A 72,089-nucleotide genomic window follows, 5' to 3' on the forward strand; every position below is an offset into this window, starting at 1 on the left:
TCCTCTCGAGGCCACCGCGCAGAGGATCGTAATTTCTAACGTCCCGCCCTATGTTCCTGGTGAGCTCCTCCTTCCCCATTTACGCCAACTTGGGGAGGTGAGGTCAGGGATCACACCCATCCCGCTCAGCTTCCGGGAGGCCAGCCTTCGCCACGTCTTCTCCTTCCGGCGCCAGCTGTTTATCCAGCTGGTGCGGGAGGAGGACACCGACGGGGCATTCGTCGTCATCCACGAGGGGACCGCCTATCGCGTCTTCTGGACGTTGGACGGTGTACGGTGCCACGCCTGCAAGGAGGTGGGGCACATTCGGAAAAACTGCCCTGCCTCCAAGGCCGCCAGATCATCTAGTGCGGCCGAGGCTGGCGCCGCCGCCGCTTCTTCCCCCGGATCTGCCCGCGCATCGGGAACCGCTGATGCGCGGTTGACGTCGGAGGCCGATGCCACCAAGGCCTCCGGCAGGGGGGAGGGAGCGCGTCCGGCCGGAAAGAAGGCGCGGAAAAAATCAAAACACCTTGGGGCGGGAAAAAATCAAAACACCTTGGGGCGGGTCCCCCCCCGTGGAGGGCCAGCCCTTGCCCCTTAAGCCCCTTACACCCGCGCTCCTCGCGGAGTTAATCAGGGCAGACGTGAGTGGGAGGGGCCTCGTGCCAGAGCCTGTGGCCGCAACCGCCGTAGCGGAAACGCCAATACCTGCGGCCGGGCTCAGGCCCGAGGAACCCGACAAACCTGCTGCGCCGGAGGGAGCTGAGGAGGAGGCCTCTGCAGACATGGAGGGCTCCCTCCGTGCTAAAAAGAAGGCGCGACCCCCTGGAAGAGGAGGAGGACCGGGAGGAGGAAGGTCCCTCCGAGCAGGGGGAGTCGTCGCCCGCCGCGGGTACTGCGCCCCCCCCCTGCCACCGCTGTCATCACCACCGGCGATTGGTGGGAGTCGCCTGTCCCTCGGGTGGCTGAGGCAGATGTGTCCGTCTGGCACGTGCCTCCCGGGGATGGGGACGAGACCCTGCCCGTGGGGGTGGGCGCGGGACAACCCGCGGCAGACATTGATATTTTATCTGTACCGTTACCCCTCGCCGGGTCGGGCGGCCTGGGTTCTGGGTCGGGCGAGCTCGAGGAAAATGAGCTCGCCCAATGCGACCTGGACATCTCCCAGGGGCTGCTCGACCTGGTAGAGGTTTTAATTCAAAACACCCCATCCGCTGGGTCGGAGGTTGGTGGCGGGGAGGAGGATGGCCCCCTGGCTGCGTCTCTGGTGCCGGACGTACTGGAGGAGCTGGGAATTGTTCTCTCCCCGGTTTCTCCGGTCGTTCCGGCATCTGGGGCGGAGGGGAGCTCTGAACCGCCGCCGTCTTCTGGCCCAGCACCCCTAGAGGAGCCCTGGGAAGAATCCTCTGCCGCCGATCCTGGGGGTGGGATCCGGGCGGAGGAGGGGCTGGCTGGTGCGGCCGAGCCGTTCGCTGCGCACTGCGCGGCGGACGGGCCGGCCGCTGGTGACGACCGCCTGGAGGAGGATGGGGACTCGGTGATGGGCACGGAGGACGATTCGGACTCCAGCGCCGATGAGGTGATGGATGACCTCGTGCCCCTTGCCGAGTCTCCCCTCATTCCCGTAAGGGAACTCCGGGATTTTATGGCCACGTGCCTGGGTCGGCGCAATAAGGTCCGGCTGGCCCTCGACAGGTGGTTGGAGCTGGCGCTGCTCCTCGTGTCCGTCCGCGCCACCGTTAAGATCATGGGCGCGGATGAGGGCGTGAACCCGCTCGAGCTGCGTCGGCTCAGAACGTTCCTCACTGGGCTGCTGAGGAGGTGGCGGCTGACCAGCGGCTGCGCTTCCTCCCCCCCGTTAGGTGTAGGTAGAGGTTGCACTATGCTTCTGACATGAAGATAACCATAGCCAGCCTCAACATCAACGGCAGCAGGGAGGCGCGCCGCAGATTCAATAACTTCTCGGTCCTTCGGGACGGGAAGTATGCGGTGTGCTTCCTGCAAGAAACCCACACCGTTCCGGGAGACAAAGCCACGTGGTTCCTGGAGTGGCAAGGAGGGGTCAGCATGAGTCACCTCTCCAACAATTCCAGCGGGGTGGCTATCTTGCTGGCCCTACATTTTCAGCCGGAGATCTTGGGGGTCAAGGAGCACGTGCCAGGCCGCTTGCTTCAGGTCACTGTTCGCCTGGGGGACGTGCCGCTCCATCTAGTGAACGTGTATGCCCCTCAGACCGCTGCGCAGCAAGTGCGCTTCTTCGAAGATGTGTCCGCCCTTTTGGGCTCCGTCGACATGGGCGAGTGCGTCATCCTCTGGGGGGATTTTAACTGCACCCTCGAGGCGAGGGACCGTTCGGGTCCCCCACGAAGCCCGGCGGCGATAGAGAAGTTGAGGGACCTGGTCGGGTCCTTCAACTTGGTGGACATCTGGCGAAATCTCCACCCCGACTCCAGCGCCTTCACTAGTGTGAGGTCTGGGGGAGGAAGGTCCAGAATCGACCGCCTCTACATTTCCCGGGCGTACGTCTCCTGCGTTCCGGCGGCTTCCATGCGGCCGGTGCCTTCCATGCGGCCGGTGCCGTGCACGGACCACCACCTGGTGTGGGCGGAACTCGCTCCGCTGCGTGCGCGGGGGGGGGGTCTGCGTACTGGCATTTTAACAACCTGCTGCTGGAGGACGCGCGGTTCCGGGATTCATTTCGTCGGTTCTGGGCCGACTGGACTAGGAAGCGGGGGGGCTTCCCCTCCTTGAGGCTATGGTGGGAGGTGGGCAAGGCTCACGTCCGTCTCTTCTGTCAGGAGTACGCGAAGGGGTCGACCAAGAGGCGGGAGGCCCGGGTTGGGCGGTTGGAGAAGGAGGTGCTCGACCTGGAGTCCCATCTCGGTTAGCTCGTCGAGGACCCGGCCCTGCGGAAGGTGTACGAAGAGAAGAAGGGCGCGCTGAAGGACCTGCAGCTCGTCGGGTCCCGAGGCGCGTACGTGAGGTCGCGGATCCAGCTCCTGCGGGACCTGGCCCGCGGCTCCCCCTTCTTCTACTCGCTGGAAAAAAGACGGGGGGTCCGTAAGCAGCTCTTGGGGCTGCTGGCCAACGACGGATCTCTGGTCTCGGATCCGGAGGGAATCAGCGCGGAGACCCGCGCCTACTACGGGGCTCTGTTCACTCCGGATCCGTCCAGCGAGGATGCGCGCAGAGTTTTGTGGGAGGACCTGCTGAAGGTCAGCCCGGAGGGCGACGAAAAATTGGACGCTCCGCTAAGCCTGGTGGAGCTGACCGGCGCCCTCCGCCAGCCCTCTAGGGGAAAGTCCCCGGGGCTGGACGGGCTGACCGTGGAGTTCCACAGGGCGTTCTGGGACGTCTTGGGGGGCGACTACGCGCGGGTCCTGGGGGAAAGTTTGGTGACCGGGGAGATGCCCCTCTCTTGGCGCAGGGCGGTCATTGTCCTGCTGCCTAAGAAGGGCAATCTCCACCTCAAGAACTGGCGCCCGGACTCCCTCCTCAGCACGGACTATAAAATCTTTGCCAGGGCCATGTCTGCTCGCCTTGGCACCATGCTGGCCCACATGATCCACCCCGAACAGTCCTACACGGTCCCGGGCCGGACCATCCACGTATAACATCCATCTGGTCCGGGACCTGGTCCACCACTCCCAGAGGGCTGGTCTGTCGGTCGCCTTCCTTTCCCTGGATCAGGAGAAGGCGTTCGACAGGGTGGATCACGAGTATCTCTTCGGGACTCTGCACGCTTTCGGGTTCGGGACGCATTTCGTCGCCCGGATCCGAGTTCTGTACGCCGCCGCGGAGTGTCTGATTAAAGTTAACGGGCCCTTGACGGCGCCCCTTCGCTTCGGGAGGGGGGTGCATCAGTGATGCCCCATGTCCGGTCAGTTAAACGCCGTTTGCGTGGAGCCATTCCTGCGCCTCTTGCGGAAGAGGTTGACGGGACTGGCTCTGCAAGGGCCGGGCGTGGAGGTGGTCCTCTCGGCTTACGCCGATGACGTGCTCCTCACGGTCACGGATCCCGCTCACTTGCGGAGGATGCGGGAATGCCAGCAGATTTACTCGGACGCATCCTCCGCCAAGATCAACTGGGAGAAATGTTCCGGACTCCTGGTGGGTCAGTGACGGGTGGACTCCCTGCCGGAGGAGTTCAGGCCTTTCGCCTGGAGCGCCACGCACCTCCTCTATTTGGGAGTCTACCTTAGCCCTGCCGAGGACGCCTGGCCGGCGAACTGGCATGAGCTGGAGGCCAAAGTCACTGCTCGCCTAGGACGCTGGACAGGACTGCTCCGAGTGTTGTCCTACAGGGGTTGAGCGCTGGTCATAAACCAGCTGGTGGCCGCCATGTTGTGGTACCGGTTGGTCACTTTGATCCCTCCCCCTGCGTTTGTCGCCAAGATGCAGAAGAAGCTCATCGACTTCTTCTGGGACAAAAGGAAGCACTGGGTCTCTGCCGCGGTTCTGTGTCTCCCGCTTTGGGAGGGCGGTCAGGCGCTGGTGTGCCTTCGCACCCAGGCTGCGACTTTCTGTCTTCAGACGCTGCAGAGATACCTGTACGTCGAGAATCCTCCGAGATGGTGTGCGCTGGCGATGTTTTTCTTCCGCCAGCTGCACGGCCTCAATTACGACACGCAGCTCCTGTTTGTGAAAGTGGGCGGCAGGCGTGCCGGCCTGCAGGAGCTGCCTGTCTTCTACCAGGAACTACTATGGGTTTGGAACTACGTCGCTTCCAGGCGGAGCTCTCCCCCGTCAGGAGCGGCGGCTCTCCTTTGGGAGCCGCTGCTCAGGAATCCGCACCTCCACGACCGCGGGTTTGGGCGGCTGGCGGAGTGCAGGGCTGTGCCTGGCAAGGTGACCAGAGTCGGGGACCTGCTCGATGGCGGAGGAGCGGGCTGGATGGCGCCGGAGGAGCTGGCGTGGCGCCTGTCCTGGGCTAACGCCCGGCTCGCGGTCGAAGCCATCGAATCGGTGAAAGCGGCACTGGGCCCCGACTCCACTAGGTGTATCGAAGCGGCTCAAGCACGTGGGGCGATCCCGTCCGAGCTTACCCCCGTTTGGACGGAATTCCTCATCGGTGCCCGGCCCCGAAACTCCCCTCGGGAACTGGCGCCTCACAACTTGAGCCATCTCGAGGAAATACCCTCCGTGCCTTTTCATTCCGCGCGGAGGGGTTTCCTGTACGGGCTGCTCCTGCACACGCTCCACTTTGCCATTTTCATCTACCGTCCGGACACGCCTTGGCGTGGCATCTTGCCGGCTGGCAGTGGCGGAGGTCCCCAATGGAGGGCTCTCTACGCGGGAGTCCTCCCTTGTTCCATCGGGGACTTGGCCTGGAGGGTGTTGCACGGAGCGGTCCCGTGCAATAAGGTTTTAAGTAGGTTCACGGACTCCCAGGCCGCCTGCATTTTTTGCGGCCTGGAGGAGTCCGTGTTTCACGTTTATATGGAGTGTGAGAGTTTGCAGCCCCTCTTTCACTACTTGAAGGGGCTGCTGCTCGATTTTTGGTTGCACTTCCGTCCCACGCTCTTGATCTACGGTCACCCGGTGCGGAGGGGAGCGGACAGGTTGGAGGACCTCCTTGTGGGCCTGCTCCTGGGCCTGGCTAAAAGAGCCATCAATTGGTCCAGGCAGCGGGCGGTCGAGGGGGTCGTCCAGCCGGATTGCCTGCCTCTCTTCCGTGGCCATGTTCGCGCCCGGGTGGCCCTGGAGATGGAGCTTGCGGTGTCCGCCGGCGCGCTTGAGTATTTCCACGAGCGGTGGGCGCCGCGGGGCTTGGAGTGCATTATCAACCCGGAAAACCAAATTTTAATTTGATTTGTTAAGTTTTAGTTGAACTTTTGTTTATTTACAGTCGAATTGGTTTTTTTTGGGTCCAAACAAAAAGAGTACCCTCTGTTCAAGTAAATACCTGTTTTATTGTTCTCCTGCAGTCTGAGTATTATTTATACTCGGACATTACAGAGGGCATCAGGAAAACAGTGCTAGGTGGGTGGGACTTAGTACTGGTTAAGAAGCAGGCATCAGAGTTCTTGATGTGTTGGGAGTTTATGTAGGAACATAGGCAAAGGAGCAAGCCATTCAGCCCTCGAAGATTAGGAGGATGGCGAGAACATTGGAGAAATTGAGCTTGGAGGTAATGAATGAGGATGAGGATCTCAACATTAGTTAGACTGAGTTAGGGAAAGTGGCATTTGATATTGTGGAGATGGAAATAAATATTCTCAGTGATGGACTGAATGTGTGTTTGAAGTTCAGCTCAGGGTTGAATTGTACACTCTAGGTCTAGGTTGTTGTTAAAATGTGGATTGAATTACATCTACACTCTGGTCTAAATATTCCACCAGCCTCTAACCCCACTTCATCAGAGGGTGACTATAGTTAAAAAGAAAACAAATCTCATACTATAAATCTGAAATAAGAGCAGAACTTCCAGCATTTTCTATTGTTGAAAAATATAGTAAATTTTATTTTAAGAAAAAAGTAACAGTTGGAAAACTGAAACAGAAATAGAGAATGCTAGGAACACATAATTTATCTGTACAGAGAAAAAAAACGGTAAATATTTTGGACAGAGTACATTTTATTTTGATCTGGCACATGCATACCGAATACTGGTGAGGGCAATGGTTCCTTTGTGTAGGGGGTGGCAGGTGTGGTGCGTGCGCCCAGTCAGTTATGCCCCTGACTGTCCTTTGAGTGGTTCGAATCGCTCCCACGCCCCTGGGTTCCAGACACCGGACTTAAGTACAGGCGGCGATACAGAAAACTCGAGTAGACAGGTGGTTTGGATGTAAGAAAACCAAGATTTTATTAAGACAGAAATTAAAACAGTCTTACGAGAAGTTACTCGTATAAAAATACAGGCAAGTACAAAATAACTATACTTATACAGGGAATGGGGAACACACGGCACATCGAGGGAAAACAAATTATATTAACAATCCCCTTATCCTTATCCCACCCCCTATACCTTACTAGATTAAGCTATGAGGGGCCAGAATTCATGCTCACCAATTCAAAATAAAGCCAACTGTTTGACGAATGCAGGTTTTGAGGTTTGGTCTTTGGTCCTTCTAGGTACCCATCGCCACATGGTCTCAGGGCGCGGTGCTGGAGCTGCTACTGCGACACACCTTCTTCTCTTCAGCTACCGTCGTCATCTCTTCTCGATGGGTTCTCCTCTTCTTCCCCCTCGGGCGGTCATCGGCGGTAACGTTATGTTCATCGGACAGTTAGCAGTCTTTACCATTTAGATTTTACTACCCATGCGTCAAACGCCAGTATATTCGTTGTGGCGTAGACACCTGCATTATCGCAGTGTTCAACAAGATGTCTTGCCTCACCATCCTCAAGTACTTTCTTCCCCGAGCGTCAGCTTATAACTCGGTGCTCGGTCTTAATTAATACGTCTTCTGCTGCCCTTCTCTGCTCTTCATTGGGGCTACCTTGTAATGTATGTACCTTTAAGAGAGGAACTATCTTTTACAGCCCCTGTATACTGCAGTACCAGTAGTGACCACACCTGTATATAACACCGTGTAGTAATTTGTACAGTTAGTTCCAGCATACCCTCTGTTCAGTAAACACCTGTTATTACCGTTCTCCTGCAGTCCGTGTGTTATTGATACGCGGACACTACAGTGGCGACGAGCAGGTTCAAACTCACCTGCAGTACTGCATCACCTCACGGGGATCCATCCCTGAAAAGAAGCTTCTTGGAGGTCGAAGCCAGAGCAACTGGCGTCGACCATGGGCAACCGCCCAGTGATCCATCGGAGTTCAGAGAATCGCAGGGGAAGCTGTGGAGAGCTGGGCTTGGCTCTCCAGTCAAGGTGTTCCAGCAAATCGGGCTGGTAGCAGGTAGTGCGCTGACCCTTCCTGGACTGCGGCGGGCTAGAGCTCGATCGAGCGGCTCTGCAAGGGGGCCGAGCAGCGTCGTCGGGAAGGAAAAGAGAGAGAGAGGGTGGAGCCCACAGGGCGCGGCCGGTGCTCAAGAGCCGGGCAGCGTTAAAGAAAATAAAAAAGGGGGAAGGAAAAGAGACGCGCAGTGGACAGCGTCGAAGAAGAATAAAACTAAGAAAATTAATTAACAAAAGAGAGAGGCGCAGAAAGCCGCGGGGCGCCGCCATTACTATTTAGAACGCTAGGAGCAGCATTGGCAGCAGGAGGAAGAAGGAAAAGCGCGGGAGGTGCTATTTTAATCCATTGGGGAAGAAGGAAAAGCACGGGAGGCGCCATTTTAAACCACCCAAGATGCCGAAGTGTGGCAGCATCACTGCTTTCGACAACGAAATAGAAGACTGGACCACGTATGTGGAAAGAATTGACGTGTACTGCAAGGCAAATGAGCTGGCCGATGAAAAGAAGGCGTCGGTATTATTGAATTTGATGGGCGCGAGAACGTACGGCCTATTGCGGAATTTAATTACCCCAGCTAAACCAATGGAGAAAAGCTTTGAAGAGATTGTCAATATCTTACAGGAACATCTAAACCCTACACCGCTGCTGATAGCAGAAAGATTCAAGTTCCATAAAAGAAACCAGCACAAAGACGAAAGTAATGCTGACTATCTTACGGAACTACGCAAGTTATCGAAACACTGCCAGTTCGGAGCAGGACTGGCAGATACCTTAAGGGATAAGTTTGTCTGCGGGCTCCAGAGTGAAGGAACCCAGAAACGACTACTTTCGGAAAAGGACCTTACGCTAGAAAAGGCTTTCAGCGTGGCAGTATCCTACGAAGCAGCAGCACGGGGAGCTGCGGAAATACAACAGAAACCGCAAGAATATAGCACCAATGAAATGGCATATGGAGCAGAAAAGTGCTATCGCTACGGCAGAACAACCCATGACCAAAAGGATTGCTGGTTTAAGGACAAAGTATGCAGGCAATGTGGAAAAGTGGGACACATAGCACGAGTCTGCAGGTCGGGAAAGAAAACCAACATTAAAAGAACTACTAAGGAAAAGTACAAGAAAGTACAAAAGATGACGGACAGTAGTTCAGAAGATCAGAAGAGTGATAATGACTCTGGGAGCAGGAGACTAAGTTGTCTAAAGTTACACAACGTGATCGCAAAGGAGGATCACCGAACCATTTGGGTCACCCTCATGATAGCAGGGTCCCAAGTAAAGATGTAATTGGACACAGGATCAGCCCTAACAGTCATGAATTGACGAGACTACGAGCGGCTATTCTCACGCATACCCTTGAAGGACACGTCCATTGTCTTGAAGACATATATGGGGCAAAAAGTCTACCCCAGAGGAAAAATAAGGGTGCCCGTTAAATACAACGGCAAGGAAACACAGAAACTGTATCTATATATACTACAAGATGGAGGACCACCATTATTGGGACGTGAATGAATCCGAAAAATACAATTGGATTGGCATTCCATTCAGGCGCTAACTGTGGCTGACGAAAAGGATGACGACGTCACACCTGGACGACTGTCAAAAATTCTAACTGACGCGAAAGAGGTGTTCCAGCAAGGACTTGGGACTCTAAAAGGAGTAACGGCAACGATAAAAATTGAAGATAACGCAAACCCCAAAATTTTTAAGGCCAGACCAGTACCGTATGCGATCCGCCCAGCCGTTGAAGCAGAGCTGGAGAGTCTGGAGCATTCGGGTGTGCTGTCCAAGGTGGACTGGAGCGAGTGGGCCACACCCATCATTCCTGTAATGAAGAAATCATTGAGCAGCACGCCTGGGGAGCCGAAGAAGGTTCGCATCTGAGGGGACTTTAAGGTAACTGTGAACCCAGTCCTTCACACAGTACAATATCCACTTCCGCGGATAGAAGATATTTTCGCCTCACTATCTGGAGGGAAACGCTTTACGAAGATTGATCTGGCCCAAGCGTATCTACAAATGGAGGTAGAAGAAGCATCTGGAAAATACCTCACGATAAACACTCACAAAGGTCTTTACCAGTACAACCGACTGGTATTCGGGGTAGCATCAGCTCCAGCTATTTGGCAGAGGGCGATGGAACAAGTCCTGCAAGGGATCCTGGGGACCCAGTGTTATTTGGACGACATCCTGGTTATGGTGAAAATGACAGTGAACACCTTGCCAACCTGGAGCAGGTGCTCACTAGATTACAAGAATATGGGCTACGAGCCAACCGCCCCAAATGCGAGTTTTTCAGGAAACAAATCTCGTATTGTGGCCACGTGATTGATGAAGAGGGGTTACATAAGTCCCCAGACAAGATTGAGGCAGTAGTCAAGGCTCCAGCACCGGAAAATGTGTCGCAACTGAGGTCGTTCCTCGGGTTGGTGAACTACTGCCATAAGTTCTTGCCAAATTTGTCTACAATTCTGCACCCACTGAACGCCCTGCTGCAAACTGGAGTCGCATGGAAATGGAGTGATGAGTGTAAGCGTGCCTTTCAGAAATGTAAATGCCTAATCACTTCAAAAGAAGTATTGGCCCACTACAATCCAACACTACCGATTCGGTTAGCATGTGATGCGTCTCCCTACGGCATTGGAGCGGTGCTGTCGCACAAATTCCTTGACGGTTCAGAGAGGCCAATAGCCTTTGCGTCACGCTCGTTAACCTCAGCCGAGCGTAACTACGCCCAGATTGACAGGGAGGCCCTCAGCCTGGTGTGGGGGGTGAAGAAGTTCAATCACTATCTGCACGGGCAGAAATTCACCTTACTGACTGATCACCAGCCTCTTGTCTCCATTTTTAACCGAAAGAAGGGCGTTCCGGTGATGACGGCGCAATGGCTGCAAAGATGGTCACTTTTTCTAGGGGCACATCAGTACGACATAGAGTACAAGGGTACGAAACAGCATGGAAATGCTGATGGGCTGTCGTGCCTACCGTTGCCTATGGTGGAGGAAGCACCTGTAGTGGACCCTGTTGAGATATTCCACTCGACCATAGTCGAATGTCTACCTGTTACAAACTCAAGTATGGAGAAGGAAACCCGAAATGACCCGACACACACTCGGGTCTATGATTTGACGGTGAAGGGATGGCCAGCACATGGCGACTCACTGTTGCCAGCATTCTCGCCAAGGAGAGAACAGCTGCCAGTGTGCCGGGGGACCTTGATGTGTGGATCCCGAGTGGTAATTCCACCCCAAGTTGAGAGATAGAGTGCTCAATGAGCTTCATGAGGGTCATCTGGGAGGGGTAAAAATGAAGAGCCTAGCCAGGGCGTTTGTGTGGTGGCTGGGAATCGATAAAGAAATCGAGGAAATGACCAAGAGATGCACAGGATGCCAGAAAGTCCAAAACGCTCCACCACAGGCCCCGCTACACCCATGGGAGTGGCCCTCATCTCCATGGCAACGGGTACACATTGATTTTGCTGGTCCATTTATGGACTCAATGTTTTTAATCGCCGTGGATGCACATTCGAAATGGCCAGAGGTCATCAAAATGTCCTCCACCACCACGGAGAAAACTATTGCAGTCCTACGGACCATCTTCGCCAGGAATGGCTTGCCAGAACAGATTTGCTCCGACAATGGACCACAGTTTGTGTCCGAGGATTTCCGGAGGTTTTTGAGGAATAATGGGGTAAAGCATTACACATCCGCCCCATATCGTCCAGCCACAAATGGATTGGCTGAGAGGTTTGTTCAAACCTTTAAAAAAGCAATAAAGGCGATGTATAACGACAACATACCACTGCAACACAAGGTGGATAATTTCTTGTTTGCTTACCAGAATGCGACACATGCAGTCACCAACCAAGCTCCAGCCATGATGTTCTTTAACTGAAGGCTAAGATGTCGCCTGGATTTGCTCAAACCAAACATAAGACGAGATGTTGAGAATAAGCAATTCCAGCACATAAATGAGAAGCCAACCAGGAGCTTCAAGATAGGGCAACCAGTCTTGGCCCGCAACTACCGAACAGAAAAATGGCAGCCAGGAATGATATGCACACGGCAGGGACCACTAATGTACACAGTGGACGTTGGAGAGAGCATCGTGCGACGCCATGTTGGCCAGATTCTAGAGTCACAGGAACAAGTCAACCCCATGCCTCGCCCATACGTACCTGGTGATGAACCCGAAGTACAGATTGCGTCTACCTCAGAATCAGTGGTATTGGAAGCTGACAAACCAACCAATGACAATGAGCCAGAATCGACTCCGCCGCAAGAACAGGATACTCGAGAAAGGCGCTATCCAGACAGGATCAGGAAGCCTCCTCAAAGACTGAATTTATAAATGATTACTTTCAGCTGATGTATATAGTACAAAGAAAATTGTAATTAGTTATTATTTAATTGTTAAATGAATGTTATGTACTGTTTATCTAAAAGGGGAGGAATTGTGATGTATGTACCTTTAAGAGAGGAACTATCTTTTACAGCCCTTGTATACTGCAGTACCAGTAGTGACCAAACCTGTATATAACACCGTGTAGTAATTTGTACAGTTAGTTCCAACATACCCTCTGTTCAGTAAACACCTGTTATTACCGTTCTCCTGCAGTCCGTGTGTTATTGATACGCGGACATTACATACCTTACTCTTCGTCTCAATTCGTCTCGCCTCGTTAGACTACCATACAAGTCCTGGGCTACCTGCTCAACTTCGTCTCGCCCCCTCTTTCGGCCTGGGCGTCCCGGATGACTAGGGACTCGGGTCTCGTTCTCCTTCCCCGCGATTGGTATGGTGTAATTGGTTGCTGAAAACTCTGCTACGGGGAGCGAGGAGAGAACCCGCCACGAGGCCAGGGCACAAGTACGAGCGGCGGCAGCCCAAGAGGCCGGAGCCACGAGAGCAGGAACAAGGGCAAGAGCAAGAGGGCGATTGCTACCCGGGGGCAGTTATACTCCTTTCGAAGCCCCCTTATCTGCGCGCCAAATCAGGTTAGTTCATTGTTCCAATTTTGGCGGGCTGGTTTAAATGATTGTAGCAATCTAAACTAACTGTTTTTAGATGGCCGTTTATCGCACCTAATGGCCTGATGTCCAAGCTGTATTGTTATTAATGCATTCTAATCGGCCTGTCCAGCCTTGACGGCTCCCATAAGCTGTTTCCGATTATTTATGCAGACAACTTGATGGCCTCAAGTATAGGCCTAACTAGTTCTGATCTGTCTGCGATCTGGCTTAATGCATATTCAATGTTTGCTGTCTGCTTTCCAAAATACAAAGTCCCTTTTCACAGAAACTGCATTTTAGGTTTCGATTTCCCCAAAAGCTGCTTGTGCTGCTACAGAGTCCAAGCTTTTAAAATCTTGCAGGCTTTTGGTCACGAGGTGCGGACACCATCTTTTGGGTACCCTTTTTAAAATGTCCATGCAGGGTCCCTTTTATTAATAACTTTGGGGGAATGTGGAAATTTTGCGAATCTTACATTTGGGAAGTACAGCCAGAGCCAAATCTACGGCACCACGGGTGGCTCAGCTGTACATGGGGGGAGGAGGAAGATCGGGAAGGCAATAGTGGTAAGGGATTCGATAGTTAGGGGGACAGACAAGCGTTTCTGCAGCCGCAGATGTGATTCCAGGATGGTATGTTGCCTCCCTGTTGCCAGGGTCAAAGATGTCACTGAGCGGCTGCAGAACATTCTGAGGGGGGAAGGTGAACAGCCAGAGGTCATGGTCCAAATTGGTACCAACGACATAGGTAGAAAAGGGATACAGTCCTGCAGGCAGACTTTAGGGAGCTAGGAAAGAGATTAAAAAGCAAGACCTCAAAGGTAATAATCTCTGGATTACTCCATGTGCCACGAGTTAGTGAATATAGAAATAGGAGGATAGAGCAGATGAATGTGTGGCTGGAGAGATGGTGCAGGAGGGAGGGCTTCAGATTCGTGGGACATTGGGACCAGTTCTGGGGAAGGCGGGACCTGTACAGGCTGGACGGGTTGCACCTCAACAGTGCTGGGACCAATGTCCTTGCAGGGGGGGGGGGGTTGCTAGTGTTGTTGGAGAGGGTTTAAACTAATTTGGCAGGGTGATGAGCACCAGGATGTAGTATTAGAAAGGAGAAACAAAGTGCACAAAGGATGCGGAGAGTCAGATAGCACTAGAGTAAGAAATAGTACGGTATTAGGTGGGGTCAGATTAAGAGAGAATACAAGAAGGTCTAAGACAGGTTTACAGTGCATTTGTGTAAATGCATGCAGCGTGGTAAATAAGGTTGGTGAGCTGCAGGTGCAAATAGCCACTTGGGAATATGAAGTTGTGGCGATAATGGAGACCTGGTTCAAAAAGGGCAGGATTGGGTTTTAAATATTCCTGGATATAAGGTGTTCAGGAAAGATAGGGAAGGAAAGAAAGGAGGTGGGGTGGCGGTATTGGTTAAGGAGAATATTACAGTGCTGGAGAGAGAGGATGTCCTGGAGGGATCAAGGACAGAATCTATTTGGTTAGAGTTAAGAAACAATAGAGGTGCCATTACATGACTAGGGGTATTCTATAGGCCACCAACTAGTGGAAAAGATATAGAGGAGCAAATTTGCCAGGAAATTACAGAGAGGTGCAAGAACTATAGAGTAATGATAATGGGGGACTTCAATTATCCTAATATAGACTGGGATAGTAATAGTGTAATGGGCAGAGATGGGGAAGAATTTCTGATGTGTTTTCAGGATAACTTTCTTGACTAGTACGTTTCCGGCACAACAAGAAAGGAGGCATTGCTGGATCTGGTTCTGGAGAATGAGGTGGGTCAATTGGAGCAAGTGTCAGTAGGGGAACATTTAGGGAACAGTGATCATAGTTTCATAAGGTTTAGATTAACTATGGAAAAGGACAGGGAGCAATCTAGAGCAAAAATACTTAATTGGAGGAAGGCAAATTTCAGTGGGTTGAGAACGGATCTGGCCCGGGTAAATTAGAATCAAAGATTGGCAGGCAAAACTGAAATCAAACAACGGGCTGCCTTTAAAGAGGAGTTTGTTCGGGTACAGTCGAGATACATTCCCATGAGGGGGAAAGGTGGGGCAACTAAAGTCAGAGCTCCCTGGATGACGAAAGAGATAGTGAGTAAGATGAAGCAGAAAAAGAGCGCGTATGACAGATGTCAGGTTGAGAATACAAGTGAGAATCAGGCTGAATATAGAAAATTAAGAGGGGAAGTGAAAAAGAAAATGAGAGGCAAAGAGAGGGTATGAGAATAGATTGGCAGCTAACATAAAAGGGAATCCAAAAGTCTTCTATTGGCATATAAATAATAAACAGGAAGTAAGAGGAGGGGTGGGGCTGATTAGGGACCAAAAAGGAGGCCTACGCATGGAGGCAGAGGGCATGGCTGAGGTACTAAATGAGTACTTTGCATCGGTCTTTACCAAGGAAGAAGATGCTGCCAAAGTCATAGCGAAAGAGGAGGTAGTAGAGATACTGGATGAGATACAAATTGATAAAGAGAAGGTACTAGAAAGATTGGCTGTACTTAAAATTGATAAATCACCAGGACCGGTTGCGATGCATCCTAGAATGCTGAGGGAGGTTAAAAACGAAATCACAGAGGTACTCGCCATAATCTTCCAATCCTCCTTGGATACGGGAGGTGGTGTCAGAGGATTGGCGAACTGCAAATGTTACACCCTTATTTAAAAAAGGGTGTAAGGATAAACTCAGCAACTGCTGGCCAGTCAGTTTAACCTCAGTAGTGGGGAAGCTTTTAGAAACGATAATCCGGGACAAAATTAACAGTCACTTGGACAAGTGTGGATTAATTAAAGGCAAATCGTGTTGAACTAACTTGTTCGAGTTTTTTGATGAGGTAGCAGAAAGGGTTGATGAGGGCAATGTGGTTGATGTGGTGTATATGGACTTCCAAAAGGCGTTTGATAAAGTGCCACATAATAGGCTTGCCAGCAAATTTGAAGCCCATGGTATAAAAGGGACAGGTTCAGCATGGATATGAAATTGGCTAAGTGAGAGGAGACAGAGAGTAGTGGTGAACGGTTATTTTTTGGACTGGAGGAAGGTATACAGTGGTGATCCCCAGGGGTCAGTACTAGGACCACTTCTTTTCTTGATATATATTAATGACTTGGACTTGGGAGTACAGGGCACAATTTCAAAACTTGCAGATGACACAAAACTTGGAAGAATAATGAACAGTGAGGAGGATAGTGATAGACATCAAGAAGACATGGACAGGCTGGTGAAATGGGCAGACACATGGCAGATGAAATTTAACGCAGAAAAGTGTGAAATGATACATTTTGGTAGGAAGAATGAGGAGAGGCAATATAAACTAAAGGGTACAATCCTAAAGTGGCTGCATGAACAGAAAGACCTGGGGGTATATGTGCACAAATCATTGAAGGTGGCAGGGCAGGTTGAGAAAGTGGTTAAAAATGCATACGGGATACTGGGCTTCATAAATAGAGGCATTGAGTACAAATGTAAGGAAGTTATGATTGAAGTGGGGCTTTCGAGCTCTACTATAATTAAAGGGTTAAGAAGGGGTCTCAGGAATCGAATGAGCTAATAGGCCTTTTGCAGTAGTCAGCTTTTTCTAAGTTGCTTAACTGGCAGTTGAGATAACGCTAAGAATAACATGCTGATTTTGTAGTAGTGTTAGAATGATTAACGACTGCAAGCTGTGTAACTTGGAGATAATTGCAAATAGCCAGACATTGAACCATAAGAGGCCTAGAGGATATAAGTTCTGCTCTGGCAGGGAAACAGAACAATGAGTCAGAAGTAAAAAGGCCTAGAGGGGCAGGAAAGCAGGACAATGAGTCAGAAGTACAATGTTGGTGAAACCCCATCTGGCATAAACAAAGGTCATAGTTGCAACAACAGCTTGCGGTGATAATGGACATATGCTTTTCTGGTAATAATGTTGGTACCTTAATGTAACGCGGCATAGGCAACCAATCAGTAAATGTGCCATTAAATTATTAAGATGGGTCGTGCACGAGGCGAATCATGTACCTATATTTTGTATAAAAGACTGCTTAAAACTTTGTATCATCGGAGAGAAGCCTGGTTAGACTGATAGCAGGTTGTCCCCCCATCGGTGCGAATAAAGACTGCTTGAATCTTCGAACACAGACCTGGTGTTCAGTGTTTATTTCAAATACTCCACTTCAATTGGCATAGTCGGCAGGAATCTCAAACGGACAGCAGACACTGGCAGATGGAAGCATGTCAACCGCGTGAGTAAGTTTAAAATTACCACGCATAGTTAGGACAAAGTAGAAGTCTGCTACGTGCCGGCTGCCCGAGAAATCCGAATCTACAGGTCTGAGCGAGACTTCATGCAGTCTACAGATAATACCCCAGGTAAAACGACTGTAATAATATTATGTTATCTAGATTGAATCGGTACCATAACATTGCGAAAGTCTCACTCAGAAGGAGTCTGGGAAAAAGAGAGATACCTCTGACAACAGATTGATGGTATAGGTTGCAAGTAACGGTCTCACTCTGTAGGAGTAAGTATGAGACATACTGCTGACAACAAATAATAAGTTGCAAGTAACGGTCTCACTCTACAGGAGTAAGTAAGAGACATACCGCTGACAACAAATAGCCATGGGAAGTGAAAAACTCGAGTGGGGACCGGAGGGGTCTTTGATACGGTACCTAGCAGATAAAAATTGGAAACGAATTGAAAAAATGATTAAACAAAATTGGAAACCAGATGACACACCCACTGAACAAAGGAAATAGTGGGAGTCAGAAAAGAAACAAAGAGGAAAAAGCCCTCGTTTTAGTTACTCGCACGTACTATGAATTAAGTAGATGGACTAGACTATGGACTGAGAAACGACGCTGACAACGATATAAATTGGGGAAACTTAGGTAGCGATTGGGCCAAAAAAGGGAAATGGGGAACACTGTGCGAAGCCATTCTTCTTCTTCTTCTTAGGCAGTCCCTCGGAACCGAGGATGACTTGCTTCCACATTAAAAATGAGTTCGCAGGTGACTGATGAGTCCAATGCGGGACCTACAGTCTCTGTCACAGGTGGGGCAGACAGTGGTTGAAGGGGCGGGTGGGTGGGATGCTTGGGTTGACGTGCGCTCCTTGTGCTGCCTGCGCTTGGCTTCCGCTTGCTCCTGGTGAAGAGACTCGAGGTGTTTGGCGCCTTCCCGGATGCTTCTCCTCCACTTTGTGCGGTCTTGGGCCAGGGATTCCCAGGTGTCGGTGGGGATGTTACACTTTTTCAAGGAGGCTTTGAGGGTGTCCTTGAAGTGTTTCCTCTGCCCACCTGGGGCTCTCTTGCAGTGCCGAAGCTCCGAGTAGAGCGCTTGTTTTGGGAGTCTCGTATCGGGCATGTGGACAATGTGACCCGTCCATCGGAGCTGATCGAGCATGGTCAAAGCTTCGATGCTGGGGGAAGCCATTAACGGGGTCTGGACAGACAAAAAAAACAGGAATGCGGGTTGGTAAAAACAGACCCCATTGTAGTACCGGGCCTCGTCCATAATGCACACCGACAATATACCTGGACAAGAGTCCCACAGGGATTTCACAATAGTACCAACATATTTCACCGGGTAATGAGCCAAGCATTGGAGGACTTGGATCTGGCCCGGTATAAAAGCACACTGGTACAGTATGTAGACGACCTCTTGATCACATCCGAAAGCCAGGAAGGACACATGGAGCACTACTGTGCACCCTACAAACGCTGGAAAAAAGCTGGCTTTAAGGTAAACCCCAAGAAAGCTCAGGTGGGACTCACCCAGGTGCGATACTTAGGACACGAAATAAGTCAAGGTTCCAAAACCTTACCCAGGGACCGAAAGATAGCCATAAGTAGCATGCCACGACCACTTACAGTAAGGTGAGTACGAAAGGTGCTAAGGTTGTTTAATTATTGCCGGAACTTTATACCCCATTTCACGGCTATTGCGGAACCCATCCAGAAACTGGTGTGTTTGTTTCAGCTCCACCCACTTTTCTGTACAGAGAGCTAAAACCCTTTGAAGACTTGTCATGAACGATGGAGAAGCGTGTGCTGTTTTAAGTTTGTTAATTGTTTTACAAAAGATAAGCTTCAGCCTTGAAGTTACAGTTGCCAATGTGCCTGGAGGAAAATGAATTTGAATGTTTACAAGGCGTGGGTGATTTTTTCTTTGTTAATGTGGCTGTGGCTTCTTCCTTTCAAGTGATATTGGTTAGTTTAAGAAATTGATCTGGATTGAATTGGAGTTATGAGGTTAATTAACCTATTAAAACCAGACTTTTATTGTGGCCATGGTGAAATTCTGGTTGGTGTAAATTTGTGTGGAAGCTACTCGTTCCGAATATGTGGCAAAAACACATCAACAATTTTTGGAAATTTTTGACTATGCAAGTATGGGGGAACCAGGGAAAAAAAAGGGAAATGCTTCACAGAATGTTTAGGATATCTCATTTTAAAGGTACAAGACTTTGCAAAAGTAAAGATTTACTTGAAAGCTGTGAAGTTGTGTGACCAAATCTGACAGTGATTGATGTCTGTGTTTGTCTTCTTTTGAAATGCAAAAGAAAGAAGTTAACTCTTTTCACAAGCCGCTGTGAACTCTGTTTTTAACTCCACAAGCAGATCTGGGTTTTGTAAACATTTTGGGCATTGTTAAATTTTTAAGTTTTAAATTTGAGTGGATTGACGAATTAACTCATTTTGGTTCTTAGGAAAGCCGCAATGGATAGTCTGTTTTTCTTTTAAGCAGGGGGCCAGATGAGTGTTGATGGTACAAGGTTACCAGCTCCACGATGGGGAAACTCCGATACGCATTTAGCGCTTTGATGCTCGTAGTGGATGGGATTGAACTATCGGGAATCACGGCAGCTCGGAAATAGCACCAATTGAACCATAACCTCACTGGATACAGGGTTTCCTGTTGTAAATGAGATGAATGTAACAATTAAAAATCAAACTATAACATGTCATAATTGGACGGTGAGGGTAACGGAGCAGAGGGTGTATGAGGGGCAAAGGATTTGTTTAAAATGCTCAAATAAGACTACTCCAAACGGGACGATCCTAGAACTCCGGTTTGCACTGGATGAGACCACAAATAACCTGAGATTGAGGAAGGCAAGAGGAATCGTAGCTACCCCGTTAATTGATGGGACAAGTTACTGTTGGACAAATTTCTGGTCAAGTAATCACACGGGAGTATATGTGTGTGTAAGCAGAAATTTCTCCCACAATGATCCTCAAATTAAAAATCATTATGATAATATTCAATGTCCTGATCAGTCCAAATAAGCCATTCAATTAAAGGCAAAAGAGAACCCAATGCCACCCGATGAGAGGAGTGCAAAGTGCCCCATCCCATTCCCTGCTCCAATTAACAGCTTGATGTTGGTTCCAAGTGAGTTGTCAATGTTACGTGATGTTGTTTTAGATGCAAGGGAGGTTATTATCAATATGCCTGGTATCTAACAGTACTATGTGTATTAAACCTAAAAGGATTGTAAAAATCTGGAACAGGACTATTCTGACTTTAATGGATCAGAATTGGATGCATGTTAAGGCATCAACCAAGCTAGATGATTTGGGGAGATACGTGTCCATTTTTGGATATGGGTTACCTTGGATGAATGTTTGCAACCATCTTCAGCCAGAAGTGCCGAGTGGATGATCCATATCGGCCTACTCCTGAGGTTCCCACCATCACAGAAGCCAGTCTTCAGCCAATTTGATTCACTCCACGTGATATCAAGAAACGGCTGAGCGCACTGAATACAGCAATAGCTATGTGCCCCGAAAACACCCCGGCTATCGTGCTGAAGACTTGTGCTCCAGAAATAGCTGCACCTCTAGCCAAGCTGTTCCAGTACAGCTACAACACTGGCATCTATCCAACAATGTGGAAAACTGCCCAGGTATGTCCTGTCCACAAAAAGCAGGAAAATCCAATCCGGCCAATTACCACCCCATCAGTCTACTCTCAATCATCAGCAAAGTGATGGAAGGTGTCATCGACAGTGCTATCAAGCAGCACTTACTCACCAATAACCTGCTCACTGATGCCCAGTTTGGGTTCCACCAAGACCACTCTGCTCCCGACCTCATTACAGCCTTGGTCCAAACATGGACAAAGGAGCTGAATTCCAGAGGTGAGGTGAGCGTGACTGCCCTTGATATCAAGGCAACATTTGACCGAGTGTGGCATCGAGGAGCCCTAGTAAAACTCAAGTCCATGGGAATCGGGGGGAAAACGCTCCACTGGCTGGAGTCATACCTAACACAAGGGAAGATGGTTGTGGTGGTTGAAGGTCAATCATTACAGCCCCAGGACATCGCTGCAGGCATTCCTCAGGGCAGTGTCCTAGGCCCAACCGTCTTCAGCTGCTTCATCAATGACCTTCCCTCCAACATAAGGTCACCGCCCCATAGCACTCACTTCTGTCATCATGAAGTGCTTTGAGAGGCTGGTCAAAACCCACATCAACTCCTTATTACCTGACACACTGGACCCACTCCAATTTGCCTACCGCCCAAACAGATCTAGGGATGATGCCATCGCCACTGTACTGCACACTGCCCTATCACACCTGGATAAGAGGAACACCTATGTGAGAATGTTGTTCATTGATTACAGTTCAACATTCAATACCATTATCCCCTCCAAGCTTGTCAACAAGCTCTGTGAGCTAGGACTTAACACCTCCCTATGCAACTGGATCCTGGACTTCCTGACGGGCAGACCCTAGGTGGTAAAAATAGGCAGTAACACCTCCTCCACACTGATCCTGAACACGGGAGCTCCCCAGGGTTGTGTGCTCAGCCCCCTTCTGTACTCCCTGCTTACTCACGACTGCGTGGCCACGCACAACTTCAACTCCATCATCAAGTTTGCTGATGACACTACAGTTGTAGGCCTGATCACAGATGGCGATGAGACAGGCTACAGGGAGGAGGTAAGAGCCCTAGCAGAATGGTGCAAGTACAACAACCTCTCCCTCAACATCAGCAAAACAAAGGAGATGATCGTGGACTACAGGAAGCGGCAGGGGGAGGGACACACCCCAATCTACATTGAAGGGGCTGAGGTGGAGAGGGTCAGCAGTTTCAAATTCCTGGGTGTATTCATTGCGGAGGACTTAACGTGGTCCCATCACATTGACATCGTAACCAAGAAGGCATGCCAACGCCTGTTCTTCCTCAGGAGACTGAAGAAATTTGGAATGGCCCCCCAGATTCTCACCAACTTATACCGGTGCACCATCGAGAGTATCCTGTCCGGCTGCATCACTACCTGGTATGGCAACTGCACCGCCATAGACCGCAAGGCTCTACAGATGGTGGTGAAAGCTGCACAACATACTATAGGAATTAAACTACCTGCTGTGCAGGATATCTACTCCGAGAGGTGCCGGGGGTAGGCCCTGAGAATCATCAAAGACGCGAGTCACCCCAGCCACAACCTCTTCGCCCTGCTCCCGTCCGGTAAGAAATACCGAAGCATACGGTCTCGTACCAGCAGGTTTCGAAACAGCTTCTACCCCCAGGCCATAAGACTCATGAATGAATAATTTATTATGATTTATTATTGTTGTTTTTATTGATTATTACTGTATTTCTATTAGTATTTTTATCAGTGCTATGCCATATTTATTCCAATGTTGGGCGGACTCGTAAAAATCAACATTTCATTGTGCAGTACACACGTTTGCTGCATATATGACAAATAAAAAATAAAATTGAATTGAAGTGGGGATGTTCACTGATGACTGCACAGTGTTCAGTGCCATTCACAACTCCTCAGATAATGAAGCAGTCCATGCCCGCATACAACAAGACCTGGACGACGTAGATAGAAACTGTTCCCATTGGTGGAAATGTCGAGAACCAAAGGACACAGATTCAAGGTGATTGGCAAAAGAACCAAAGGCGACATGAGGTAAAAACTTTTTTACACAGCGAGTGGTTAGGATCTGGAATGTACTGCCTTAAAAGAGTGGTGGAGGAAGACTCAATTGTAGCTTTCAAAAGGGAATTGGATAAGTACCTGAAAGAAAAAAATTTGCAGGGCTACGGGGAAAGAGCGGGGGAGTGGGACTAGCTGAAGAGCCTGCATGGGCTCGACGGGTCAAATGGCCTCCTTCTGTGCTGCAACCATTCTATGATTCTATAAGCACAATATGTTTAACATTTACACTACTGAAAAGTATACAATCACCTTCAGGGTTTTTGTTTGCCCAAAAAGTGGAAACTCTTACTCCTTTGGGAAACATCCCATTTACCTAGTTTCAAAGAGCCAAGTCTCAAGAAATATCAACAGGCTACTGCTGGAGATTAACCAGTTAAAAACATGCCGATAACAAGATTAGATCACTGTTAAACTTCTTGCTGGTAGACCACCCTACCCATAGGGCTTTATGGCCAAAATGTTATGGAGCCGACTGGAAGATTCCCAACACCCAATGAAGTCCACCTTTCCAGGTTGCATTAATAAGCCAGGCTGACTAATCCATCATTAATACAATCCATCATTAACCCTGGAGTGCTGCAGGCTTGTCTGTCTTAGGTATTGGATTATCAAGTCTGCCACAAAGGATTGATTTGGTTCTGATTCCAGCGCCATCCCACACATTTTGAGCAAACGTCACCGTAATTCTACCCTGCCTGTCTCCCCTCTCCCAGTGCTGTACATCTATTTTTGTCAAATAGTCAAATACAGATTCAACCACAGCAGAAATTCTATGTGAACCCTAAGATCGCTCTTATATTGATCTGTCCAAGGAATTGTGCTTAACATAAAACTCCCATGTTAAACTAACACTTATAACTCTTATGCCCGCTGATTGCATCGTCTACACACTTCTTGTCAATCAAACTCAATATCTCAACCTATTTTATATATGTTAATAATTCCCCATTCCTGCACCCTTTTTTATACGATCAACTGATTGGTCGTTATCCAGGAGCTGAGCGCCTGATTAGCCGTTGTCCAGGAGCTGAGCACCTGTGATTGGCCGTTGTCCAGGTGCTGAGCGCTTGTGATTGGCGAATTGCACTGCCTATCATGCTGACGCCAGGCGCGGTCAGGTGACTGCGAGGGAGGCGGAGCCCGGCCTGTTCCCAGAGTCCTCGGTGGCGAGAGGAAAGATGGCGGTGGCGGTGAGAAGTTTGCAGGATCAACTGGAGAAAGCGAAGGAAAGTTTGAAGAATGTGGATGAGAACATTCGGAAATTGACGGGCCGGGACCCTAACGACCTCAGGTAACCGCACCTCCGCGCACGGCGCCTGTGGCTCGGCCTCTTTGGAAGGTGGGGGGAGGGACGGAGTCTTCTCCCCGCCTGGCGGCGGCTTTTGCCCCCGGGTCCGCCACCTGTGAGAATCCCGCCCGCGGCTGCTGCTGGTTTTTACGGGGCGGGGAGGTGTCGAAGCCGCGGGAGAGGAGAGGGAGCCGGGCCCTGGGCCCATCCGCTCACCAATAACCCGGTCGGGATCCGCCACACACAGGCGCACATGTGACGGCGTCCCTCAGGCTCGCTGTTGGCTGCCTGGGCCCAGCGACCCCCGTCCCCCGCGAGAAAGGGCTCCACGGTGCGGTTTAACCGCGTGATTAGCCAGTGCAAGAAGGGCCAAGATCGTCTCAGTCCCGCGCGGGGCCACTCAAACCTTGTATTTAGCAAAAAAGACCGACTGCATTCAGTGACATGTATTCCAATCACACTATTTTAATGGTTGTCGCAGACAAAGCGGGTCCGCTTTCATTCAAACACGCATGGGAAATCTTTTTTGTCCTTACTGACAGACCCCCGCGTTTCTGTTCCCACCTGCCGTCCCCCCCCCCCCCCTCCAACCACCACCATACAATCAATTCGTGGGGAGAAAAAAAGAATTTCAATAATTGAAATAGAAATAGAAAATGCTGGAAACACTCAGCAGGTCAAGTAGCATCTGTGGAGAGAGAAACAGAGTTAACGTTTCAGGTCGATGACCCTTCGTCAGAACTTTTGTATATTTCAGTAATTGAGGTGGATTCAGAATTACTTAACAAATTTCAGCAGAATGATATTTAAGCTAGGACATTTTAACAAATAAGGGTTTATATTTAGTTTGATTAAACAGGGCCAAAGAGAAATTTGATCAGTAATTTTTGTGGTTTTTTGCAGAAAGCATTGTAATATTTTTACTGTGCATCAAGACAGCACTCTTACGTTAATGCTCTTTCAGTAAATTCATTGCTGTAATTCAGCTTTTAGTTGCACTGTTTAAAAAAAATTGTAATATACTTGCAGAATGATACAAAATCAAATTGTGCTTTAATCACTTGTCAGTCTTAAAATTTGTCTTGGAAGGGGAAAATTGCTGAATACCCTCCCACGGTCCATAACTATGGACTGGTTTCAGATATGTTTTTCAGTGTTTAACCAATCTTGGGGCTCAGATGCATTGCTTGAACTTCAAGTAATTTGACTTCACCTGAGCTCCTTGAAATATTTTTCCTTGCACCTTTGAAGTGCTTTGGGATATTTTTCTGTGTTAAAGGTGATATATACAAATGCAAGTATTTGGATGAGCTTTTTGACATCAGTATGCTGGGTTGTAGATTGTGTTGTAGAGCAGTGAGGACTGGGTTATGGATGCGCAGGCCTTAATAGTAGATGGTGTGCATGTAGTGGAGTTGTCGATGAGTTAATATTTACGTAGTTGTGGACCTTGGGTGACCAGCTAGGAGGAGTTGACAAAGTCAAGCCAATCAGTGACAAAAGCATGCATGAGGTTTTCAGTAGCAGGAGGGCATCGTATCGAGGCAGTGATGTTTTGAGGTAAGAATAAGCAGCCTTGTTGCTTGACTGGATGTGGGTTTTGAGGCTCAGTTCAAGATCAACAACTTGCACTTAGAATGTCCCAAGATGCTTCACAGGTGGTGGTAAAAATGGGGTATAAATGAATGCCAAACAAGGAAGGGAGAACTTGGGAGGAATGACGAAAGGTGCAACTCTGACCCATTTGACACACCAGGTTCAGCTTGAGCGAGCAGCTAATTAAAATGATGAGCTCGATGGGGACAAGAGATTCTGGGGGAAAAAAAACTGACCCAGGTGGCTTATTTGCCAGCATTTAGCTCAGCCTGCTGGCTTGTCCATAACTTTACTAGACAGATGGTCAGGCAGCAAATGGTGATCATGAAGTCTGGTGGTGGAGCGGTAAAGATGTGCCGTGGCATTCATATGAGAGCTGACCTCATCCTTTCGGATAATGTTGAGAAGCATCATAAATGAGAATTGTGAGAGGGAGCAATGTTGGAAGTGACCATTCAGGGCTGGGAGGAGAGCCCATTGCAATCCTACTGCTACTGAAGGCAGTCGGGATGAGGCAAGAAAAGGAAGTAGTGAAGGTGAATTGTGGAACAGCGATGGAGGAGGGTGAAATGGTCAACTGTTTTGAAGGCCACAGAGATAAGAGGGCTAATGCATTGCAATCATACGTGATGTCATTGGTGACTTCGATCAGGGCATGTTCCAGACTGAAGAATTTTTAAATGGGTGTTGAGGAAAATTCATCTCTGGTGTTGCCTTGTATACAGTACCAGCCTGCTGAATTCAGCATTAATTTGCAGTGGAATGCTGGTAGAGTTGACCTTTTGTATTCTTGTTTCTTAGGAAATAAAGAAGTGTGCGTCTGTTTTATATTTTTAAATAAATCTTTGTTTCCTAATGGAAAGAAGAGTGACTCTCTGGCTTAGATTCCCTTAGTCATAGAGTCATAGAGCTATACAGCACAGAAAGAGTCCCTTCGGCCCATTGCGTCCGCGCCGGCCATCAGGCCCTGTCTAATCTAATCCCATTTTCCAGCATTTGGTCCATAGCCTTGTATGCTATGGCATTTCAAGTGCTCATCCAAATGCTTCTTGAATGTTGTGAGGGTTCCTGCCTCTACCACCCTTTCAGGCAGTGAGTTCCAGATTCCAACCACCCTCTGGGTGAAAAAGTTCTTCCTCAAATCCCCTCTAAACCTCCTGCCCCGAATCTATGCCCCCTGGTTATTGACCCCTCTACTAAGAGAAAAAGTTCCTCTCTACCCTATCTATGCCCCTCATAATTTTGTACACCTCAATCAGGTCCCCCCTCAGTCTTCTCTGCTCCAAGGAAAACAACCCCAGCCTGTCCAGTCTTCATAGCTGAAACGCTCCAGCCCAGGTAACATCCTGGTGAATCTCCTCTGCACCCTCTCCAAAGCAATCACATCCTTCCTATAGTGTGGCGACCAGAACTGCACACAGTATTCCAGCTGTGGCCTAACCAGCATTTTGTACAGCTCCATCATAACCTCCCTGCTCTTATATTCTATGCCTTGGCTAATGAAGGCAAGTATCCCATATGCCTTTTTAACCACCTTATCCACCTGTTCTGCTGCCTTCAGGGATCTATGTACATGCACACCAAGAATCCCTCTGATCCTCTGTCTTTCCTAGGGTCTTACCATTCATTGTGTATTCCCTTGCCTTGTTAGTCCCTCCAAAATGCATCACCTCACACTTTTCAGGGTTAAATTCCATTTGCCACTGTTCCGCCCATCTGACCAACCCATCTATATCGTCCTGCAGACTGAGGCTACCCTCCTCGCTATTTACCACCCCACCATTTTTCGTGTCATCTGCGAACTTACTGATCATACCTTTTGCATTCACATCCAAATCATTAATGTAGATCACAAACAGCAAGGGACCCAACACCGATCCCTGCGGTACCCCACTGGACACAGGCTTCCAGTCACAAAAACAACCTTCGACCATCACCCTCTGCCTTCTGCCACTAAGCCAGTTTTGGATCCAATGTGCCAAGGCACCCTGGATCCTATGGGCTCTTACCTTCTTGACCAGTCTCCTATGCGGGACTTTTATCGAAAGCCTTCCTGAAATCCATGTATACCACATCCACTGCACTACCCTCATCCACACACCTAGTCACCCCCTCTCAAAATTCAATCAAATTAGTCAGACATGATCTTCCCTTGACAAAGCCATGCTGACTATCCCTGATTAATCCTTGCCTCTCCAAGTGGAGACTAATTCTGTCCCTCAGAATTTTTTCCAATTATTTCCCTACCACTGATGTTAGGCTCACTGACCTGTAATTCCCTGGTTTATCCCTACTACCCCTCTTAAATAATGGTACTACGTTAGCTGTTCTCCAGTCCTCTGGCACATCCCCTGTGGCCAGAGAGGTTCTGAAAATTTGTGTCGGAGCCCCTGCAATCTCCTCCTTTGCCTCACACAGCAGCCTGGGATACATCTCGTCCGGGCCTGGGGATTTATCCACTTTTAAGCCTGCTAAAACCGCCAGTACCTCCTCCCTCTCGATGCTAATATGTTCAAGTATATCACAGTCCCCCTGCCTGATTTCTATGTCTACATTGTCCTTCTCCATAGTGAACACAGATGCAAAAAATTCATTTAAAACCCCACCTACATCTTTTGGCTCCACACACAGATTGCCACTTTGGTCCCTAATGGGCCCTACTCTTTTCCTAGTTATCCTCTTGCCCTTAATATACTTATAAAACACCGTAGGATTTTCCTTTATTTTGCTCGCCAGTGTTATTTCATGGCCCCTCCTCGCTTTCTCAATTTATTTTTTTAAGTATCCCCCTGCACTTTTTATACTCCTCTAGGGCTTCCTCTGTCTTTAGTCCTTTGTATCTGCCAAAAGCCCTCCTTTTTTTCCTAATCCATTCTCGTATATCCCTTGACATCCAAGGTTCCCTGGGCTTGTTGGTCCCACCCTTGACCTTTACGGGAACATGTTGCCATTGTACTCTCTCAATTTCCTTTCTGAAAGACTCCCATTGCTCCGATGTGGATTTTCCTACAAGTAGCTGATCCCAGTCCACTTTGGCCAGATCCTGCCTTATCATATTAAAATCAGCCTTCCCCCAATTTAGAACCTTTATTTCCAGTCCATCTCTCCTTTTCCATGACTACCTTAAATATCACCAAATTATGGTCACTGTCACCAAAGTGCTCACCTACTAACACTTCTACCACTTGCCCGGCCACATTCCCTAGAATTAGGTCCAGTACCGCCCCCTCTCTTGTAGGACTTTCTACATGCTGGCTCAAAAAGCTCTCCTGGATGCACTTTAAGAATTCTGCACCCTCTAAGCCTTTCACACTCTGACTATCCCAGTTAAGCTGCAGATCAAGGACCGTGCTTCTAGAATATTTATTTATAGTCCTGAACACTGTACCGTATAATACCCTGGATTTATTGACTGGTTTTAGTATTTGTTAATTAAAATTTATTTTTAAATACAGGCCCGGCCAGGCTAGGCGGCTATCCATCACAGGTCCTGGTGGAGGTAGGGGGCGTGGGATTGGATTACTTAGGTAAGATTTGAAATTCTTTACATGTGCCCTTACTTAGCTTTAAGTTTCTTATCAAAGTTTGAGTTACCAATGGCGTGCAAACTTTTGCTACATTCCGCACCCCAAAGTTTAAGGTTGTGCATTTAATTTGTGTATAAATGAAACCAGGAAGCGCTGTAACTGCACCGCAGGTCTGAAGGAGAAAGATTCAAGCTTTGTATATAATTCTTTTCGATCCTCTTGCGGTACACTTTGTAGCTTTAGTATGTCACTTAATGCATACTAGGAGACCTGAAATATTTTGGTTTGCCATGTGTTTTTTAAAGAAAAATTGAAAGCGTTGACTTGGCCGTTTTGTTTAATTAGGCGTGGACTCTTGGATGGCGGTGGACCCCCAGCTAAACAGCGAGATTTGGATGGGGCAATCAGCAGGTAGGAATGTCATGTGGCATCTGCAAAATGTTATCTTTAGCTTAAAGTCTGATGTCATATTGGAAGTGGTTTTTTTCTCGTCTGCGGGCGCACCAACACAATGGAGTTCAAAATGACCGCTTGTTACACTGACTTAGGAGTTTGTTTGGGCAATACCTTGTCTTAATTTTTGAGTGAATTTTATGCCCATCAGAGTGGTCGAGATGTCCACATCAGCAAATGGAACGGAACGTCTGTTTTCATTCAGTTAGCAAACGCCATCAGATTAGCTATAATGTAGCAAATTCAGACAGAAGGTCCTTCTGTTTTGCACAGTGTGTCTTGGCTCGAACTTTTAGTTGAATTTTCCCATTTCCACGGCAGCAATCCTTATGGAATCTTTGTAGTTGCAAAATACAGCAAACCTTACTTAACCAATACGTACACAAATAAACTGATTAAATCAGGAGTTTGTGTGAACAAATGTCATGTGGCACCAATCTTCAGTTACTCCTGAGAAATGCATATGTTTTTGTTTCACTGCTTTTAACTATGCTTTTCAGTTTGTATTGGTGTATTATTGTATAATATGGTTATTAAAGCCGTTGTTTAGACGTTAAGAAATGATCTTGGATCTTTTTTGTGTAATTTTGAGCCCTTCAGATACACTACTTATTAATCTCACTTCATTTCCCTATGATCCTCTTAGACTTTACTAAACCATCTTGGAGTACCTCGATTAAGCTCCCAAAATGCATATCCCTTTTAGGTCTGTAACAAGGCTTTTTTCAGTCCACATTAAAGATCCAGGACCCAGCTGTGAGTTGAATTTGTAGCACAGGAGGGAGCTGTTGCAGTTTGGGTGGGCCCTGGCCTGCAATCAACTGTAGCTCCTGGAGCAGGGAAGTGGTGGTAAGTGTATTGCTTTGCCAACCCCCCTTGCATGACTACTTGGATTAAGTGGCTGGCGATGCACAGCATTTGATCATCTGAACCATCAAAATTGGCGTGTCACAATCTGTCTTGCACAGGTCCCTTGACCATGCTGAAAGCAGATGTCCGTTATATAGCTGTTTGGACTACAGTTGTTAGAAGGCATTTCCTGGAGGCTGGGTCGCTACAGAAGCTCTGCACCGCCAACTGCTGGAATCCTTAATTATCCATTCTGATTCCATTGTAGCCATGGTTGTTACCGTTACATAATTTTCTGTTTTAACGAAAAACTAGTTTCCCAATTTTCTTAATACTCTTATTAATGCATACACATTTTTACATGGATTCCTTTTTTTGACCTTTCCACATCCTGATTTCATTTTATTATTTGTCTTGTTGGTTTTAACCTTTCTACTTGCTTACTTTAATTAAATATATATATATATTCTCGGAATAGGGACATCGCCAGTAAGGCTGCTATTTATTGCCCATCCCTTGTTGCCTTTGTACAATTGAGTATCTTGCTAGGCCCCTTCAGGGAACAGTTGTGTCAAACCCGTTGATGTAGGACTGGAGTTATATATAGGCCAGACTGGGTAAGGACAGCTGGTTTCCTTCCCTAAAGGACATTAGTGAACCAGTTGGGTTTTTACAACAAATGACAGCTTCATGGTCACTTTTACTGGTACTAGCTCTTTATTTCCAGATTTTTTAACTGAACTTAAATTTTCAAACTGCCATGGTATGATTTGAACTTGCATTCTATGGATTATTAGTTCAGGCCTCTGGATCATGTAATATAATCACTATGCTACCATACCCTATGCAACTAAAGCTTATTTTCTCTTCTAAGCAATCTATTTATTTTCTTCTTTTACACTCCCCCCAGCCATATTTGAGTTTTCCCCAAGCTGTAGTTAACCCCTCCACGAGCATATCGACCCAGCTCTGCTCGAGTGTAGGCTGTGCTATCGGTACAACTTATTCTGCCCAGAACTGATCCCAATGCCCCAAGAATCTGCCTTTGCTTCTAAGATGCCCCTGGTCACCCATTTACTTCCACAATATGGCTGTTCTTGTACTGGTTAGCATATGGCACTGATAGTAGTCCTAAGACTACAGGTTGAGCATCCTGAATCCGGCAACCTCAGGACCGAGGCCGAGCCGGTTTTCGTGTTTTTCCGGACTTCGGAATGTGTTTCTGATGTCCGAAGTCCGGCAATATCGCAACCTGGGCTCAGGCGTTTCCGGACTTCGGACATCAGAAACACATTCCGAGTCCGGAAATGCTTGGGCCGCTCCGCTTAGCGCTGACGCGTTTCTCCGCTCCTCCCCTTCTGTTAAAGGGGAGGGACGCTGCGAGCTCTGCAGAGCATCTGATGGCTCACACTAGACCACCAGGGCGGCATGGTACCGTGGCCGCAACCTGGCGGGAACACTTAGTGGAGTTGTGCAGATTAAGGAGGATAAAACGCAATGCTAAAGTTTTATTGTGTCACTTGCATTTTTCATGGGATTTTTAACAAAGGTTAATGGCTTTTTGAAGTACAGGTTGAGCGTCCAAAATCCGGAGTTCCAGATTCCGGAACATTTTACAGATTCCGGACGACCCTGCCACCAATCGCCCTGGATTCCGGAACTCTGGATTTTGGACGCTCAACCTGTACTACCTTTTGAGGCCCTGCTTAATCTACTTCCTAATTCCTGAAGTTCTCTGCAGGAACTGAAACTGAATCCTTTTTTCCTCCTCAGTCATTGGTTCCGATATGAACCATGACTTACAACTGATTCCTTTCTCTTTCCAAGAGGTTCTGCAACTGCTCTGTTATGTCCCTTACCCTGGCATCTAGAAAGCAATACACAGTTAATGGTTTCAGAAGTGACTGTATATTCCTCAATATTGCATCTCCCACCATCAGTGTTCCTACACTGAACGCTCCTCTCACCCCCCCCCCCCCAAAAAAATCCCAGGTGACCAATTGCTGCACAGTACCATGGGATCCTCGTGATTTTTCTACTGTGAATTGTCGTCCTTGTCATAAGTATTCAGCTCTGTGCATATTTATCATAACATAAGAAATAGGAGCAGGAGTAGGCCAATCGGCCCCTCGAGCCTGCTCCACCATTCAATAAGATCATGGCTGATCTGATCCTAACCTCAAATCTTCTATCACTCTCCACCCGAGCCCATGTGATCTCTCGGGAGAGGCGAAAAACCAGATAAAAGACCCAATGGCAAATTTGGGAGAAAAAAAATCTGCGAAATTCCCCTCCGACACATCTAGGCGATCGAAATTCTTCCAGGAGATATCACTGTCCCTATATTTTCTACAGTACTTGCCTTCTGTAAAGGCGATCTCCACCCCAGCCAGGAACAGGAATAAAACCATCTCCTGAAATCTAACACAGAATTAGAACACCAGTAGGAGCAGAACCAGGCTACACGGCCCCTGGGCCCACTCCACTACCCACAGGGCCATGACCATTCCGAACCTAGACTCATGTCCAATTTCCTGCCTGCTCCCCGTAACCCTTAATTCCCTTTACTTCTAGGAAACTATCTATTTCTGTTTTAAATTTATTTAATGATGTAGCTTCCACAGCTTTCTGGGGCAGCAAATTCCACAAACCTGCCACCCTCTGAGTGAAGAAGTTTCTCCTCATCTCAGTTTTGAAAGAGCAGCCCCTTATTCTAAGATTATGCCCCCTAGTTCTAGTTTCACCCTTCATTGGGAACATCCTTACCGCATCCACCCGATCAAGCCCCTTCACAATCTTATATGTTTCAATAAGATCACCTCTCATTCTTCTGAATTCCAATGAGTAGAGTCCCAATCTACTCAACCTCTCCTCATGACCACCCCCTCATCCCCGGGATTAACCGAGTGAACCTTCTTTGTACTGACTCGCGAGCAAGTAGGTCTTTTCTTAAGTATGGACACCAAAACTGTATGCAGTATTCCGGGTGCGGTCTCACCAATACCTTGTACAACTGCAGCAATACCTCCCTGTTTTTATATTCCATCCCCCTAGCAATAAAAGCCAACATTCCATTGGCCTTCTTGATCACTTGCTGCACCTGCATACTAACTTTGAGTTTCGTGCACCAGGACCCCCAGATCCCTTTGTACTACAGTACTTTCCAGTTTCTTGCCATTAAGATAATAACTTGCTCTATGATTTTTCCTGCCAAAGTGCATAACCTCACACTTTCCAGTATTGTGTTCCATCTGCCAAATCTCTGCCCACTTACTTAGCCTGTCTATGTCCCTTTGCAGGTTTTTTATGTCCTCCTCACTCACTACTTTCCGTCCCATCTTTGTATCATCTGCAAACTTTGATATGTAACACTCGGTCCCCTCCTCCAAATCGTTAATATAGATTGTAAAGAGTTGGGGACCCAGCACTGACCCTTGCGGAACACCACTAGTTACTGGTTGCCAATCTGAGAACGAACCATTTATCCCAACTCTCTCTGCTTTCTGTTAGATAGCCAATCCTCCACCCACGCCAGAATATTACCCCCAATCCCGTGATTTTTTATCTTGAGCAATAATCTTTTGTGTGGCACCTTGTCAAATGCCTTTTGGAAGTCTAAATACACTACGTCCACTGGTTCCCCTTTATCCACCCTGTATGTTACTTCCTCAAAGAACTCAAGCAAATTTGTCAAACATGACTTCCCCTTCATGAAACCATGCTGAGTTTGTCCTATTAAATTATGTTTATCCAAATGTCCCGTTACTGTCTCCTTAATGGACTCTAAAATTTTACCAACCACAGATGTTAGGCTAACAGGTCTATAGTTTCCAGCCTTCTGCCTACTACCGTTTTTAAATAAGGGTGTTACATTAGCAGTTTTCCAATCTGCCGGGACCTTTGCTGAGTCCAGGGAGTTTTGGAAAATTATTACCAATGCATCCACAATCCCTATCGCCGCTTCCCTCAAGACCCTAGGATGCAAGCCATCAGGTCCAGGGGATTTATCCACCTTGAGTCCCATTATTTTACCAAGTACCACTTCCTTAGTGATTTTAATCGTATTTAGTTCCGAGCCCCCCCCCCCCCCCCCGAGCCCCTTGTTTGTCCAGTGTTGGGATATTCTTAGTGTCCTCTACTGTAAAGACTGATACAAAATAATTGTTCCGCGTTTTTGCCATCTCCATGTTTCCCACCATTAATTTCCCGGTCTCATCCTCTAAGGGACCAACATTTACTTTAGCCACCCTTTTTCTTTTTATATAACTATAGAAACTTTTGCTGTCTATTTTTATATTTTTTGCTAATTTACTTTCATAATCTGTCTTCCCTTAATCAATCTTTTAGTTATTTTTTGCTGTCTTTTAAAGACTTCCCAATCTTCCATCCTCCCACTAGATTTGGCTACCTTATATCCCCTTGTTTTTAGTCGGATACTATCCTTAATTACTTTACTTAGCCACGGATGGCTATCTTTTCTTTTACACCCTTTTTTCCTCAGTGGAATATATATTTTTTGGAAGTTGTAAAATAACTCCTTAAATGTACACCACTGATCATGTGCCGTCTTACCCTTTAAACTATTTTCCCAGTCCACTCTACTCAATTCCGCTCTCATACCTTCATAGTCTCCTTTATTCAAGCTTAGCACGCTTGTTTGAGATCCAACCTTCTCACCCTCTAATTGAATATGGAATTCAACCATGTTATGGTCACTCATTCCAAGGGGATCCTTTACTAGGACATTTTTAATTAATCCTGTCTCATTACACAGGACCAAATCTAAGGCTGCTTGCCCCCCTGGTCGGTTCAGTTACATACTGCTCAAGAAACCCATCCCTAATACATTCAATGAACTCATCCTCAAGGCTGCTCTGCCCAATTTGATTTGTCCAGTTAATATGCTAATTTAAATCCCCCATAATTATAGATGTTCCCTTATTACAAGCCTCAACTATTTCCTGATTAATACTCCGCCCAACAGAGTTGCAACTGTTCGGAGGCCTATAGACTACACCCACTAGTGTTTTTTTCCCCTTATTATTCCTTATCTCCACCCAAACTGTTTCACTATCCTGCTCCTTTGACCCAATATCATTTCTCTATTATAGTGATTCCTTCCTTTATTAATATAGCCACCCCACCTCCTGTCCCTTCCTGCCTGTCCTTCCTGATTGTTAAATAACCTGGTATGTTTAATTCCCAGTCATGGTCACCCTGCAGCCATGTTTCTGTAATGGCCACAAGATCATACCCATATGTCGTTATTTGTGCCGTTAACTCATTCATTTTGTTACGAATGCTACGTGCATTCAGATAAAGAACTTTCAAATATGTTTTGTAACACTTAGTTCCTGTTTTTTCCCTTTTTAGTACTTTACTTTTTACTCCATACCTTCTGTCCCTTCCTGACACGTTCTGTTTTTAAATTCCCCCACTGCTACCTAAGTCTATGACCTTCTCTGTTGTCATTTCTATTATTTGCTCTCTAGAAACCTCCTCTTCCCCCCCCCCCCCCCCCCCCCCCAACTAATTAGTTTAAAGCCCTCTCTACAGCCCTAGTTATATGATTCGCCAGGACTCTAGTCCCAGCACTGGCCAAGTGGAGTCCGTCCCAACGGAACAGCTCCCTCCTGTCCCAGTACTGGTGCCAGTGTCCCAAGAAGCAAAACCCATTTCTCCCACACCAGTCTTTGAGCCACGCATTTAACTCTTTAATTTTATTTATCCTAGCCAAATTCGCTCGTGGTTCGGGTAATAACCCAGAGATTATTACCCTTGAGGTTCTGTTTTTTAATTTGACCCCTAGCTGCTCATACTCCTTTAACAGAACCGTCTTCCTTGTCCTATCTACGTCATTTGTACCAACATGGACCACGACAACTGGATCCTCCTCCCACTCCAAGTTTCTTTCCAGCCCAGAAGAGATGTCCTTAACCCTGGCACTGGGCAGGCAACACAGCCTTCGGGACTCCCGCTCTTGACTGCAGAGAACCCTATCTATCCCCCTAATGATACTATCCCCTACCACTACAACATTTCTTTTTACTCCCTCCACTTGAATGGCCCCCTGTACCACGGTGCTGTGGGCAGGTTGCTCATCCTCCCTGCAGTCCCCGCTCCCGCCCTCACCAGGAGTAAGAACCTCGATCCTGCTTGACAAGAGCAAGGGCTGCGTCTCCTTCAACACTACATCCTGGATCCTTGTACCTTCCTCACTCGTAGTCACACCGTCCTGTCCCTGACCACGGACTACATCTGCAGTAATTAACTTCATAGGTGTGACCATCTCCTGAAACAGAGTCCAGGAACTTCTCCCCCTCCCTGATGTGTCGCAGTGTCTGAAGCTCGGTCTCAAGCTCTCTAACATGGAGCTTGAGTTCCTCTAGCAGCAAACACTTATTGCAAATGTAATCACCGTGAGCCTCAATGGGGTCCACCAGCTCCCACATTTCGCAACAGTGACACATCACCTATTCACCCATATCTATGTAATTAATTAAATTTATTATTAGTTATGAAGGCCCTCTGCCCCGATGTAGATGATACTATTACACCACTATTCAATAGGACTTACCAACTTAAAGGAATAAAAGAGAAGGAAGAAAACCAACCAACCAGCTGATCACCAACCTCCTCCTTGAATAGCTTCCGACCCCTAGGAGTTTTCTGCACTCATTCCTGCATTCCTTGTTGCCTTCCCATGCACTCTAGGAATATCGTCAGTAGTTTCTTAAATGCAATAACTTTCAGTTTGAGCAAGTCCATCTGGCGACTACGCCTTGTAGTTGCTCTGGACATTCCTAGTTTCCAGAACACACGCATACACACGTTCTGCATGACTGAAATAACTGAAAGTTTCAATCAGATAATGCTATTTTTACTCAGCTGGACTCTCACTTGTACAATCTACTGAAATCCTCAACAACACAGTCGGCATGCGCACTCTAACCTCTCTGATCTTGCAAATTCAGGCCCACCACGTCCACGTCAAACTTCTGTTCAGACCTAACTCATTCCTTTAACCATAGTAAGATGTGGGTTTGTGCTCATAGGTTCCAATACACATTCACTGGAAATGGGAAAGCATTTGACAGGAGCCAGACCCTTTCCTTGCAGTAGGGAAAAAGCAAAGCAAGAATTGCTTCCCACTACTGTGCACCTCCTGGTGACCATTTCAGCAATCTTGGAAGAGCTCTGGGTGCTGCACATCTACAGTCTAACCATAGTTGATGTATATCTGAGAAAAAACAGAAAATTGAGAGTTAAATAGAGAATCTTGCCCTCAAATTTAAGGGGGGGTGGAAATACACCTTTCAGAAGGAGTAATAATGTTTAGCTGCACCCAGTACAGCAGTCAAGTACCTGAATAGACTATGTTTGGAAATCTGACCGGTGTTCCAATTTTTAATAGGCTGGGAGATCGTCGGTCTAGGAGAGAGTCACGTCAAGACAGCGACGCAGAGGATGATGAAGATACAAAAAAGGTATTGCATAGTTCAAGTTAAATGTTGCACTCATTTCTGATTCAGTTGCTAAATGCACTGCCAAATATGAAACTGCAGCCTAACAGTTCAGGATGTTCCCAGATTGTACTAAATTAACTGTTCATTGCAAAAACAGCAATGGGCACTACAGTTGGCCTCCGTAGACTTGGGGCTAGAGGGGGATCTTTGCTAGAAAGTATATTGTGGACATCAGACGAGAACTGGATGAGGCTCCAATGTAATGCCTCCATAATTGAGTAGCGTGCGGACTCTCAAAGAATGAGCAGCTGGATGAGGTACTGGCTAGTATCTATTACTGTGTACTCCATAGGGTTGCAAAATTCTGGGAATTTTTAAAAGGAAACTTTCCATGGGAATTGAGTTTTTTTTGCACACTGATGGTTTTTGTCTCTGACCCTTATATTATCTTTGTCATCAAAATAGACATACAAATAAAAACAGGCTTTCAAAACTTTATTTAGGTTATAATTTTGAACCCCCACAAAAAAGACCCATCTAAAATAAAATAAAAAGAGCGTCAGCTTAATTAGCCTGTAATTTGTCCTTATTTTGTCCCTTTTGAGTCTTCTACTCATCATTGCTTCTCCTGATTCTCTGGCTCTGACGTGTCCATTTCCTCCTCTGTGTCACTGTCTAGCTGTGTGGTGGACACTTCTGTATCTGGCTCAATAAGTTGTAGATTCGCCCGGACTGTTGTACTTTATGACAACGCCACCCCATCTAGTGTTGCTGGGCAGCTTCAGTGTGGTGTTCTTGTTCTTTGTCGTTTGCTTGGAGTTGTAGGTTGCTACAACTACCTGTTTTCCCCTGACATACTTAACAACTTGCTTGGCTCTCTTGTACAGTGTTTCCATGGTTCTCAAACCCATGATGTCTTTGAGGCGCAGGTTGAGCCCATGAGCTGCGCACCCAATAGACGTAATATGAGGGTAGGCCTCCTCCACTTGAGCCCAAGCAGCCTTCATATTCGCAGCATTATCAGTAACTACTGCAAAGACCTTTTGTGATCCAAGATCGTTGATGACCGCTTTCAGCTCATCAGCAATGTATGTGCCTGTGTGTCTGTTGTCCTTCGTGTCTGTGCTCTTGGACAAAGGAACTCTGGGCTGACTGCTGTGAACTTTGAGTGAAGTTGTTGCATTTGGATAAATGCTGCTGCATATTTGTGGCATTCTTTACATATGGCTTTGTATAGTGTTTGCACAAGTACACAGTCTTTCCATCTTTAATGCCTGGGGTAAAATGCTTCCACACATCCGACGGTAAACATGGCATTGTTCTATGCAGAGAAATAAAGGGCATTCGTCTCTTGTCGAACTGCGGTCGATCAGCACGATTGCAACAGGGTGAGTAAATTTTTCCTGATGCTCCATGTGATGGAAGCATGATTGTGTACGCACAACGCTACATCACCAATAGAGGGAGCTAATCACTCATCCAACCAATCAGGACACATTTGTTCACAGTCACACACAAAACTTGTAATTATTAAAACAAGCCAAGTAAGAAGATAAACATACATTGATTAAGAAATTCCTTAATAATTAAGATTCCATCTCTTAGTAATTTTAAGAGAGGGCCTGTGAGGAAAAAAATGAAAAATACAAAAGAAAATATGCTAGCATGTGCTTTTTTGGGTAAAATTTCCGGAAATTTACCAGAAACTTTCCACCCCTTCGCAACCCTAGTACTCCAGTTTATATTGGCGTCTTCCAATAAAAGGTAGGAACAAATTTGTACTGGAGTGAAATTAATGCTTCTACTGTATTTACAGCCAGCGTTGCAGTCTTCTGTTGTTGCTACCTCCAAAGAAAGGACACGCCGAGACCTTATTCAGGATCAAACAATGGATGAAAAGGGCAAAGAAAGGTATCTTTCTATTTCACAGGCAAAATAATTCTAGAAAATTAAACTATTGGAACTTTTTCTATTATAAAAATCTCTTTTAAGGCTTTGGAAATTCACTAGATGATGCTTGGATTCAGCTGTTTTTTTTAATTGACAGGAGCATGTATAACTGCTGTTAGGAATCATTACACCAATGATTTTTTTTTAGAAGGGTTAAATTATCTTTGTTTATTGGTCAGGACTGGTATGCAACAAAAGCTGTAGCTCATGCGTTTGAATTCACAGCCCAGTAGTTCGAGGAGAGGATCCTATGTACTTTGTAGTTATCTAAAACACTGACTGTTTCTCAACTCTTGAGATTCTATCTTTTTCTTGCACATTTTATTTGTTTTTTTAATCTTTTGATTAACAGGAATTTTTTTGACTTGTTATCTAGTATACTTGCTACAATAAATTATTCTAGCCCCAGGCACCAGTACCATATTATTGTTGGTTCCTGCGGCTGAAATTGGGTATTGTAACAATATCAGTTAATTCGGTATTGTAGTTTCAAGAGCACACAGTAGCGGTCGTTGGTTACTGTACTGACTTCAGAGAAGGATTTCTCTACTCGTTCAGTCCAGGTCCTTTGCCAGTGGAATTTGACCTTGATTTATGGTAATAATTTTGACTTTATTTTGCGTGCCTGCTGAATGTGTTATTTAAAAACACTCTTTAAACAATATTTGCTTTTTTGGTTCTTCCAGTAGTATTGATCAAATCCACTCAACCTACAAAAAAAGACCCACTATCTGTGTAGCTATAAACATACTAGTGTAAGCATTAATCTGTAATGATCAGCTGGAGGGAGGGCACCATTGTCCACATGAGCAGGATTGCATAAACGGTCACCTGCCTATGCTGGGTATGCGGCAAACATGGAAACAATCCTCATCATTCTTCGTTTCTAATTCTACTAATTGAATGTCCATGTTGCTTTTTATGTCGGATTGCCATATCCTTTATACCTCCGGAATACTGTTCAGAGTAGCTTGAAACGTTTTGCAGTTGTAGCATCCTTCAACTGAATACATAAGAACATAAATAGGAGCAGGAGTAGGCTATACACAAAGTTCAATGAGCAAAAATTTAGTAATGAGTAGCATACTTTCAGCTTGAACTTAGGTCTACATTGCACTTTTTAAAAGTGTTACATCCTTATAACATAGGAATTCTCTGCCCCAGAGGGCTGTGAATGCTGAGTCTTTGAGTATATTCAAGGCTGAGATAGATAGATTTTTGGACTCTAGGGGAATCCAGGGATATGGAGATCGAGCAGAAAGTGGAGTTGAGGTCGATGATCAGCCATGATCTTATTGAATGCGGGCTCGAGGAACTGTATGGCCTACTCCTATTTCTTATGTTCTTATTACAAAACTATTTCCTCATAGTTGGTTTTTTAATGTTTTTTTTTCTTGCACACTTGTTTGTGTATAGTAGTAACCAAACAAAATTTTACTTAACTATAGGAACTGAATTCATGGTGGGGGACTTAGTTTTGAGGCTTGAACTTGTGTCCTGATTCATGAATCAAATGCTTAATTGTTTGAGCTATTGAGATGCCAACACATTTTGTTTCTCAAGAATGGCTATTTACTGTTAACCCCAAAAATGTTGTTAATCAGATGTACTGTTGCTAAAAGGACATTCAGTGGTAACGGTACTGTATCCCTTGCAGTAACTTGTAACCTCAGCACGTTTGACTGATTTAGTTTGCAGCATACTATTATTTCGACAATCAAGTTGATGGCCCAATGCCAAGTCAACTAGTTACAAAGTATCTAATTACTATGTTTTACTTAATAGGAATCGGCGGATGTTTGGCCTGTTGATGGGTACTCTGCAGAAATTCAAGCAGGAATCTAATGTTGCAACTGAAAGGGTATTTTTTTCTCTCTTTTTGCTCTTCAGTGTCTGGATATTGTATCGGGCGTTTAGAGACCTGAAAAACACACAATCTTTTAAATACTGGCTAACTAGAAAGTGCCACCTGCATACCGTTCCAGGGTCATGTGCCATTCTCTCCAGGGAAACAACAAAAGGCTTTGGAGCTCTGTGCAGCTACTCTGTTTACTGTGAGTTGCTGAGGACCAGGGTGACCGTTGCTTACCATGAACCATACATCTGACCAGTTCATGCTGCCATAGTGTATTTGTTTAAATGGCAAACTTCATGTAGAGCATCTGTTTACATGCTTGTTTATTGCTGTAATTTTTAAAAACTGAAGCGCAGAACAGCATTAATTAAAGTACAAAGAGTGGTGTAAACAATGGAGTTTTAACTGTCCCTCAGAATGGCTCCCATGTGAGTAGTTATCTGGTCTTTGCCGTGCAGTCAGGAGGTGTTCTCCCACAGGGAGAGATCTAGTGGCATATAAAGATTCTCAGAGGCTTAACATTGGTCATTTCCTGAACACTAGCGCAACATGTTCTCATTTACCATAACAGCCAGCCTAATAGCTAACACTTTCATTACATTGTCCAATGATGGATTTCAACCCACATCCTATGGGCGAAAGGACAGTGTGGTAACTCACTATGCCACCCAGTCCCCCCAAATCCATTAATACAAATGTCTTGGATTTGTGTTGGAAATGTGCTAATACTTTAACAGGTGTTTCTCAACCATTCAAACAAAACTAAACATTTGATATTGTGCTGAATAAATGTCATGCCAAAATTGTTCCTTTGTCCAGTGGTAACCCTAGGGTGTATAATAGTTCACTTTATGCACCTCAATTTAGTGTATTGTTTCTTAGTTTGCAGCTCGTTGTCCAAGACGACATGTAAGTTCACTTAAAATTATTCTGTATAGAACTATATAATCCATAACTTCATTCCATTGGTTATCTCCACAGATTTTGCTTGATTCCTCTGGAATCGTACTAATTCAAACCTTTATCATTCTACACTGTAGAAATTCTGCTGTATTTTAAATTCAGTTCAAGCTGTGCACCATCACACTATTGAACCTAAAGCCTTTTTCAGACAATGTTGCTTAGCTGCAAAATATATATACAATGATAGTGTTGAGAAAGTTATCGGCCGCTTATGGACTGATACAACTGAAAGGCGTGTGGCTACCTCTAGTTGTGCCCTTTCAACAGTGTCTTTTAGCAGTGATTATCGGGTCACGTTAGGTTATGTGAAGATTATCCATTAAACTAGTATATGTAGTGCAGTTAAGTTTAGTGACTGTAGAATGGTCATTTGTAATTTGAGATATGTTGAGACCTGTTGAATACTGCAAATGTTTTTTCCATGTTGGTGTCAGTAAGAGTGCATTGAGGGAGAAAGCCAGTGATGAACTCCTGATGGATGGCAAAGGGCAGGTGGCATAAGAAATGTTCTGAATTGAATTTTTTTTAAGCTTTTGGTATGACGAGAGCAGAGCGTGAGGATTGTATTGTTTTAGTCTTGATGCAATTTTTTTCCAACTTACAGCAAAAAAGACGTCAGGAAATAGAGCAGAAGCTTGAAGTGCAAGCTGAAGAAGAACGTAAACAAGTAGAAAATGAAAGGAGAGAATTATTTGAGGAACGTCGTGCTAAACAAACTGAACTAAGACTTCTAGAACAAAAAGTGGAACTGGCCCAGTTGGTAGGCATTTATTTTGCCTGAATTGGAAGTTGATGAATTTTGTGGTACCTTGATCTTTAATGTTTGTTCCTTTCTCAAACAGCAAGATGTATGGAATGAACATAATTTAAAAATAATCAAATACATAAGAACCAAGACAAGGCCTCACCTATTCTATATACCTGGCAAACATTGTCCAGCTACTCAAAAGCTTTTGGATGAATCCCAAAGGAAGATGAATGGTAAGTGTTTTTTATAGTAGAATTACAAGATAATGGATGCCATGTTTCAAGCCTGAGATTCAATTACAAAATTTAAGAAATATAGCTTGGTAGATGGAAAGTTTAAGTTAAGCAGTGGCATAAGAAATAGGAGTAGGCCATTCGGCCCCTCGAGCCTGCTCCGCCATTCAATAAGATCATGGCTGATCATCTACCTCATCTCCACTTTCCTGCACTATCCCCATAGCCCTTGATTCCCTTAACATCCAAAAATCTATCGGATCTCTGTCTTGAATATATTCAACGTCTGAACCTCCGCAGCCCTCTGGGGTAGAGAATTCCAAAGATTCACCACCCTCTGAGTGAAGAAATTTCTCATCTCAGTCCTAAATGGCGGACCCCTTATTCTGAGACTGTGACCCCTGGTCCTAGACTCCCCAGCCAGGGGAAACATGCTCCCTGCATCTACCCTATCAAGCCTTGTAAGAATTTTGTATGTTTCAATGAGATCACCTCTCATTCTTCTAAACTCTAGAGTAGACTAGGCCTATGTTCTCATTATATTTTACAGTAAGTCACTGGAATGACTTCTGGTTCATCTGTAGAGTGAACCAGTGTGCAGTTATTCTAAAGAAAGGTCAGCAAGTGGAGGATATAGATTGCTGGGTTTTAAAAATTGAGATATCCAGGTGCAAGGCCAAGTGCCACCAAAGTACAGGCATCTCTTCAAAAGTGAGTTACCGTAGGAGATGATGTGTGATTTCAACACTGGTTATAGGGAAGACGATGAAAATGTCGGGTAATGTATTTTGAGTTTAGAAGGAGCGAGAGGAGATAAGTAGCCATTGATTAATAATTGGAGAATGGTTGAAGGGAAGGAGTGTTTTTTGTGGCTAGAGGCGAGTGAGGGACTGTCCATCGAGATAAAGCATCTTTTATTTTATCGTGTGCTGGAACAGCTTCCCTAGATATTAGAGTAGTAATCCTAGACAGACTTGGGCTTTGTAGGGTTACGTTAATCAGGGGGGAAAGACATGTTTGCATTAAAGACAAAACCAAACTTGGGAGTGGCTTGACTAATAGACAATGTGCAGGAGCTCAATTTGAGTGCATTTATCTTGTGCTTCAGGGAACCTGGACTTGAATTCTTGATAATTCAATACTTGCTTTTGTATCAAGTACCAGCAAACCCAGTAAAATTGATTAATTTTTATAATTGTATTGGTTTGTAGTTCGAAATTGCATATTATTTTAATGGAAAACAACTTAATAAAGTCATATGGCCCACTCAAATGAGAATGAGATTGAATTCTACTTTGAAAGTCAGTCCAAGTTTCAAGTGTTGGGCTGGAAAAACTACTTAAAGATTCTGGCAGTTGTGACCATCTTTTACAAAGAAATTGGGTCAACTTTGTTCTGAATAGTTTTAGCAATGAATGACGACTGAGATACTGAGAATTGCAGAGCTGAGTTACCATTCACCATCAGCCAATTTTTTCACACTTTTGGACCATTTGCCACCAATAATGTCTTCTACTTGCTGTTTAATATTTTGCTTAAGCCTGAAATGGACCAAACCAAAGGATGTTACTCATTGTTCTTTAACTGATTTATAAAGAGGATGCAAATAATGCAAGAGGCTAATTTTAACAGGTGAATTCCAGCTAGCTTTAATTTGAACTGGCTCCATTTTAGTTGCCTAACGTACATACAAAAAGATTGCCATGCCCGTCCCGTTCCTATACTGTGCAACCAAATACGCCGTACACCCATTCCTTAACCATGTAACCGCCTGAGAAGCAAGTAAAGGGGGGGGGGGGTGGCGGCGGCTGCCAGTTTAGGAAAAAATCTGGGATATTCCTCCTAACCCCCTTAAGCAATCAAGCAAAGCTCTAGGAAACCAGTCCAGTACTCATCCCAGCTAACTAATTTATCTTCTATATAAGTGAAAATGTCCTGTTTCCCTTTTAAAGGACTGCAGTAAATCTATATCCACTGTATGGTTTAATATTGTGTTCCAGAGGATGATGGCTTTCTGTGAAGAGATCCTTCCTGGCATTTAATCAGTCTTTGAGCTATTGAATTGTGGAATGGAGGCCCATTTAAAAATATGTAGGCCATGTTTGGGGCATAGCTAACTGCGTGCAGTTTTGGAACCAAATTATAGAAGGAACATTAAAGCAGTAGTGTACAGTGCAGATTTAAGAGATTGATTCCAGAGAGAAACTTAGATTTATGACGAGACTTGATACATTGGAACTATTTCAACTAGAGCAGAGAAGGCTAAGAGGAGGTTTAATAGTTTTTAAAATTTATAAAAGGTTTTGTCGATGAACAGGCAAACATTATTTTGTCTGAATCAATGACTAGGGGTTACCAAGTTAAAATTCAGTGAGAATAGAGATTGGAAAGAAAAAACTAACTTACGTTTATATAGCGCCTTTCACGGCCACAGGACATCCCACAGGTGATGAAGCACTTCTGAAGTTTTGTCACTGTTGTAATGTAGTGAGATGCGGCAGTCAATTTATGCTCCACAATGTCCAATAAACAGCAATGAGATAAATCGCCAGATAATCTGTTTGTAGTAGTGGTGGTTGAGGGATAAATGTTGGTCATGTCACTGGGAAAACTCTCCTGCTCTTTGAATAGTACTGCAGGATCTTTTATGCCTACCGGAGGCTAGTCGGAGTCTCGGTTAAACGTCTCATCTGAAAGATGGCACCTTCAACAGTGCGACACTCGCTTAGTGCTACACTGAAGAGTAGGCCTAGATTGTGTTCCAAGTTTCTGGAGTGGCACTTGAACCCACGACCTTGTTACTCACAAGCAAGAGTGAACATTGAGCCAAAACGTTAAAAAAATTGTAGAGAGATTTGTTAGGGCATGGGATGTGTTGTCACAGGTCATAGTTGAAGATGTAGGCTTTAGGATTGAGTTTTGATTGCTCAAGCAGAAAGCAGCAGACATACGAACTGGACCTCAACCACCTGTGCTGTAAACTATAGTTCTATTGATGGAGAGCTTTCTTTCTGACACATTTATTGCTAAACACTCTTCAAAAAAAAACTTGTTTTGAAGCAGTGTTTTATGGTTTATTTCTTTATGCATTTTTAGTTCTGAATGTGAATTGATTTATTTTGTAACCGTGAGTTAGAACATGTTTCTTCTCCTGTGAGTTTGGTGGTAATCCAATGGGTGTGAATGTTTTTTTTTTGTTCGTGGGATGTGGGTGGCGCATGCAAGCCAGAATTTTTGCCCGGCCCTAGTTGCCCTGATAACTTAGTCAACCGCGTAATGTCGGACTGGACTTGCATGTATGGCATTGTGTAACCCTATAGATGCTGTCCTTTCCTATAGGTCTATATATATTCCCTGAAGGGCATTAGGGAACCAATTTGGTTTTTACAACAGCTTTCATGGTCATTTTTTCTGGTGCCAGTCACAAAATTACTTTATTGAATTCAGTTTCACAACTTGTCATGGGATTTGAACTCTCAACCTCTAAGTTGCTAGTCCAATACCATATCTACTAGGTTAGCTTACCCCTAACTATAATTGTGCAGTAACTTGGTAAAATGTCACACGTATTGCTGAAATAAAATCATTGCTACTCACCTTTTTTAAAAAAAAAAAAAAAGCCACGTCAGTCAAGCTTTAACACTCAAGACTTGCAACTTTGCATTTTATAATGGCAGAAACAAAACATACTGAAAATAGGTTGTGTATCTAGCACTCCTGCTGATAGTACTTACTGTGTCCCTCTTGTAACGAATAGGTTCAAAAGTTCTGTAACCATCTATTTCTGAGGCCACTGAGTTTTTAAAGGTTACATTTCATGCTGTGTGGGACATTTCATAATTGTATTCATCTCATTATGAAACAAACTGGCCCATAGGAACTATATTATAAGGAAGTGGTGAGCATATTGTAAAAATTGAATATTGGAAATAGAATTTACTGCTTTTTATATTGAAGACTCAACCTGGTGTAACCTTTTGAAGCATCCTGGTCTTAATCCCTCAATCTAATTTATACAAAGACCTTTACTTGCTGCAGTTTAATCTTTGTAATATAAAAACCAGCTTGGTGGTTGTGAGACTGAGCTAAATTTTAACTTTTTATGCATATTGATGTTACTAGTTTTATGGCTATATTAAGTAGCTGTTAACTAATTTGATTAATAGTATCTCCCGCTCAATTGAAGTTGCACTTCTTAATAGTAAAACAAATTTTGGGTTACTTAAGGTGAATATGTAGATGAAATACTTATGATACAAAGTATCACTCAGTTGGTAGCACACTCTCTTTGAATCAGAATCTTCTGTGTTCTAGTCCCATTCCACAGCTTGAGCGTGCAACCTATGGGGTACTCCGTTGTCCTGAGGGACAGGTTCTTTTGAATGAGATGTTAAACCAAGGTCTGTCCACCTGAAGTGGTTAGAAGATCCATGGCTACTCTTGTTTTAAAATTGCTCCATTCAAATTATTTGTTAATTTGAATTGAAATTATGACACTTTCTCCTGTGCTCTTTTATTTAAGTTACTTAATTCAGCCCACTGGATCCTATAAATTTTTTTGAGCAAACTGATTTCAGGTTAACAAGCTATATATGAAGTGCTGGGAGTTCTGGTACCCTGGAGAACATTCTCTTCACCTACCCAAATAAACCACATTAACTGGTTATCCATCTTGGACAGTTTGGGGGAATCTTGCTGTGCAAAAATGGCTGTAGTGTTTGCTTACATAAGTCAAAAATCTCATTACTATGCTCTCTTTCTCCTTTGTCTCTGCTCTTTTGTGCCTCCCTGCTCCACCATTAATATTTTTTTTGTTAAGGAAATGGGGCTGCATAGTATTTCAGAATGTGCACTTTTGTATGCAAGTTTGTTTATTTTTGAATCTACAGGTATTTTTGAACACAGGCGCCTGGAGTTTGCAGATCAGATTAACAGAATGGAAGTTAGACCTAGACGTCAGTCACTGAAGGAAAAAGAACAGCGAGAGTTGCAGAATGAAGAGCAACAAAACGAGGAACAGGAGGGTAAGGTGGCTCACCATGAGGAGATGGAGGAATTGGGTAACCAGAACAATGATGTAGAAATGGAGGCAGCAGAAGAGGAAGTGGAAGTAGGTGCAGTTAAGAGTGATGCAGGGAAACCGCAAGAGAAACCGAAGGAAGAGGAGGCTGAGGAAGATGAGGTAGAGGAAGGGGAAAGCAACAGCCAGCCAGAGAGTATGCCTGTTGATGATAAGGAAGCTAGCCAAAGTATAGAGAATGATCAGGTTATGGTGGAGGAAGTAGATGAGTGTAGGGGGGAGGAGAGAGTAGAAGAGGTTTGTAAGGAGCCAGAGCCGGAACCTGAACCCGAGCCAGAACCTGAACCCGAGCCCGTACTTGAGCTCGAGCACAAACCAGAATCTGAGCCCGGGCCTGAACCTGAGCTTGAATGTTCGGTTGGGCATGAGCCGGAACAAGAAAGTCTTGTCAATACTCAGCCTGTAGATTTGCAAGTAGAACCGGTCAGGGTGTCACCGAGGAAAAGCATAAGCAGGAGTAAGAGTAGCAGTAGGAGTAAAAGCAGAGGTCGTGAGAAGACAAAGAGTAAAAGTAGGAGTCGGAGCAGCAGTAGCACTAGCTCTAGTAGTAGTTCCAGCAGCAGCAGCAGTGGTAGTAGCTCGAGCAGTGGTAGCAGCAGTAGAAGCAGCTCCAGTTCTAGCAGTACCAGTGGCAGTAGTAGCAGAGACAGCAGTACTAGCAGCAGCAGCAGTAGTGAGAGCCGGAGTCGAAGCCGGAGTCGGGGTCACAGCAGGGATAGAAAGCGTAGGAGGAGCTCAGATCGAAAACGTAGAGGTATTTCAAGTGCAGACAAGGACCGTAAGTCATCAAAAACCAGTAGCAAAGATTTAAAAGGATCAAGGGAAAAAGGGTCACGGTTAGATAGAAAGAGGTCTGTATCTGAAAGTCGTTCAGGCAAAAGGTCTTCACGGACTGAAAGAGATCATAAATTGGACAGGAAAGACAAAAAACACTAATTCACAGAAGACTGAAAAAAATGACTTTAGGAAGGCTATGTACAGCTTGATATGTACAACATACCTGATAGATGGAGGGATGTTTTCTTTCAGCTGGGGGATAAAGCCGCCTTAAGTCTTGCTTGCTGTATAGTACTTTTATTTGAAAACCATGAGACTTAAAATTGCCATTAGTCCCTGTACTTTTACAATGTTTTGTATGCACATGTTTCTCCGATTACAATTAAAAAGTGTATTTCTGAAGATGGCGTTGTATGGAAAATATTGTACTAAGCTTATTAGAAGGATTAGCCTTCCTCCCTTTTCAATGTTTTTAAATCTGTTGTATTCGACCAATGGATGATACCTCTTCTGTACAGTTGCAATTCCAGGGGGCAAAATGTCATCTGAACATTGTTCGTTCATAGCGTAAAGATGGTTGTCATTGAATATGTACTATACAGTTCCTTTATGTAGAATTAAATGTAAATTTTAAAATGGTTAAAAACTGTTTGTCTTTCTATTAAAATGCTTTCTACAAAATTTGATGTATATAAAACAGTCCTTGATTCATAAAACAAAAACTCACTCCTAAAGCACCAAACTATTAATAGTTTGCAAGATGTTAATCGTGCAGCTTCAATCATTGAGTGGGTAATTGCATACAGGCCGGGAAGCTCACAGATTTGATCTGTGGCTTCTGCTGATTTGGTTAATCTCAGCTAGGGTAATAATGGCATCAATGTCTCGGGACTGGAGAGGGTGGAAATTAGCCAGTATTGCTCTCCTGATCAGCCCTCCATAAAAGTGTTTCCATGTGCACATCTTTAAGATTCGGCTGAGTTCAGCTTTGTTGACCGTGGTCAGATAACCTGTTGACATTCTGTATCAGATCAGAGGTGAAACTGTACCCAATATGACTTTGCCTTCAGTGGCGAGGGACACCAGATGGCCTAGGAAAACTCCCTGCATATGCTGTAGGGAAATTCATGGATTTTGTTTATGCATGTTTTATTTTCATATCACAGTGCAGCTATGAGTGTGACGAGGGGTGGTCTTTATTTACTGGAACACTGAAATTTGTATTAACGAGTCATGCTTAACTGTCCAAAATGAATGGTGCTGCTAGTTCACTAGTTCCTTTTTGTTCATTATTTCTCATCATAGTGATTATTTTTGCAATAATAGGTTACACTCATTTGCTGTAATTAATTACATTTTGGTTAGCGAGATAGGCAAGCTGTAGGAAATGGAAAACATTAGCCTGGCACAAAGATGGAAATAGAGAGCAATTTGTCCAGCAGAAAAATGGCAAGGACAGCCAAGGTGCTGCTCGTTCATTCCATGCCGGTAGTGGTGAGCAGTGTGACAGAATTGTTACTGGGTCCCCAAGAGCCAGCTGCAGTGGATGATGAGACAGTGAAGTGAAAGCCAATTATCCTGGAGAGAACTGCATGGGTGTGAGGTATGGCTAAAGGCTGAACATTCACATTGGTTTCACCAGCTTCTTCAAAGTTTTTTTTAAGTCATGGCAGTGGCCTACAGCTATGGTTACCTCATGAAGGTTTGTGTATTAATTCATCTAGAATATTTAGATTAAGTAAAGGCCATGACTCTATCCAACATGCCATTCCACACGTTGAAAATAGCTGCAGTGGTCACACTTTGTTTTCCTCCTACAAGAGGTTCATTTTCTTCTCAATGGTGCACATCCAGTATTATCCAATCAACTAAATGCCTGATGCATAACAAAAGGGGAGCAAAACATTTTAAATGCACTATCCCATGAAAAACCAATTTGGAAATTAGGAGAGAATGGCTGTTTCATAAGAACATAAGAAATAGGAGCAGGAGTAGGCCAATCGGCCCCTCGAGCCAGCTCCGCCATGGCTGATCTGATCCTAACCGCCAATCTACTATCACAGAACCATCTCCTGAATCTAACAGAATTAGACACACGAAATAGGAGCAGGATCAGGCTACATGGCCCCTGGGCCTGCTCCGCTACCCACAGGGCCATGACCGATCCGAACCTAGACTCATGTCCAAATTCCTGCCCGCTCCCCATAACCCTTAATTCCCTTCTAGGAAACTGTCTATTTCTGTTTTAAATTTATGTAATGATGTAGCTTCTACAGCTTTTTGGGGCAGCATATTCCATGGACCTACCACCCTCTGAGTGAAGTAGTTCCTCCTCATCTCAGCTTTGAAAGAGCAGCCCCTTATTCTAAGACTATGCCCCCTAGTTCTAGTTTCACCCATCATCGGGAACATCTTCCCCGCATCCACCCGATCCAACCCCTTCACAATCTTATATGTTTCAATAAGATCGCCTCTCATTCTTCTGAACTCCAATGAGTAGAGTCCCAATCTACTCAACCTCTCTTCATATGTCCATCCCCTCATCCCCGGGATTAACCGAGTGAACCTTCTTTGTACTGACTCGAGAGCAAGTATGTCCTTTCTTAAGTATGGACACCAAAACTGTACGCAGTATTCCAGGTGCGGTCTCACCAATACCTTGTACAACTGAAGCAATACCTCCCTATTTTTATATTCTAGCCCCCTAGCAATGAAAGCCAACATTCCATTGGCCTTCTTAATCACTTGCTGCACCTGCATACTAACCTTTTGAGTTTCGTGCACCAGGACCCCCAGATCCCTTTGTACTTCAGTACTTTCCAGTTTCTTGCCATTAAGATAATAACTTGCTCTATGATTTTTCCTGCCAAAGTGCATAACCTCACACTTTCCAGTATTGTATTCCATCTGCCAAATCTCTGCCCACTTACTTAGCCTGTCGATGTCCCCTTGCAGGTTTTTTATGTCCTCCTCACACTACTTTCCCTCCCATCTTAGTATCATCTGCAAACTTTGATATGTTACACTCGGTCCCCTCCTCCAAATCGTTAATATAGATTGTAAAGAGTTGGGGACCCAGCACTGACGCCTGCGGAACACCACTAGTTACTGATTGCCAGTCTGAGAATGAACCATTTATCCCAACTCTCTGCCTTCTGTTAGATAGCCAATCCTCTATCCATGCCAGAATATTACCCCCAATCCCGTGATTTTTTATCTTAAGCAATAATCTTTTGTGTGGCACCTTGTCAAATGCCTTTTGGAAGTCTAAATACACTATGTCCACTGGTTCCCCTTTAGCCACCCTATATGTTACTTCCTCAAAGAACTCCAGCAAATTTGTCAAACATGACTTCCCCTTCATGAAACCATGCTGACTTTGTCCTATTAAATTATGATTATCCAAATGTCCTGTTACTGTCTCCTTAATAATGGACTCCAAAATTTTACCTACCACAGATGTTAGGCTAACCGGTCTATAGTTTCCAGCCTTCTGTCTACTAACCTTTTTAAATAAGGGTGTTACATTAGCAGTTTTCCAGTCTGCCGGGACCTTTGCCGAGTCCAGGGAGTTTTGGAAAATTATTACCAATGCATCCACATCCCTACCGTCACTTCCCTCAAGACCCTAGGATGTAAGCCATCAGGTCCAGGTGATTTATCCGCCTTGAGTCCCATTATTTTACCGAGTACCACTTCCTTAGTGATTTTGATCGTGTTTAGCTCCTCCCCCCCCCTTAGCCCCCTGTTTGTCCAGTGTTGGGATATTCTTAATGTCTTCTACTGTAAAGACTGATATAAAATATTCATTCAGTGTTTTTGCCATCTCCATATTTCCCACCATTAATTTCCCAGTCTCATCCTCTAAAGGACCAACATTTACTTCAGCCACCCTTTTTCTTTTTATATAACTATAAAAACTCTTACTATCTGTTTTTATATTTTTAGCTCATTTACCTTCATAATCTATCTTCCCTTTCTTAATCAATCTTTTTGTTATTTTTTGCTGTCTTTTAAAGTTTTCCCAATCCTCTATCCTCCCACTAGATTTGGCTACCTTATATGCCCTTGTTTTTAGTCTAATACTATCCTTAATTTCTTTACTTAGCCACGGATGGCTGTCTTTTCTCTTACACCCTTTTCTTCTCAGTGGAATATATATTTTTTGGAAGTTGTAAAATAACTCTTTAAATGTACACCACTGATCATGTATCGTCTTACCCTTTAATCTATTTTCCCAATCCACTCTACTCAATTCCGCTCTCATACCTTCATAGTCTCCTTTATTCAAGCTTAGCACGCTTGTTTGAGATCCAACCTTCTCACCCTCTAATTGAATATGGAATTCAACCATGTTATGGTCACTCATTCCAAGGGGATCCTTTACTAGGACATTTTTAATTAATCCTGTCTCCTTACACAGGACCAGATCTAAGGTTGCTTGCCCCATGGTCGGTTCAGTTACATACTGCTCAAGAAACCCATCCCTAATGCATGCGATGAACTCATCCTCAAGGCAGCCCTGCCCAATTTGATTTGTCCATTTAATATGATAGTTAAAATCCCCCATAATTATAGATGTTCCCCTATTACAAGCCTCAACTATTTCCTGATTGATACTCTGTCGAACAGAGTTGCCACTGTTTGGAGGCCTATAGACTACGCCCACTAGTGTTTTTTTCCCCTTATTATTCCTTACCTCCACCCAAACTGTTTCATTATCCTGATCTTTTGACCCAATATCATTTCTCTGTATTACAGTGATTCCTTCCTTTATTAACATAGCCACCCCACCTCCCCTTCCTGCCTGTCCTTCCTGATCGTTAAATAACCTGGTATGTTTAATTCCCAGGCATTGTCACCCTGCAGCCATGTTTCTGTAATGGCCACAAGATCATACCCATATGTAGTTATTTGTGCCGTTAACTCGTCTATTTTGTTACGAATGCTACGTGCATTCAGATAGAGACCTTTCAAAGATGTTTTGTGACACTTAGTTCCTGCTTTTACCCTTTTTATTACTTTACCTTTTACTCCATACCTTCTGACACGCTCTGGTTTTTAATTTCCCCACTGCTACCTAAGTCTATGACCTTCTCTGTTGTCATTTTTATTATTTGCTCTCTAGGAACCTCCCCCCCACTAGTTAGTTTAAAGCCCTCTCTACAGCCCTAGTTATATGATCCGCCAGGACTCTAGTCCCAGCACTGGCCAAGTGAAGGCCGTCCCAATGGAACAGCTCCCTCCTGCCCCAGTACTGGTGCCAGTGTCCCAGGAAGCAAAACCCATTTCTCCCACACCAGTCTTTGAGCCACGCATTTAACTCTCTAATTTTATTTGTCCTAGCCAAATTCGCTCGTGGCTCAGGTAATAATAGAGATTATTACCCTTGTGGTTCTGCTTTTTAATTTGGCCCCTAGCTGCTCAAACTCCCTCAGCAGAACCTCCTTCCTTGTCCTATCTATGTTGTTGGTACCAACATGGACCACGACAACTGGATCCTCCCCCTCCCACGCCCCAAGTTTCTCTCCAGTCCAGAGGAGATGTCCTTAACCCTGGCACCGGGCAGGCAACACAGCCTTCGGGACTCTTGCTCTCGGCTGCAAAGAACTCTATCTATCCCCCTAACGATACTATCCCCTACCACTACAACATTTCTTTTAACTCCCCCCCCCCCCCCCCCCCCCCCCCCCAACTTGAATGGCCCCCCGCTCCATGGTGCTGTGGCCGGGTTGCTCATCCTCCCCACAGTCCCTGTTCCCATCCTCACGGAGTAAGAGCCTCGAACCTGTTGGACAAGTGCAAGGGCTGCGGCTCCTCCAACCCTACCTCCTGGATCCCTGTACCTGCCTCACTTCTAGTCACACCATCCTGACCCTGGCCACGGACTACATCTGAATTAATTAATCTAACTGGTGTGAATACCTCGTGATACACAGTCCAGGTAACACTCCCCCTCCCTGATGTGTCTCAGTGTTTGAAGCTCGGACTCCAGCTCTTCAACACGGAGCCGGAATTCCTCGAGCAGCCAACACTTACTGCAAATCTTGCCCCATCAAAATAGACCAAACCAAGGCACATTCAATAAACCAAATACTTTAGAACATAGTTCTATTCTGTTTTGTGTATATTTTTTAAGATTTGCAATTGTACAAATATTTTAAAATTCAGAAATCTACAATACAGTAATGAGAATTTCAAAACTAGTGATGGTTGATGGGGTGGGTGGGGTGCTTGGGTTGACGTGCGCTGCTTGTGCTTGGCTTCTGCTTGCTCACGGCGAAGAGACTCTAGGTGTTTGGCGCCTTCCCGGCTGCTTCTCCACTTTTTGCGGTCTTGGGCTAGGGATCCCCAGGTGTCAGTGGGGGTGTTGCACTTTTTCAAGGAGGCTTTGAGGGTGTCCTTGAAGCGTTTCCTCTGCCCACCTGGGGCTCTCTTGCTGTGTCAGAGCTCCGAGTAGAGCGCTTGTTTTGGACGTCTCGTATCGGGCATGCGGACGATGTGACTCGTCCATCGGAGCTGATTGAGCGTGGTCAAAGCTTTGATGCTGGGGATGTTGGCCTGAGCAAGAATACTGTTGTTGGTGCGCCTATTGGCAGGATCTTGCGGAGGAGGCATTGGTGGTACCCCTCCAGTGCAGTGGAAAGACTACACCCACAGTCAAGCCCACACTTCCTGTGAACTGATATATAGCATTACACATGAAGTAATGAGAGACAGCATTGCCCACATGAACAGTAAACCCATTGTGCTACTGATAAGCTCACTGAACATAGAGCAAACTGCTCATACACTCCTGGTCTCTTTGCCTGATGGACAAATAAGTCACAAAACTTGGACTATTAGTCAGGAATATTATTAAATAAAATTAAACAAGCATGAGTAAATGCCAGATTTCATTCATCTACAATAGCTTACAGAATCTCTTTCAAACCAATAAAAGTTAGGAACACTTTAGCAGTTTCCTGCAGTGCTTGACAACTTGTGCCCCTGATGAAACACATACACACGAGAATGGCAACCCTTTCATTTGCCTCTGCCTAAGCAGCAGTACAGTGAAAAAGGGAACTAGTAATCTGGGGAAAGTGCTAACCAGACAGCTTCCAGTTACAGAGCTGTAAATCAAAATTAAATGGTGTTCTTAGAACCTGTTTCCAGTCCTTCATTCATTTCTAGAGCCAAGCAGACCTGTGCGCCTGATAACAAGGACTGCCTGTTGAGAGAGCTATCAGAGTTGGTGGCCCTTCAAAACCTTGGTACTATAGTACATGAAATAGATTGTAAATCTGGGATGATCAGAGTCCTGGTGGTCCGCTCAGGCAGAGCAGTATCCAAATTTTTATGTCATTATGATGCTTGTCCAGCTACAAAATCCTGTAAAGAAATATTAAAATGCAGTCTTTTATGATTTGAAATCAACCTGCCACATAGAGGATGCAGCTAAGAATTTGGATAATTTAGATGAGCAGATGAAATTTAATATTAACACATGCAAAGTGCTGCATATTGGACTACATGAGTACAAAATAAATGCAAGTTCCCACAACCAGTAATGAGATTTAGCATAGGAAGATTCAGGAAGAAGCCTGGGAGTAATAATGAACTTGTCCTTGAAAAAAGCTGAGAAAATGCTGAGATATGTAGCCCCAACAGTGGAATACGAATCTGCTGAGGCTGTACAGTCCACATTTGGACTGCAGTGTTCCATTCTGATTGCCACACTACAAAAGGGATGTGGCAGCACCAGAGATGGACACCAAGAATAAGTCAATGTGATGGGGTAATGACTGTTGAGGAAAGGTTAAAGAGCTCAAAAACTACAACCTAGGGAGTAGAATATTAAGGGGAATCTCACTGAACTTAAATATGTCAGATGGCTTAAATAAGGTAAATCCCGAATATTATTTTTAAATAAGTCAGGATATTAGTACCATATTTTATACCACAAGTAAAAGTAGATACATTTTTATATAATTTTAATAATTAAAAATTTCAGTACAGCATTTTGCTTTAAGTGTGTTATGTGCCAAATTCTGGACAAGCTGTTTTAAAAAAGAAACTACAATGTAGTAAGATGCCACTAGAGGGCAATGATAAAACAAGTTTACAAAAAAAATCAAGCTGTGTGATTTTATTTGTAATTACTCAAAAACACAAAACATTTTTGTAAACAGTAATTTGATTAAATATCTTAATGATGCTGATAAAAATTAAGTTAAAAATTCACTTTCAAATTTTTAGGAACACATTCAAACTTGTATATAAAGCTGCGTATCATGTGCAAGCATGCCAATAGGTTAATCAATACAGAAAATTGAGAAACACCATTAAGTGTGGAAAAATGCATTTAGCTTTTCTGTAAAACTGCATTAAAAAAACTAATTAGGGAATCTATATTTTTTAAATAAGCTTGACTCAGTACCTTGTGTGTCACTTTACAAACTATTTGTTTATTTCATATCTCATGGACCAATTAGCAATTCATAATTTCCTGAGGGATTTTAATAAATGTTACTTTGTAAACTTATGAATAAAATGAATTAAACTACCCGAATATCATATCAGATTTTCTCAATCTAGAAAGATTAGTGTTTCCAAAACATTTTTTAGAAAAAAAACTTGCATTTATATAGTCCTACACATCCTCATCTGCATATGCTAAATAAAATTACATCTTCATGATGTTCCAAAGCACTTCACTGTCAATGGATTATTTTTGAAGTGCAGTCCCTGTTATGTAGGCAAATGTGGCAACTAATGGAACGCAGCAAGTTCCCACAACCAGTAATGAGATGAATGACCAGTTAATCTGTTTGGTAGTGTTTGTTGAGGGGTCAATGTTGACCAGGTCACCAGGAAATCTCCATGCTAAGAACATAAGAATTAGGAGCAGGAGTAGGCCATACAGCCCCGTGAGCCTGCTCCGCCATTCAACAAGATCATGACTGTTCTTCGACCTCAACTCCACTTTCCGGCCTGATCCCCATATCCCTTGATTCACCTAGAGTCCAAAAATGTATCTATCTCAGCCTTGAATATACTCACCGACTTGAGCATCCACAGCCCTCTGGGGTAATGAATTCCAAAGATTCACAACCCTCTGGGTAAAGAAATTCCTCCTCAATTCAGTCTTAAATGGTCGACCCCTTATCCTGAGACTATGCCCCCTTGTTCTAGACCCTCCAGCCAGGGGAAACAACCTCTCAGCATCTACCCTGTCAATCCCCCTCAGAATCTTATATGTTTCAATGAGATCACCTCTCATTCTACTAAACTCCAGAGAGTATAGGCTCAATCTCTCCTCATAGGACAACCCTCTCATCCCAGGGATCAATCTGGTGAACCTTCATTGCACCGCCTCTAAGGAAAGTATATCCTTGATCAGATTTTTCTTAGGCAGTCCCTTGGAACCAATCAGATAAGGAGACAAAAACTACACAGCACTCCAGGTGTGGTCTCACCAAAGCCCTGTACAATTGTAGTAAGACTTCCTTAGTCTTGTACTCCAACCTCCATGCAATAAAGGCCAACATGCCATTTACCTTCCTAATTGCTTGCTGCACTTGCATACCAACTTTCTGTGTTTCCTGGAAATGTATCACAGTTCCTTCATCGTCACTGGGTCAAAATCCTGGAACTCCCTCCCTAACAGCACTGTGGGAGTACCTTCACCACACGGACTGCAGCGGTTCAAGCAGGCGGCTCACCACCACCTTCTCAAGGGCAAATAGGGATGGGCAAGTGATGCCCACATTCCAGGAACAGAAAAAAAAATTATTGCCCACTCACTTAACCTATCTATATCTCTTTGCAGGCTCTTTCTGTCCTCCTCACAGCTTACTTTCCCACCTAGCTTTGTATCATCAGCAAACTTGGATACATTGCACTCAGTCGCTTCATCTAAGTCATTAATATAGATTGTAAATAGCTGAGGCCCAAGCACTGATCCTTGCGGCACCTCTTCAAAAAGTGCCATAGGACCTTTTACATCAACCTGAACAGGTAAGTAGGCCCTTGGTTTTTAATGTCTCATCTGAAAGATGACATCTCCAACAATGCAGCACTTGCTCAATACTGCACTGAGATGTCAGCCTAGAGTTCTCTAGAGACGGGTGATATTACAGAGCAAGGCCGAGCGGTGGCTTTGAATATGGGTAAGAGAGGTACTGACATTGTTTTCTTTATCCTACAGCCATACCACAATATGCTTAAACAGCCTGACAATATTGATGATGTTCCTTGTCAACCAGCAAGCGGTGTATTTAATGGTTGCAAAAAGTTAACTTCCTTATTTCAAGGCGACCTGTCCAAGATGGTCATTCTCCAGCAGACATGTGAATCTGAATGTCAAGCAGTACTTGAATTTAACCATGCGTTTCTTAAACTCTAGTTATTCTACACTAGTCTGAGGTGGTAGCTGTTGGGAGTGAAGTGCAGCTGGCCTGAGCTACACTGTGCGCTGCAGTAGAGCTCCACACATGTGCTTACATACATGCAAAAAGCTTCACTCTCCCAGCTACTACGTTTAATGTTAGGAGAATGTGGGCTGAGCATCCACTTATGCATAACATTAAAAAGACTCAATACTCTGTTTATAAAGTCCCATGTGGCTCGCTACCATCCACTGAACCACATGAGCATTTTGTAAACCTGGTTTCACACTGTTCGATACAGCTTACTGGAGAGAAACCTAAACCACTTGGCTTTACTGTGCTTCAAAGTCATTTTGGGACCGGACTCCTGAGTCACATTCATGCACACCTGAAGCTGCTGCCTTTCCACGTCAAATTGGCAGTATAACCGAGAGAGCATCCTAATTATCTGGCATCATGACTGGCAAAGTGTTCCATCAGATCGGTTTGCTTTGCAACATACATATTTTTAGAAAAGATACTTCAGGCACAATGTTGGCACTTGAGAACCTACATCCTCAGTAAATAAACGCGTTGATATTCCTGCACCATGATCAAAAATATTACAGGAATAAAATTTAACCCCCCCCCCCCCCATTTTTGCTTGTCTAAACGTTTCACTTGTGCCAATAATGGTTAGAATGTATTATAGGTTCCGTGGCGTTTTATAGCAAACCTCGCACACATTAAATAATTAATAATAAATCCTAAAATCAGCGATACAGTTAATGTCTCAAAAGTGGGAATAACTATCAGAACCTTTGGTAATCCAATTGGACACTGCAGAATTAAGGGCAATTATTCACACCCTTTTTATTGTTTAAATCACAAATAGTAAAAAAATAAAGAATGGAATCTTAATTTATCTTTTAAGATGGCAGTTGCTTCTCCAGCAAAAGGGGACGATTCCAAAAGAACGCTGCGAGCGAGGATGCCATGGATTTGAGGGCGATTACACTCAATGTCCGCACCGCCCAGGCCCGCGGGCGCCGCCTGATTGACAACCAACACTCAAGGCAGGCGTTCCAGCCCAGCTCTTCTGTGATTGGCTAATCCGCACAAGGGTAAAAGTCCAGTTGAAAAATAGCATTCTCAACTGTGAAGGCTGGAACCCAACCTTGAAGGTCTCAGCACATCAATGTTAAAACAGACTCGTTGTGAATATACATATATATTTTTTTTCCTGGACCATCTTAGTTTGGATCTTTTATTCTGAATGAAAATCTTCGTGAAAGAGCCCAGTTGCAGCAACTATTTAGAATAAGACAAAATGTAAAGGACTTAAACCAGCTTAACCCACAGTGGTCCTTGAATGTTGCCGCTTTCCGGAAACACTGAGGTGTGTACGTGCGGTTCACATACAACGATTTAACCAGGCAGAGAATGCTCCTTATTTGAAAAAGTCAATTATTGAATAGCCAAACCCTATGCCTGGACAGGAGAGTTTCTGTAAAGTACATTAATTAGCTGTTATAGCAGCAACATTGGATTTGCTGAGAACACTAACAATCCGAGGTTACGTTTGACAGTTTTCAGTGAGATATTGCGATCTAACATGGGCGAGAGCGGTGGAAGTTCAGTGCAGGTCCGTGGGCGATGATTGTGAGAAAGGTTCGCCTGCAAAGTCCGTTTTTGATGCCGTCAGTTCTTTCTAAAAAAAAAGGTTATTTATCATAGAATCATAAAAATTTACGGCACAAAAGGAGGCCATTCGACCCAACGTGTCTGTGTCTGAAAGCTTTTTTTTTCCGGGGAGGTTAACACAAACCATGGCAGCGCTCCTGCAGAGTGACTGAGTTCGTGTTCTTTTCATGGTCTGACGAGTTCGCCGTCCCACCTGTACTTTCCTGCTAAAGTTGTTTATATTCAGCTATCTGCACTGAGCTCTGTCAGATTTACAAATATTGCTGTAAAACTGAAGAGAGCCAGAGTCATATAAAGCTGCGAATCTGTAATCATTCTCATCGTTTATAATTTTGTAGCCGACGTGGGGAGGGGGATAATCCAATAGTTTAATCACATGAAGTGTTGGAGGTAAATGAAGATCATGATACATAATAATTCTGATTTCTTTTCAAGCGCTGTATAATTGTTATATCTGACCTAAGTACCTGGACGTTGTTGAACTGGACAAATCACAAGCTATGTTTCTGATTACAGATACTCCCCACACGTTCGAGGTTTGATGATTTACCTGGACAAATCACTTTTTTACAGAGTTAATCATTAAGCTCTTTACTGTGACCCACAGTCCACGGACACGTTGCAATTTTCTTCTCCACAGACAGCTTTTGTTTTGGGGAAACTGGCTGGCTGTAGAAGGAAGGGATTTTTCTTATTTCCAGTGCTGTGGAGCCCATCTCAGCTTCCTGCTGCCCAAGTTCTAGAAAGGAGATTGGAAAGGCAGTCCAACATGGCGCCGGCTGCAGAATTCAACATTTTACTTTTGCTCCTTCTGCAATTGATCCCAAGACACATGGGTTCAAAAATATCTGACCTGAAAAAGTGTGGCGATCCTGAATGTGAAAGTAAGTGACTTTCTAGCAAACAGTCGATGAAGGTTCACTAGGTTGATTCCTGAGTTGAAGGGGTTGTCAGGAGGAAAGGTTGGGCCTATACTCTTTGGAGTTTAGAAGAATGAGAGGTGCTATTGAAACATATACGATACTGAGGGGGTTTGACAGGGTAAACGCTGAGAGGATGTTTCCCCTCGTGGGGGAATCTAGAACTAGCGGGCTTAATTTTAGGATAAGGGGTCTGTTACATCGTTATATTATCACATCGTTAAATGGAACTACTTGTTACATTGTTATATGGAACTACTTTGGTTAGTGCATTTATACTGCTATGTGGCACACTGTGTCAGGCAGTGCACAGTGCAAGGTCGGACATCTTGTATCACTCCGCACCATGCGGCAGCAACATCATGAAAGCACTGAGTAAAAGCTGTAAGCTAAAATGAGTTAAAAGTGTCTGTATTACATAGTAATAAGAACACAAGGGGACACAACATGGTGGCAGCGGTATAAGTCAGTACAACTTGTGCCATATGAACTATGAATAAGACGAAAAGTGAATATATGAGCTGATCGTGAGTGCCGGTGTCTGCGTGATTGAGCGTGAATCGTACGGGCAACTAAGATGGTGGCTGCCGTGGCACTGACTGCGCAAATGCAACCCCTCATGAACTGGGAAGCCGACGATATAGTAGAGGCATTCCGCAAGTTCAAACAGAAATGTGACCTTGCATTCAAAAGCTTCCTGAAGGGTATTGCCAACGAGGAAAAGGTTAGTTACATTCTGTTGTGGGCAGGAGAAAAAGGTCTAGATTTGTATAATAGCTGGAGCTTGACTAAAGAGGAAAAGGAAAACCCTGCAACAATCTTTAAGAAATTCAGCAACCATCTAGAGCCTAAATCCAATCACCGTATACACAGATACAAATTCCAGAGTCTAAGACAGGAACTCGGTGAAACAGTTGACAATTTCTTAACAAGGCTGAGAAATGAAGCCAGCAAGTGTGCATTTAAGGAAATGGAGGAAAGGCTTGTGGACCAGCTGATATGGGGGTCAGCGCATGCAGAGGTACAAAAAGCCCTGATAGGGAAAGAAAAGCTCGAAATAACAGAGGCTATAGATACTGCGAGAGCTCATGAAGCCATGAAGCAGCAAATGAGCGCTGATTTCTCAAATGGCTGACATGCGGACGGCTTCTGAGATGGACAACAGAGTGGATACAGTGAGAGAAAAGTACAACACACAAAGATATGCACATGACAACGGGAGAAACGTGCAGAAACTGGAAGACCGCACGATTATACAGACAGGAGGAAATGTCCAGCATATGGAACAAGCTGCAATGCATGTGGCAAACTAAACCACTGGGAAAAGAGGTGTAGAATGAAGAAAGAAGGAACATACATCAAAAACAAAGGCAGACAGCAGAACCAGAGAAAGAAACACAATATCCATGTCATGGATGAGCAGGATGATGATGATGATTATGGTCATGACAATACACTAAACATCGAAACCATAAAGGTACAGCTTCACGAGCTGTCCAGAGCGGAAAATACTCCGAGGAGAGAATTGCACACCATCATCCAAATTGAAAAGAGGATCAAAGGTCAGCCCACAACCACCAACTTAAAGTTGAAGCTGGACACAGGGGCTCAGAGCAACATTCTCCCATTGAGACTGTACCAGCAGATCTTTCCCAAAAACTTGAGAGAAGATGGCTACCCGAAAAGTGGTTGTTTAAAGGCAAGTAATGTCACGCTGACAGCATACAGGGGGAGTGAGATTAAACAACTCGGAATAACCTTTGTCAAAGGGACACATAAAAGAAAGAACATCAACTGCATGTTCTATGCCACCGACACTGAGGGGCCAGCGATCCTGGGATTAAACAGCTGTGAGAAGTTGAGATTGATCTCAGTGAATCACGAGCTGACAAAAACATCACTGAAGATAGACAGCAACACCCCGCTGGAAAATCGGCCACAAATCAAGAGTAAAAAAGACTTGATAGACATGTATCCGGAATGTTTCGATGATACAGTGGGATGTTTTGGAGATTTCCAATACCACATCACCATCGATCCAGAGGTAAAGCCCGTTATCCATGCTCCACGAAAAGTACCCATCGAGCTGAAGACAAAGCTTGAAAGAGAGCTAAAGGAGATGGAAGAAAAGGGAGTGATCGTAAAGGTCACTGAACCCACAGACTGGGTAAACTCAATTGTGGTACGAGAAAAGCCAAACGGGCGTCTCAGAATATGTTTGGACCCCAAAGATCTAAACCAGGCGATAAAGAGGGACCACTATCCTACCCCAACGCTAGAGGAGATTGCGCCATCACTGGCAGGAGCCAAGGTTTTCTCAAAACTAGATGCCAGAAATGGATATTGGAACGTGAATTTGGATGAGGAATCAACAACACTGACAACATTCAACACACCATTTGGGCATTACAAATTCCTGCGGCTACCATTCGGATTAAAGGTCAGTCAAGATATCTTTCAACAGAAAGTAGACGAGACATATAGAGGCTGTGGAGGAGCTATAGGAATAGCTGATGATATTCAGATCTATGGAGCAGATGAAAGAGACCATGATATACACCTACATGAGGCCATGGAGCGTACCAGGAAGGCTGGCATCAAGTTAAATGCCGATAAGTGTATAGTTGAAGTCAAGGAATGCCAATTCTTCGGTATGATTTACACACCAGAGGGAGTCAAGCCAAATCCTGAGAAGATTGCGGCGATTGCTCAAATGAAACCACCCAAAGATAAGAAAAAGCTGAGGAGTTACCTCGGCTTGATCCAATACATGAGTTCTTTCATCCCAAACATGTCAGAACATACAACAAATCTCAGAGAGCTAATGAAAGAAGACGCCGAATACCAGTGGTCTGAATCACACGAAAGGAATTTCAAACAGCTTAAAGAACTGTTGTGCAAAGAAACAAGTCTGTCATATTATGACAGAAGAAAACCAGTCACTCTGCAAGTAGACGCTTCTACCAGAGGACTAGGGGCAGCTCTTGTGCAGGAAGGAAAGCCAACAGCTTTCGCATCAAAGGCCTTGACGTCAGCCGAGACGAGATACGCCAACATAGAAAGAGAACTATTAGCAGTAGTGTATGGATGCGAGAAATTCCATACATACCTGTATGGAAGGCAGTTTACAATAGAGAGTAACCATCATCCACTAGAACAGATCTATAAGAAGAATCTGTGCAAAGCACCTGCAAGACTGCAAAGACTACTTCTAAGGCTCCAAAGCTATGACTTCACGCTTAAATATAAGCCAGGAAAGGAAATGGTGCTAGCAGATGCGTTGTCTCGATTGTCACCATATGAGAAACACGAGGTGGAGGGTCTAACAGTAAAAATCCACCACCTAGTGAGTGTTACCCCTACAAAGCTCAGTCAAATCAGAGATGAGACTAGCAAAGATGAGGAATTGCAACTACTCACACAACAAGTGATACAGGGGTGGCCGGAGAGAATCCAGCAGGTACAGGTGACAATTCGTCAATACTGGATGATTAGAGATGATATTGCAGTAGAAGACGGTATTCTCCTTGCTGGATCGAGGATCATCGTGCCAAAGACGATGCAGACAGCACTTCTCCATCTAATACATGAAGGCCATATGGGAATGGAGAAATGCAAGCTGAGAGCCAGATCAGCTGTATACTGGATAGGCATGTACAAAAATATCGAACAGATGGTTTCTGCATGTGGTATATGCCAGAAATGCACAACAGAAAGAGGAGATGATACCTAGTGAAATACCGTCAAGACCATGGCACACTGTTGGGGCAGATCTCTTCATGTGCAATCAAGAATGGTATCTCATAATGGCAGATTACTATTCCAAGTTTCCTTTTGTAAGAAGGATGAAAGATCTGAGAGCCACAACTACCACCAGAATTGTAAAGAGCTTGTTTGCTGAACAAGGAATCCTGGAAAAGGTAATCTGTGACAATGGAACCCAGTTCACATCGAGTGAATTCAGAGCTCTGGCAGAAAAGTATGGGTTCAAAATAGTAACCTCATCCCCACATTTCCCAAGGGGACACGGGTTCATCGAAAGACAGATCTAGACTGTCAAGAGAACTCTCATCAAAAGTAGTGAGATGGGGGAAGACCAAGACCTTGCCCTCCTATCACTCAGATCAACACCACTGAAAGCAGACATGAAATCACCTGCGGAATTGCTGAATGGGAGGAAGTTTAAGACTACCCTACCAGCAAAAATACATCCTCCCCAGGACCAGGAGGATTTCAGACAGAAGCTGGCAGAAGCACAAGTCGTAGGGAGCAAATATTATGACAAACATGCAAAGATGCTACCAGAATTGCTGAATGGGCAATCAGTGCATGTGCAAGACCCAGTGTTGAAAACCTGGAATCCAGCCAAGGTCATTGGAAAAGCTGATACTCCAAGATCCTACTTCGTAGAGACCGAACCTGGTAACCAATACAGACGGAACAGACTCCACATCAGACCTTCACCTGAACTGGGTAGGCAGCAGACAACATCAGCAACATTGACAACACCAGCTACTACAAGCGGTACAATGCCAGAAACAAGCCCCCCAAATCAAACAACCACGAGCATGCACATTCCAACTCCAAGTGCGACAGCAACAACAACAACAAGAGCAGAACACACCAAAACACCACAGAGAGGAGTGGTCACCACCAAATCCACAAGATGGAGGGACAACATCCAACCACCTGAGCGATATCGCGAATAAGAAAAGAAAACTCACGATTCTTTGTATTTGATAATAATAGTTTAGATATAATATTTTTTTTAATTAAATTAAATTTCATGTTTTAGTGTTTTGAGAAAGGGATGTTACATCGTTATATTATCACATCGTTAAATGGAACTACTTGTTACATTGTTATATGGAACTACTTTGGTTAGTGCATTTATACTGCTATGTGGCACACTGTGTCAGGCAGTGCACAGTGCAAGGTCGGACATCTTGTATCACTCCGCACCATGCGCAGCAACATCATGAAAGCACTGAGTAAAAGCTGTAAACTAAAATGAGTTAAAAGTGTCTGTATTACATAGTAATAAGAACACAAGGGGACACAACAGGGTCGCCCATTTAAGACGGAGATGAAGAGGAATTTCTTCTCTCAGAGGGTCCTGAATCTTTGGAATTCTCTACCCCAGAGAGCTGTGGAGGCTGAGTCAGTGAATATATTCAAGGCAGAGATAGACATATTTGAGCTACAGGGGAGTCGAGGGTTTATGGGGAACAGGCAGGAGAGTGGAGTTGAGGCCAAGATCAGATCAGCCATGATCTTATTGAATGGCGGAGCAGGCTCGAGGGGCCAAATGGCCTACTCCTGCTCCTATTTCTTATGTTTTTAATCACTGATTAAAGAGTACACCTAGTTTCCAAGATTGATAGTGTTTCAAAAGACCACTTGACCAATTTTAGCACATCCAGCAGGAAAGACCATACATTTCCCCTCCATATTAAACGTTTTTAATGATTCCAGGGCTTTTGCCTCCAGTACCCGACCTGGAATTCCATTCCATGTGTTGATCGCTCTTTATGTGAAGAATAACTCCTTGATATCAGTCTTAAATTTGCCTTTTACTGATTTGAACCTATGTCCCCTTAATCCTATCCTCATGGTTTAGTTTGAAGTAGCGCTACCGTTTCCTATACTGCTTGCTGTTTATATATCTCCTATATGATTACTTCGTTGGCGTCTCCATTTAAGGTCCAAAAGTTTAAGATTCTCAAGTACATCCTTATAACTCAATCCCCTGAAGTTAGGGATCAGCCTCGTGTATCTTCTCTGAGTCATGCCCAGTGCTTGAATGTCTGCCTTGTATCTTGATGACCAAAACTAAATACAGTACTAAGGGGATGAATTTCCTTGGAGCTTCTCACAGTGGGGATGAATTTCCTTGGAGCTTCTCTCAATGGGGATGAATTTCCTTGGAGCTTCTCTCAATGGGGATGAATTTCCTTGGAGCTTCTCTCAATGGGGATGAATTTCCTTGGAGCTTCTCTCAATGGGGATGAATTTCCTTGGAGCTCCTCTCAATGGGGGTGAATTTCCTTCGTGCTTCTCTCAATGGGGATGAATTTCCTTGGAGCTTCTCTCAATGGGGGTGAATTTCCTTGGAGCTTCTCTCAATGGGGATGAATTTCCTTGGAGCTTCTCTCAATGGGGATGAATTTCCTTGGAGCTTCTCTCAATGGGGATGAATTTCCTTGGAGCTTCTCTCAATGGGGGTGAATTTCCTTGGAGCTTCTCTCAATGGGGATGAATTTCCTTGGAGCTTCTCTCAATGGGGATGAATTTCCTTGGAGCTTCTCTCAATGGGGGTGAATTTCCTTCGTGCTTCTCTCAATGGGGATGAATTTCCTTGGAGCTTCTCTCAATGGGGTGAATTTCCTTGGAGCTTCTCTCAATGGGGATGAATTTCCTTGGAGCTTCTCTCAATGGGGATGAATTTCCTTGGAGCTTCTCTCAATGGGGATGAATTTCCTTGGAGCTTCTCTCAATGGGGGTGAATTTCCTTGGAGCTTCTCTCAATGGGGGTGAATTTCCTTGGAGCTTCTCTCAATGGGGATGAATTTCCTTGGAGCTTCTCTCAATGGGGGTGAATTTCCTTCGTGCTTCTCTCGCTGCGCTGCTGAAACCCTGCTTGCACGTGTAAATGGAGTTTCCACTGAAGTTACAGCAGCGGAGAGCGAGAAGCCCCAAGGAAATGTTCTATCAGTGTGTGGCCTGACTAGAGTACTCTAGTTTGAGCTTGACTTCCTCCGACTCATCTTCTACCATTTTAGCTTTAGAGTCCAATTTGGTTTGTTGATTGCTGCTGTGCAGTGATTAAACATGTTAATCTTTGTGTTTACCCAATCCCCAAGCTTTCTTTCAATTTAACCTTGGCTGTTGTGGCACTATTTATGGAGTATTTATTATGTCACTCATTTTTTTCTTTCTATGTGCAGTACTTTACACCCATATTCCTCTGTGAAACACCTTGGGATTTTTTTTATTGTGAAGGTTCTATATAAATGTAAGTTGTTGTAATCAAATTAATCGACTATTCTTCCACCCACTTATATATTTTGTCTAAATTACTTTGTATTTCCCAAGCTGCCTCTACAGATTCAACTATCCCTTCCAGTTTGGTACTGATGAGACATATTGACAATTTTGCGTATTAATTTTACTGTAAGGATTCTTTGGGTTAAGATAGGTTCTCTTTAGTGAATTGTGATGATACCAGGACAAATTTCCTTAAATAACAATTTGTATAGTACAAAATTAACAATTCAAACAATGTGTACCTTTAGATAATACTATATGAACAAACTTTATGATCTATTGGGGAATTATTTTGTCTGTTGTTTTACCTAGTTTTTTAAATACTTTTTGATCCAATCTGCTCTTGGTGTTTATACAGGATACCTGAGTAGAGTAAAAGCTACAATGGATTACACAGGTCCCGACTGTAGATTCCTTACTTTCAAGTCCGGAGACTCCATATTCGTTTATTTTAAGTTGGCTGGGAAAAGAGATGATTTATGGGCTGGAAGTGTAAGTAGTGTATTCTGTGATGTATTATTTTGCTTCAAAGTATATTCTCATGTTCTATTTTTGTAGGTTAACAATCTTGTACATTTGTTTCATTAGGTTTCCACATCCTCAAGTCACTTTCCTTATTGATCTACTGATAGATATATGCAGTGTATGGAATGTCCTCACCCCTTTCTATCTCGGTAACCGCTGCCAGACTTACAGCAACAACATCTTGCATTTAATGTGGTAAAACCTCCCAAGGCACTTCACAGGAGCATAATCAGACAACAACTGAGACTGAAACAAAGAAGAAAATATTAGGATGGGTGACTAAAAGGTTTGGTCAAAGAGGGAGATTTTAAGGAGCAGCTTAAAGGAGGGAGAGGTGGAGAGGCAGAGAGGTTTAAGGAGGGAATTCCACGGCTGAAGGCATGGAATTCAAGTCCGGAGACTCCATATTCGTTTATTTTAAGTTGGCGAAGGGAGCTGGGGATGCACAAGAGGCCAGAGTTGGAGCAAAGCAGAGTTCATAGGGCTCGAGAAGGTTACAAAGATAGGGAGGAGTGAGTTTATGTACAGGAAACTTTGTTATATCTGGCACCGACGGGACCGAGCTGTTGCCGATCTATCAAAACTGCCAGACATACAAAGTTAATGTTGAAGCATACGGAGGTTTTCATCTCCGTATCTGACAACAAACACTGTTGCTTAGCAACAGCTTGTAAACAGTCGGCCTGTACCTTGAAAGCGTCTCTGTAGCTTAGCAACAGCTTCAGAGAGACTTTCCAGAGCCTGACTGTTGAAAACAAAGCCACGAGAAGAAAAAAAAACTAACAAAACGGCTCCTGATTTCTGCCGGTAGATTGAGGTTTCCAGACATACAACCTCCAGATAAACCAAAGTTTCCTGTAATGATTTGATCACAAGGATGATCATTTTAAAAATCGAGGCATTGGTGGCCCAGGAGCCAATGTAGGTCAGCGAGCACAGGAATAATGGGTGAACAGGACTTGGTGCGAGTAAGGATATGGGCAGCAGCAGAGTTTTGGATGAGCTCAAGTTTATGGAGGGTGGAAGATGGGAGGCCGGCCAGGAGAGTGTTAAAATAGTCAATTCTGGAGGTAACCAAAGGATGGCCTAATAAGGAAGAATGCATTGCAAGATCTGGTTCTGGAGAATGAGGTGGGTCAGGTGGATCAAGTGTCAGTAGGGGAACACTTAGGGAACAGTGGTCATAGTATCATAAGGTTTAGATTAGCTCTGGAAAAAGACAAGGAGCAATCTAGAGTTAAAATACTTAATTGGAGGTGGGCCAATTTCAGTGGATTGAGAACGGACCTGGCCTGGGTAAATTGGAATCAAAGATTGGCAGGCAAAACTGTAATCGAACAATGGGCTGCCTTTAAAGAGGAGATGGTTCGGGTACATTCCCACGAGGGGGAAAGGTAGGGCAACCAAAGCAAGAGCTCCCTGGATGACGAAAGAGATAGAGAGTAAGATGAAGCAGAGTAAAGGGGCTTATGACAGATGTCAGATTGAAAATACAAGTGAGACCAGGCTGAATATAGAAAGTTCAGAGGGGAAGTGAAAAAGGAAATGAGAGGCAAAGAGAGAGTATGAGAATAGACTGGCAGCTGACGTAGAAGGGAATCCAAAAGTCTTCTATAGGCATATAAATAGTAAACGAGTAGTAAGAGGAGGGGTGGGGCTGATTAGGGACCAAAAAGGAGACCTACGCATGGAGGCAGAGGGCATGGCTCAGGTACTAAATGAGTACTTTGCATCTGTCTTTACCAAGGAAGAAGATGCTGCCAAAGTCGTAGTGAAAGAGAAGGTAGTTGAGATACTGGATGGGCTAAAAATCGATAAAAAGGAGGTACTAGAAAGGCTGGCTGTACTCAAAGTAGATAAGTCACCAGAACCGGATAAGATGCATCCTAAGCATGCAGGTGCAGTAGGCGGTTAAGAAGGCAAATGGTATGTTGGCCTTCGTAGCGAG

General features: G+C 44.8%; 2 protein-coding genes across 4 annotated transcripts in view; both read left to right on the forward strand.

Moving 5' to 3' along the window:
- Window positions 1-23,947: 23,947 nt before the first annotated feature.
- Window positions 23,948-50,274, forward strand: pnn (pinin, desmosome associated protein). The gene is made up of 9 exons (XM_086003316.1): window positions 23,948-24,099; window positions 29,148-29,219; window positions 29,565-29,630; window positions 37,936-38,008; window positions 39,804-39,898; window positions 41,723-41,798; window positions 43,360-43,515; window positions 43,598-43,736; window positions 48,626-50,274. Exons 1-9 carry the CDS (start codon window positions 23,987-23,989, stop codon window positions 49,750-49,752), a joined length of 1,917 nt encoding a protein of 638 aa, XP_085859442.1. The 5' UTR covers window positions 23,948-23,986; the 3' UTR covers window positions 49,753-50,274.
- Window positions 50,275-62,301: 12,027 nt separating this feature from the next.
- The window catches only part of mia2 (MIA SH3 domain ER export factor 2), a 71,785-nt gene continuing 61,997 nt past the window's right edge, over window positions 62,302-72,089 (forward strand). The window contains exons 1-2 of one of the 3 annotated variants that reach the window (XM_086003321.1): window positions 62,302-62,533; window positions 69,975-70,108. In XM_086003321.1, the coding sequence (XP_085859447.1) occupies window positions 62,419-62,533; window positions 69,975-70,108 (249 nt within the window). In that variant the 5' untranslated portion in view covers window positions 62,302-62,418. The remainder of the gene's footprint in view (window positions 62,534-69,974; window positions 70,109-72,089) is intronic. The other 2 variants (XM_086003323.1, XM_086003322.1) reach the window with 2 other exon arrangements.

Source organism: Somniosus microcephalus, chromosome 12 (assembly GCF_052327205.1).
Source record: "Somniosus microcephalus isolate GS21.2 chromosome 12, FLI_Smic_1.0, whole genome shotgun sequence".
Classification (NCBI taxonomy): Eukaryota; Metazoa; Chordata; class Chondrichthyes; order Squaliformes; family Somniosidae; genus Somniosus; species Somniosus microcephalus.

Coding starts and splice junctions, on each gene's coding strand:
- pnn (XM_086003316.1), top strand. CDS start 23,987: ATGGCGGTGGCGGTGAGAAGTTTGCAGGATCAACTGGAGAAAGCGAAG. Junction 29,220..29,564: donor CGTGGGATTGGATTACTTAG/GTAAGATTTGAA, acceptor TTGTTTAATTAG/GCGTGGACTCTTGGATGGCG. Junction 41,799..43,359: donor CTAATGTTGCAACTGAAAGG/GTATTTTTTTCT, acceptor TCCAACTTACAG/CAAAAAAGACGTCAGGAAAT.